This window comes from Salvelinus namaycush, chromosome 25 (assembly GCF_016432855.1).
Source record: "Salvelinus namaycush isolate Seneca chromosome 25, SaNama_1.0, whole genome shotgun sequence".
In the NCBI taxonomy this organism is placed as follows: Eukaryota; Metazoa; Chordata; class Actinopteri; order Salmoniformes; family Salmonidae; genus Salvelinus; species Salvelinus namaycush.
The window spans coordinates 30,356,738-30,410,571 of NC_052331.1; the positions used below are offsets into that span (position 1 = coordinate 30,356,738).

At 42.1% G+C, this 53,834-nt stretch overlaps 4 protein-coding genes across 12 annotated transcripts; 2 read left to right on the top strand and 2 right to left on the bottom strand.

Annotated features, from left to right (window-relative positions):
• Positions 1–213: 213 nt before the first annotated feature.
• Positions 214–5,394, bottom strand: LOC120020461 (thioredoxin reductase-like selenoprotein T1a). Its single transcript, XM_038964144.1, has 6 exons — positions 5,186–5,394; positions 4,230–4,340; positions 3,415–3,541; positions 2,337–2,424; positions 2,040–2,207; positions 214–1,743 (listed from the first exon to the last, which is right to left on the bottom strand). The coding sequence occupies exons 1-5, from the start codon at positions 5,323–5,325 to the stop codon at positions 2,083–2,085; spliced, it is 591 nt and encodes a 196-aa protein (XP_038820072.1). The 5' UTR covers positions 5,326–5,394; the 3' UTR covers positions 214–1,743; positions 2,040–2,082.
• A 1,663-nt stretch (positions 5,395–7,057) lies between these two features.
• Positions 7,058–10,857, top strand: LOC120020463 (stress-associated endoplasmic reticulum protein 1). The gene is made up of 3 exons (XM_038964145.1): positions 7,058–7,318; positions 7,677–7,752; positions 9,513–10,857. Exons 1-3 carry the CDS (start codon positions 7,235–7,237, stop codon positions 9,551–9,553), a joined length of 201 nt encoding a protein of 66 aa, XP_038820073.1. The 5' UTR covers positions 7,058–7,234; the 3' UTR covers positions 9,554–10,857.
• A 1,975-nt stretch (positions 10,858–12,832) lies between these two features.
• Positions 12,833–19,607, top strand: LOC120020464 (choline-phosphate cytidylyltransferase A-like). Of its 7 annotated transcripts, XM_038964151.1 has the most exons (11): positions 12,833–13,189; positions 14,851–14,976; positions 15,460–15,529; positions 15,647–15,767; positions 15,932–16,031; positions 16,207–16,323; positions 16,530–16,681; positions 16,801–16,879; positions 16,978–17,120; positions 17,773–17,961; positions 18,170–19,607. In XM_038964151.1, the coding sequence occupies exons 4-11, from the start codon at positions 15,654–15,656 to the stop codon at positions 18,347–18,349; spliced, it is 1,074 nt and encodes a 357-aa protein (XP_038820079.1). In that variant the 5' UTR covers positions 12,833–13,189; positions 14,851–14,976; positions 15,460–15,529; positions 15,647–15,653; the 3' UTR covers positions 18,350–19,607. The 7 variants fall into 7 exon arrangements, with proteins under 7 accessions (XP_038820079.1, XP_038820074.1, XP_038820075.1 ...); XM_038964146.1 differs by lacking the exon at positions 15,460–15,529; XM_038964147.1 differs by lacking the exon at positions 15,460–15,529 and having other exon boundaries at positions 14,889–14,976.
• A 725-nt stretch (positions 19,608–20,332) lies between these two features.
• On the bottom strand, positions 20,333–32,291 carry LOC120020465 (AP-2 complex subunit mu-A). Of its 3 annotated transcripts, none has more exons than XM_038964155.1 (13): positions 32,244–32,291; positions 30,016–30,137; positions 24,367–24,632; positions 24,185–24,267; positions 24,028–24,033; positions 23,770–23,905; positions 23,335–23,479; positions 22,883–22,903; positions 22,278–22,403; positions 21,960–22,095; positions 21,655–21,752; positions 21,388–21,499; positions 20,333–21,270 (listed from the first exon to the last, which is right to left on the bottom strand). In XM_038964155.1, the coding sequence occupies exons 2-13, from the start codon at positions 30,087–30,089 to the stop codon at positions 21,136–21,138; spliced, it is 1,338 nt and encodes a 445-aa protein (XP_038820083.1). In that variant the 5' UTR covers positions 30,090–30,137; positions 32,244–32,291; the 3' UTR covers positions 20,333–21,135. The 3 variants fall into 3 exon arrangements, with proteins under 3 accessions (XP_038820083.1, XP_038820082.1, XP_038820084.1); XM_038964154.1 differs by lacking the exon at positions 32,244–32,291 and adding an exon at positions 31,165–31,365; XM_038964156.1 differs by lacking the exons at positions 22,883–22,903; positions 32,244–32,291 and adding an exon at positions 31,165–31,360.
• Between the last annotated feature and the right edge of the window lie 21,543 nt (positions 32,292–53,834).

Genomic DNA, 53,834 nt, shown 5'->3' on the forward strand with positions numbered 1-53,834 from the left:
GGTCTTTAGAATGAAACTGTGATCATGTTTCTTACAAAAATATATCCCCTCCTGGATTTATCTGTGCACGTAACCTTTGAAAAACAGCTGGTGTGGTTTTTCTCTTGATCTTATCCGCCTAGTCACGTTAGAAAATAATTTACTTATCGTCATACCAACAACCAAAATCAGTTAACCTTGTCCTAGCTCAAGCAGACCAAGCTCACCCAACTCTTTCACCATTAGACAGACATTTTATTAATCTTCTTAGCTCCACTTCCAGCTATGCAAAGAAATATACAATTTACAATAATTCTGAAATGCTATTTTAAATGTTATTCAAATGCTCATGATCAGATGATGTAAAATGTTTTCCGTGTAGTACACTAACAATGGTTATACTATAAATAATGGCTCAAAAGCAAAACGTCATGACTATATGAGGCGTGTGAGTTAAGTTTGGGGAAGCAAATTTTCACCATAAAAATGCACCTTTATAATAAAGCATTCCATGCATCATCGCATTTGCACTTACGCAAGCCTACTATTCTTAATGTGATGAGTAGATTGTATTGTCATAATTTAGGCTAATAATATAACTAAATCCGTGTTGGATGTAATGCTGAGCATGTATAGCGTACAGGCCTAGGCCAGGGCAACTGGCGGCCCTTGGAATAGTAGAATACACAAGGAGCAATTTCGAAATTTGGTTTTACATCAGCATTTTTTGGGGGGGGATTGCTAAATTAGTTTAGCGGTCAGCTATCTAGACTTGTTATCATGGTCAAATTACCAGCCACCATTGATTTTGTTAGTCTCATTCATATATTAAACTGCAAGCATTTCTCTCCACCCTATGGCACAAATATATATATTATTGCAGGAAATGTGTTGTAAAACAGCTAATCTTCCTCTCTGCCCCATGGCAAAATGAGTAAAATTGCATGAAATTAGTTAAATTGCTAAATCTTCTCTGCCCCGCGGAAAAATGTGTAGAATAGGAGGAAATTAACTCTAAAACGTTTTATTTATTTACACCACTGTCAAGATGGGGTCCACTAGCTCAATTAAGTTGATAATTGTTATAGTAAAAGTCAGATTAGTCTTATCATTGTTTTCTCCTGACAGCAATAACAGTTTACTTTCCAAACTAGGTTTTCTTACAATTGTATTTCAAAATATTGCAAAATGCCTGGATGAGCCTTTGCTTTTCAATGAGTCACAACTAAACAATCATGCATTTGGTATTTGCCGTGTGCTGCATTTCCAACTGTAGGCAATGCTTATGGCCCACTGTAGGCAAATCATACTTTAGTAGCCCATTTTAAATGATTTTATTTATTTCTGTATAGACAGGAATAGGCTAATTAGGCTATATCATTTTGGCCTTATGGACACGCCACCTATGGTCATGCCTAACTCACATGGACCGATGTGTGGCTAATTAAAGGGGGGGGGGAATCTATATTAATCTCTAATATCTGACCATCCACATCAATATTGTTGCGCTTAAATTGATCCATGTGAGCATAAGAGACAAAACTTAATGTTTATTGTAACAAGATTAACTATCTGCAGTAGTAATAGTACAACAAAATGGCTGTTGCGGTTGCCGTAGATCCCAAGCCAGCATCAGGGGCGGGAAGTCTAAGGGGCGTGGTGAGGAGCAATGGGGACATCCAGTCTGAGCTAGCAGTCTTCCTGCCTTCAGCGCAGACCTTCATTAACATCACCTCACAGTCCATTGAGAAACCCACCTCAAACCTGCAGAGGAAAAAGAGACAAAAGTGAGTACATCAAGCGCATCCAAAAGTCCTTGAAGTTCTGTCACAAAATGACACCCTAACTTTTGATGTGAGGTTGAGTAGGTTCAGTATTCCTAAACTGACAACTATGGTCATGTGAATAGAACATTTAAGCGCACAAACACAATACCACACAGTAAATTAGTCTGAGATATTGTGTGTGTGTGTGTGTGTGTGTGTGTGTGTGTGTGAGATGGTGGTTCTTTCCACTGTGCAGACTGAAGTGGATAGAAGACGTGGAGGATGGTTCCGTACGTGGAGGGGTCTATGGCTCCATCCGGGGGGGGATGAGACAGGGTTAGGAGCGGTGGTGGGGGAGTGTGTCCATGGGTACATTCATCTTCATCTCGTTCTCCAGGATCTGGACCAGCTGCTGCATGGAGGGCAGGTGACCCGACTCCAGCTTGGACCACACTGGCACATCTGCCCAGGTAGGTACAAACAAATCAACTCTCCGCACTCTTTTCTGTGTGATGTTTTACAATGATGCAGGGTCCGTGGAGGATTTGTGCATACTCATGCAAACAAGTAATGTGGCAAAGTGAGCCTTACCGTTTAACGTGATTTCAAACGCTCCTGTTGACATACACTGGTTTTCAATCATGTTGCTGAAGAAAAACACCATCATGCAGGCATAAATCTGAAAGAGACAAACAGAAACTCAATATCTACACCAATCGATGAGTGTTTTGCCATGGATTCCATCCTCTCTGGGGCAAAGTTAACTGGTTGTCAATTCAATACTTTGAGTTATAAAGTTTGTATATAACATGTATATAAGTGTAGATAACAATCTCAAATTGTTCCATAGCCTTATGTCTGTGTACCCAGCTCAAGGATAAAACAGCAACATGTTATAACAGTAGGCAGAGGAACACACAAGAGTAATGTAGTGCTCCTGTGTTACTACTTACATAACCCAAGTACATTCTTATTTGCCCACAGTGTGTTTTGCATATACTGTAGGCACCAAAAGTATTGGGACAGTGACACATTTGTTGTTTCAGCTCTGCACTCCAGCACTTTGGATTTGAAATTATACAATGACAATGAGGTTAAAGCTTTCATTTGGAGGGTATTTTCATCCATATCGGGTTTCAATTTGATTGTAAATAAGAATAAGAATCTACATTCATGTGGATGCTACCATGGTTACAGATAATCCTGAATGAATCGTGAATAATGAGTGAGAAAGTTAATCATAAATATCATACCACCCCCCCCCCCCAAAAAATGCTACCCACCCAGCATGTCTTGGGGGGAGGATATTTGTGCGTCTAACTTTCTCGCTCTACTGTTGGAGCTCACTGTATATATGGATGGGATTTCAATACTGCGTGCACTCTACTTCAGCACCACTGGCTCATGTTACCTTGGAGATCCAGGTTCATAGCCAGGGAAAACAACACAGTTGTTATGAACTCCCATGGGTAAGGTATGAGAGTGTCTCTCAGTAGTCACTTGTCTATGACTACTCTTACATTTTCAATGTATCTCTTAAGGACTGAGTTATACACAAATCAACATGGCTATACTTAAACTGCAGAGTATTGTTATACAATAACATACGGTATGCCTGTGACGCTAACACCAAGTGTCATGTAGCATTTTTTACCCAAGAGATTCTCACCTTATTCTCCTGTCCCCAGACCCAGACGCCTGGGGCTTGCATACCGCAGAGGGCAAAAGGGTCCTTGCCGATGATGATCAGTCCGATCAGTGCCAGCTTGAACATGGACAGGAAGGAAGCAACGTGTCTGAGGACAGCAAACAAGATGTCAACTTCCAGAGAGAGGGTAGAACATAGTGGCAGATATCAAGGTGTAAATCGTCAACAAAGAAAAGGATTTTGCACCCGGCGGTATGTAGTGTGTGTAGCCCTTAGGCCCAGAACAGATGAAGACCTGAGGGTCAATTTGTTGTTAACAACCACACATGGGAGAATACATTGCAATACGCTTCCAATTTAAGTGTCAAGTGTTTCCATGGTATGGTGGCACACAGTGTAACCAGTTCTTTTGATATACACTAGATGTCTGATAGGGAGCACTGTGTTGAAGCCACTGTGCCTCCATCTTAGCACTCCTATAGAAATTAATTTATTAATGTCTACATTATTATAGACACCTCAATGCATATTGTAATGACATTATGCATTATTACATTGTGAGCTAAACATAAAAATAAAAAGTAAAAACATTTATTAAAGTATAATTTTTTGAGATGACTAATGTAAACTGTCCCCACAACAACACATATGTAAATACATGTAATTTTGTCCTTGAAACATTTAACTGAAATACTGTAGAATTCCATTCATTCCTATGGAGGACTGCTCCTACTGGGGAGTGCCAACATGGCCGACCGGTGGCTTCAAAGCCTCTCAATGGCCAATACATAACATCAGCAATCCAGGATTTATATACATCATTGAGTGTAATTTACCGGTAGAGGGGTAGAGGAAGGTAGTTCTCTCCCTCAATGCGGATGTCTGGGTACCGCTGGTACAAGACCTGCATGTACTCCTCAAACACCCTCTTGTACCCTCAGGAGATGCTGAGAGAGAGTTGGAGAGAGTCAAACAGGGCCAGAGTCAGGGGAACAGACAGTGAGGCACTCAGAAAAACACACAGTCCTCAGAGGCAAGGCTAGATACACTTGGTCACAGCCAAACATATACACAAACTAAAGTCCAAAGTCATCTTTGATTGGTTGTTGCGTGTGTTGCCAGTAAAGCATGTGGTGACATTTCATTGTATGGCACACGGTTACTCTATTGCACAAATGCATAATTAAACTACTGAATATAACCATTTCACATTCCAAACACAAATCTCCCTTGGTCTGAGTTAATGCCATGCTCTTGATATGGTATAAATTAATCCAACAGTTATTGCCTACATGGGTATGCAAATCACAGGATTAACTATTTGACAGTGGAAGTAGAGTAGCTAACTAGATGTTTTTTCAAACTCTCACCACAGATGATTAATTAACAGACAAAACACGGTTGTCATTTAGCTACATAAACATGTGGATGTTGTTAGTTAACCAAAAATATTGCGCTGATTAAGGTTAGTTGACTACACCCACCCAACTTCCTGAACAGAATTAGTTAGCTAGTTACCTAATAGGATTTAACTAACTACAGTAGCTTTGCACTGCCGTAGTTAGCTCGTTACCTCTAGCTAAATAATTAATTCAGGAAAAATAGGTTAGATAATGTTTTGAACAAAAATATGGGACACTACACCAGTTTGACAGTCAATTTGTTTACATGGAAATTATAACGATTCTGGTTCCGAAACAGGAAATGCAAATTCGGTTTAGACTCACACAGGCAAGTAGCTAATGCTAACTGAACAACAGAGGTCTACTCAAAATGTATTGTCCTCCCTTACCAGATTTGGAATTTAAGAAGTGGCCCTGTTGCAAATTGCATCTTCATCTTCTTAATGCCGCTGTTATCAGCTGACGCAGCACAGTACAAGGAGAGAACTCCTAGAAATATGATCGAAAAAGGTAGCAACCTCTCCGCCATTCTGCAACGATTTCTTCACTTCTGTATCAGTCCGGTGCTCCCGTCCCCCACTCTGCTCTGTGAAACTACTGCCGCGTTCACGCTCTAGACGGAACTAGGAAATACTTAAATTTCCGACTTGCTAACTGATTGAACGCGGCACGTTCAACCAGTTAGCAAGTCGAACATTTCAGAGTTCCGACTAGTATGAACGCAGTATATTGCCAGAGAAATTGAGTTAAAAACGTCACAGTACAGAGTGAAAAAATAAGCACATGTATAATAAATTCTGTGATTTTTCTGAGTATGAATATACATGACAGTACACCTTTAAAGCCACTTACAAAAAACACGTTCACTAGCCAGTTTTAAGGCTCCTGAGTGGCGCAGCGGTCTAAGGCACTGCATCTCGGTGCTAGAGGCGTCACTATAGACCCTGGTTCGATCACGGGCTGTATCACAACCGGCCGTGATCGGGAGTCCCATAGGGCGGCGCACAATTGGCCCAGCGTCGTCCAGGTTAGGGGGTAGGCCTTCATTGTAAATAATATATTTTTCTTAACTGACATGCCTAGTTAAATAAAAAAGAACGTTGCTCAACCAGAGAAAGTATGTTTAGAAAACATCTAAGAAGAAAGAGTGCCTTTCTATGTTATTGGAATGTAATTTATTTCGCATGTATCTAAAAAAGGTTTAGTCCATCCCATGAGGGACCAGGGGTCAGGTTTTTTTGGGGGGGGGGGGGGGGGGGTTGAAATTACTTCATTCAAAAGTGAAGTATGACATAGTAGCCTAATGAGAGGAAGCCCAGTGGCCGGCAGTAGGAGAAGATGAAACGAGATGGATTTTGGCCGACATTCCGCTAATTTTCTTATCGATTAAACATTTGATCTCAATACAGTTTTCTGTTACCAAAACTAGAATCTATTACGAACAGAGTGGACTAAAGTTTTTTTAAATGCCGTTGTTTATTCACAGAGTAGGCGTTCCTTAACGGAAATATGCAAATATATTAGAACACGCCAATGGGATCTCGCTAGCTTTTGCGTGTTCTGCCACTATGACTCATTTGTAGCCAATTGAAATGACAAGCTGTGGTCTATCTTGGTTTAGTTATAAAACTCTTTGGCATAGGTAAATAGATACACGTCATCATTAAAGACCGCATCACAAGAGCGAACGCTTTAAAATTGATGCGCAACGAGCGTTCAATGAGTAGGTGACCATTTACCTGTACAATTGAATTATCAACAACAAAAAATATGTCAATTGTAATATTGAATTATCTTACTGCACACAACCAAGTGCAGCGCCTTGCCTGTCATCTGACTGTGGATTGGATATATTAGTACTGTAATGACCCTGCGTTTATAAGCGCGAATATCGACTCTGCCGCTTGAGTACATTCTGATCATTGTTTGTTTGGGTAACCATTGTCCTACCTTACATGTTCCCCTATACAAGAATGAAGACACTACTGAAATTATTTTTTTAAAACTACTGACATTAATTTGAAATGAACATGTCACTGTCAATGCAGCCATCGAAGTCAATTGCATTAGGTTTGCATTTACTACATATATCAAAGTCGAAAGAGCTGAAGTACTAGAATTGTGAAACTACACTAGCAAATGCAATAATATGGTAAGCGATAGTTTGTAATGATCAAAGTGGGAAGAACTATATCGCGACACAGTGGGCGGCGGAAAGATATAGCAAATATACATTGCAAGTTCGAAATGCGGTCTTCCTGTGTGGGCGGGCTTAAGACTTTGCATACGTAGACATTTGTCCTGCTTTTATTCTCCCTTTTGAAACATTTTGTACTGTAGAGTAGACGAGTGCCAGCTGCATACCAGTGAGCCATATTAACCATATAACTAACATTCCACATTTTTGTAAAATAATTCATAACCTACTTATTTGGAAGATGGTCGCCAAACAGAGGATTCGTATGGCCAACGAAAAACACAGCAAGAATATCACGCAAAGAGGCAACGTAGCCAAATCTACGGTAACATTTGAACTATTTTATTTTGGTTTGCAAACGGGTTAAGGAATATGTTACTTAAAATGAGTAACTAGCAAATGCTTAATTGTCTGATTGTTTGCTAGTTTTTTTTGTTTCATTTTTTGTCAACATATACTTATGCTTTGCCCTTAGTATATGCAAATTGCCAAGTTGCCCAGCTCAAGCTTTCAATCTTTGGTCAGCTGTTGCGGTAGTATCCATGAAATGTAACATCATACAAAGTTGTTTACATTCTATTTAAACAGCTGTATGTTTCTGATTACCGGTTTGAGAATTATACATGTTTGACCGTTGACATGTTAGTACAGTAGCATGACGTGTACTGTATTTGGTTTCACAGAGAAACCCTCAAGATGATAAGGTGGCTGTGGGACCCTGGCTGTTGGCCCTCTTCATCTTTGTTGTGTGTGGATCAGGTGAGTTCTGTTGACTATTTTACTAATTTCCCAGTGATGATGAGCAGAACTCTGAAATTGATCCGTACTTTATCCCAGACACTTTTGTTGATCTGAAAGGATTGGAAAGGTGTATCCAACATTCTGCCGAGCTTGTCATAAGGCCAGATAAAACTAAATTGCTTACCTATCTATACCTTTGAGGTCTACAAGTGTAGATTTGGAACGTGAAATCGTAGTGCTAGGGCAAATTGTGTCCTCCCTTTGCTTCTTTCTTCATATCTGAAATGAGCATGGGTATACAGAATCTTTTCTTTTCTTTTTCTCAAGCGTGTGCAGGTGTTCACATTCCCACAGGTGTGATGTCTTGTACGACTTGTTATGGTGCTGAATATAACATTGAAATAAAAAACATATATCATAACCTTATATCACAAACAGTCTTTTAAAGTAGACCAGGGGTATAATCATTAGTCCAAACTGTAGCAAACAGAAAATCTTTTGCAACAAAAATTTGTTTCTATTGGACAAATTCAGGTAGGTCTCTCCCTGTTTGGTGCCGTTTGGTTCTGTTTGGTTCCTAGTGTAGACCCACGTCTACAGTATGAAAGTCCCACCTAATTCCTGGATCATGGACCACTCTGTTTTTGAATGGCCTTCAAGATTATATCATCAAATTCATATGTAAGATTATATTCATATTCGTGGAATAATTTACATTTACCTGATGCCTTTCATTAAGGTTTTTCAATTATGTTTTATTTTTGTGTAATTGAACATGTTCAACGGCATTGGGTAGAATTAAATTAATCCACAAATACTAATAGAATTGTACATATACAGTATCTTAAATGGTCACGGTTTCATGATGCTATAATAAGGCCATTCAAAAACAGTGTGGGACATGATCCAGGAAGTAGGCAGGACCTTCATACTGTATTCAAACCAAGCAATGGTCTCATTAGGGGTTTGTTAGGCTCTTTAATATATGCCATATAGCAGACGCTTTTATCCAAAGTGACTTACAGTCATGCGTGCATACATTTTACGTATGGGTGGTCTCTGGAATCGAATCCACTACCCTGGCATTACAAGCGCCATGCTCTACCAACTGAGCTACAAAGGACCACTATATCTCCTGATAGCCATAGGGTTGTCAGCCTTTGCACATCTATCTTTTTGTCAATATTTGCTTTTTAACAGGCAATATCAATGCGTTTGTTGCCTCTCTCAGCTAATATTAGGGAAAGAAAAATCTTGATAAGTGTTCGAAGAACTCCGCCTGCTAACTGTTGGGAGTCTGTTTTCATCTTTTATCCTGGGTCAGACAGAATGTTTGTACTGTTTCTGTGTGGTCTGATTTGACATTTTGGCTTACTCCCTTGTCCTCCCCTCCCACTGTTTGTCCCAGTCCAGGCTTTTACTAGTCAGTGGGTTTGGCAACACTTTCAGAGATTCCAGCAGAACATAATAGAGCAATTACATTAGTCACCTTGGAAACATAAATTAATACTTTGCAGGAAAGGAGGGATATAGTCACACTGGCGAGTTAAAAGAAAGGAGAAAAGGTAGAGTAGACTATTCCAGCAGTACATTCTGGTCAGTTCCCAACAGTGTTCCGAGCTTCAATGACGACTGCTGTTGTCAGTGAATAAAAACCTTCACTTTGGGTCAGGGTTTTCTAGCGTCATCTGAGGGATTCTTTGACTCAGCTAAATTCCTTGTCAATGAACTCCAGTGTAGATTTGTTTTCTTAACATCAGAATTATCTCTCTCCACAGCTATCTTCCAGATCATTCAGAGCATTCGGATGGGCATGTAGGATGACATGTCCACCCCGTCCATTCCACTCAGTATCCGCCGAACCAAGTACCACCTCTCTCAGCTCGATGACGTCCCATTATCCTTCACTCAACATTCTCAGTCTTCTTAAGTTGCACACAGCTAGGCCAAGGACGATGAGCCACTGTCTTGCACTTTTAGTGACTTTCTGTTCTTAATTTGTATTATTTTGTTTGACCTTTGTTATTTGTCTTTCTGGTTACTTTTGGCAAGCTCTGTCAAGTCATTCCTACCTTGTGCCTTAAATGATAGAGGTTAACAATTTTCAGCACACAACAAAAAGCCATTCAAGCTGCATTCCAATAGTGGGGTTTCTGAAATAATAAGGTGATGTGCTCTGTCAATCTCAGGCAAGTTGGCCATCTTGTGGAATTGTGAGCTCTGTTTTTGGTGGTCCTTTCTGGAAGTCTTATTTGCCACCACTTTGTTGTAATTTCAGTGTGTAATATGAACTACAATTTCTTCTTTAATTTAGTGTATTGAAAGAAATGTTCTGTTTTGCTTTGAACATGTTTTCTGTTTGGTAGAATGACCAAATGTCTTGGTCAGACTGGAAAGAAATTCAGCAACACAAATCTTAGCACAAGATTTGAAGCTGGATATAATACTCATGCCAAAAGAACAACTAAATGGTAGAACCCAGAGCCATGTATTTAGAAAGTTAGGACATTGAAGTTATGGCATTATGATGCATTTACATGACACCGTATAATCAAAGAGTTCCATATGGCAGCCATGTTAGCTCCCTATGGACAATATTAACCAATAGCAGTTCATGGAATTTTCTAAATTGTAAACAATGTTATGTAACTGAATGTCTATAATTAAAATACTTGTCATATAAATGGAATGCTCAAAGCCGCTAACATGGTGTTGGTTTAAGCAGTTGGTAGAAATTAGTGGTACGTAATGATAAGCAGTCCTATTGTTTTTTTGCGGTCTAGTCCTCATCTACTTTTTAAATATTTTGTATCTATTGATTGGCCCTCCTATTCTTGGGGCTTTGGGATTGTCAACTGATCCACAGTCAGTTGAATATGGATCAGTAAAAGTAAGAAGGACATCTTCAAGCTTTGATAGTTGATCTGACGTCCTGTCCTCATGTTTACGGAAACAGTTCAAGGCTCAAGCTTACTGGATAAAATGTAATTATCTTCACTAAACCAGTGTTTAGAAGTAAATATTAAGGGCTGGATGAAAATGTCAACCTGGTTATTTTACTGTGCATAAAGTATGCTGGCAATGTAAGAGCGAAATTAATTAAATATGATAATTGGTACATTATTTTGTGTGCTTTTCTTATGTAAGATACCAATCACCCAGAATAAATACTAACATATTTGCATGTACAGTTGGGAAGTTGGAAGTTTACATACAATTTAGCCAAGTACATTTTTAAACTCCGTTTTTCACAATTCCTGACATTTAATCCCAGTAAAAATTCCCTGTCTTAGGTCAGTTAGGATCACCACTTTATTTTAAGAATGTGAAATGTCAGAATAATAGTAGAGAGACTGATTTATTTCAGCTTTTATTTCTTTCATCACATTCCCAGTGGGTCAGAAGTTTACATACACTCAATTAGTATTTGGTAGCATTGCCTTTCAATTGTTTAACTTGGGTCAAATGTTTCAGGTAGCCTTACACAAGCTTCCCACAATAAGTTGGGTGAATTTTGGCCCATTCCTCTTGACCGAGCTGGTGTAACCGAGTCAGGTTTGTAGGCCTCCTTGCTCACTCACGCTTTTCAGTTCTGGCCACAAATGTTCTATGGGATTGAGGTCAGGGCTTTGTGATGGCCACTCCAATACCTTGACTTTGTTGTCCTTAAGCCATTTTGCCACAACTTTGGAAGTATGCTTGGGGTCTGCATTGTCAATTTTGAAGACCAATTTGCGACCAAGCTTTAACTTCCTGACTGATGTTGCTTCAATATATCCACATCATTTCCCTACCTCATGAGGCCATCTATTTTGTGAAGTGCACCAGTCCCCCCTCCAGCAAAGCACCCCCACAACATGATGCTGCCACCCCCGTGCTTCACGATTGGGATGGTGTTCTTCGGCATGCAAGCATCCCCATTTTTCCTCCAAACATAACTTTGGTCATTATGGCCAAATAGTTCTATTTTTGTTTCATCAGACCAGAGGACATTTCTCCAAAAAGTACGATCTTTATCCCCATGTGCAGTTGCAAACGTAGTCTGTCTTTTTTATGGCGGTTTTGGAGCAGTGGCTTCTTCTTTGCTGAGCGGCATTTCAGGTTATGTCGATATAAGACTCGTTTTACTGTGGAAATAGATACTTTTGTACCTGTTTCCTCCAGCATCTTCACAAGGTCCTTTGCTGTTGTTCTGGGATTGATTTGCACTTTTTGCACCAAAGTACGTTCATCTCCAGGAGACAGAACGCGTCTCCTTCCTGAGCGGTATGACGGCTGCGTGGTCCCATGGTGTTTATACTTGCGTACAATTGTTTGTACAGATGAACGTGGTACCTTCAGGCGTTTGGAAATTGCTCCCAAGGATGAACCAGACTTGTGGAGGTCTCCAATTTTTTTTCTGAGGTCTTGGCTGATTTCTTTTGATTTCCCCATGATGTCAAGCAAAGAGGCACTGAGTTTGAAGGTAGGCCTTCATTTTCTGGAATTTTCCAAGCTGTTTAAAGTCACAGTCAACTTAGTGAATGTAAACTTCTGACCCACTGGAATTGTGATACAGTGAATTATGAGTGAAATAGTCTGTCTGTAAATAATTGTTGGAAAAATTACTTGTGTCATGCACAAAGTAGATGTCCTAACCGACTTGCCAAAACTATAATTTGTTAACAAGAAATTTGTGGAGTGGTTGAAAAACGAGTTTTAATGGCTCCAACCTAAGTGTATGTAAACTTCCGACTTCAACTGTATGTACACACACACACACATCAGTGGAGGCTGCTGAGGGGAGGATGGCTCAAAATAATAGCTGGACTAGTATCAAACACATGGTTTTGATGTTTGATTCCATTCACTACATTCCAGTCATAACACTTCGTTCCAGCCATTATTATGAGACATCCTCCCCTCAGCAGCCTCCACTGGCATGCATACATACATAATATTGTAGTTTCCTGAAAAGAATTTGCCTGAATAGTTAGTTGCCTCAAGGTGGCAGAATAATACCGTTCTCCGACTTCAGAGATTTTAGCGTAAAATTCACCGGAAACATCAGGCCACGCATAAAAAATAACGTCATTTCCTGGAAAAATGTTCTGGTTGTTGTAGTTCCTATGTGGAGTAAACCACATACTGTAATGTCTTTGAGTAAACCTGTCAATCCGAGGATTGCAGAAGTACTGTGTTGATAATCCGTCTGCTCTTCCCCTCTACATATCGAGCTGCTGGCACAGTTCGTGACATTGGACTAACGTTACCGGCATGTTGGGATTCGGTAAATTGTTATACTAGCTAGTTGTTGAATTTAGCGTTAGCCAACAGCTAGCTAGTTAGCATCAGAAAGCGCACCAACTTCACAGTCAGTAGGTAGCAAAGATTTCCCTAGAACACTGCCTATGAGCTAGTTTGCAACAGTAACGTTAGCTACTTCTACACTACAGACCCCAGGCCAAGCACAACGGTAAGTTCGTAAATCATATTACAGCTAAGTATTTTTAGCTAGCTAGCTATAGTGTGATCAGATTGGTTTCCCAGAGAGTTATACTTGGCACAACTGGCTACCTAGCTAGCTACGTACTTTGTTGGATTGTCAGAGATAGTCAAGCTAATATATGGAAGACAGCTTGTTAAGACTGGACATCTGCACTTCGAGGTCACTCTCTCTTTGTCAGTTAAACGAAGCTAGCTACGTGTGATAACCCCTACCTCCGCCTTTCTCTCTACTATTAGATGACAATCGATTGCTGTAGATTGTAGCCAGCAGATACGCCCCGTTTGCTTACAGCTGCACAAGGTCGAACAGGCTTCCCGTGTAAATGCATCCATTGGCATACTTCCATCCAAACAGTTTGGTACAGTTAAGCATATTTTATGACAACAGTTTGTGACGTTTTGGTCTTCGGCAAGGTTTTTGTTGACTGGTCGTGCACACACTTTTTTTGAGTCAATGCTCCTTTATTGGTGATTGTTGTCAGTGTTTGTTGTCAGTCAACAAGAGATGACACATTTTCATGCAATTTTTTTCACTTAAGAAATACTGCACCAAACATCCCAGTTTGATGTAAAATTGCGAGACAGATCTCCTTGGCAAAAACGTCAAAATTAATGATTTCTTGAGTTATTTTAGATTCATTCTGACTATTTTGAGAAAGTGGCTACAGTGACTCAAGATGGGTAAACAGTAATATTGCTGCTTTTTTTCTTGTTATTCAAGTATAGGTACTTTCAAGTGAAGGTAGAAGGTTCGTCTCGAGACAATATTTTGTGTGCATGAACAACCGGGGGAAAAAACGTTTGGAAAGTAAGCATGCGGACGCCTTTACTCGACACAGGAAGTCCGTCTGACCCTTGTGCAGCTGTAGGTGAGCCTTCCATGAGATCAGTAGTGGGTTGTGACTTTACAAGCATTATTATTTTCCAGTCTACAGACAATAATCTTCTAGCAAAGTGGGTGGGGGAGGGAGTGAGTGAGTGACAACTTTGGTGATACATACACACACCATACGTTTTACTATCCGTGTGTGGACCTAAAATTGATTTAAATTAAAAATCATATTTTCAATCATCCCTAACTCATATCACTATCCCCTAACCGTAATTGTAGCCCCAAACCTAACCGCTAAGCATAAAATAGCCTTTGTCCTCGTGGGGAAGTGGGAACTGTCCCAATGAGGGAGACTTTTCCTTGTTTTTCTATCCTTGTGGGGACTTTTGGGGATTTCCGGTACCCATGAAGATAGTAGTACAAGCCCACACAGTCACTTTGCTAGATGATGTAGACTGGAATGGAATACTTTTTGTAGTTTAAAGTCGCTAACTGGTCCCATGGAACATACACACGGGTAAATAGTTATGAGAACGTTGTTTTAACTGTTTCAGTTTGGCACCAGTTTACATTTCAAGTAGCCTATCACTTTTGTTAGTGCAATTAGACGAGGCAAAAAATACATATCTTAAATTCTTAAAATTTGCATATTTATTATTTCAACACCAGTCCGTGCATGAAACCTGAACGGTATTAGTGTCGACTTGAAAGTGTGGGTGATTGAAAGGCCAGTGAACGTGTTCACCGAGAACATGCCTGGGTTATTATGTAACCGCACCATTCGACCCTGCCGGCAGACGCAAAGACACCACTCGACCTTTCTACCTCCTTGTAGTGCCTAGTGGATGGACGCCGCCCTGTGGTGGATAATGGAATTGGTGTGATTTGCATTCAATGGGGAGAGACTGATCTATGACAGACAGGTAACTGCCAAAATAAAGGAAACACTTGAGTTAATGAGGGATATAAAGTATATTGAAAGCAGGTGCTTCCACACAGGTGTGGTTCCTGAGTTATTTAAGCAAGAAACATCCCATCATGCTTAGGGTCATGTATATAAATGCCCAGTTGCCCATTATTTTGACTACCATGGCTAGAAGAGAGATCTCAGTGACTTTGAAACAGGGGGGTTAAAGGGGGTGTGTGTGTGTGTGTCAGTCACCAGATTGAAAACCAATCAAACACTTATGGGAGATTCTGGAGCGGCGCCTGAGACAGCGTTTTCCAACACCATCAACAAAACAGCTGATGGAATGTCTCATGGAAGAATGGTGTCACATCCCTCCAATAGAGTTCCTGACACTTGTAGAATCTATGCCAAGGTGTATTGAAGCTGATCTGGTGGCTCATGGAGGTCCAAAGCCCTATTAAGACACTTTATTTTGGTGTTTCCTTTATTTTGACAGGCTTATTTCTTACAAAGGTATAACCTTCAGTAGCTGCAATAAGACTCCTTGTTTGCACATCCCGCTACAGGTGAATGTTGTTTTTGTCCATGCAGACAGCAAATTATCTTTTTTGGAATAGTGCATCTTATTGCTTTTTCTCTTTAAGCAAGATGATAGCTGTTACGGTGTGTGTGTAACATTTCAGCCCCGGGATGGAGGCCCACAGCTCAAGCCGGTCCAGCCTGTCCAGGAAGAGGAGGAGAGATGGGTCTAACGGAGAGACCGAGGAGGTAGAACGGCCAGGGAAAGTCCCAAGATCCACCGTGGTGAGTGAGGAAGAGAAAGAGGCTTTGTGTGTGTGTGTGTGTGTGTGTGTGAGCATTTACAGGGAGTTGATGTGTGTTGGTTAAGATAAGATAGTGAGTCATGATTCTTAGGAAGGAAACCCTTCTCATGGTTGTCATGGTAATTATGTGTATTCGTACACTAGGGTTTAAAAGATCCCGCCCCCTATGCTGATGAGCTAGAGTCGGTTGAGGACACTCCATACCTGCGAGTCAGTATGGAGGAGGCCAAGAGGGGAACTCCATGTGAGTCGCACACACATCAACACACACTACACTCAGAAACACTTCTCAATCACTCTCAAACTGTAGCAAGCAGCACCATTCAAAAGACATGAACAGTTCTGAAAATATAAGGAATGTTTCCCTATTGACGTGACCTGTGATTGGCTATCATCACCATCATGTCACTCTCCCACAGTTGATAGGCCAGTTCGGGTATATGCAGATGGCATCTTTGATGTGTTCCACTCAGGCCATGCCCGGGCCCTCATGCAGGCCAAGGGCCTCTTTCCGAACACACACCTCATTGTGGGCGGTGAGTGTCTCACTCTGGTTGTCAACCTTTCCTTGCTCAACATGCCTTGAGTGCCCTCTTGCTGGTTTACTGTCTGTCCATTTATTTGGTTCTTCGAGGAAATAGTTTTTCGGAGGCATAATGCCAAGCTCTATGTAAAGTGCTAGAACTAATTCAAGTTTATTCACTTCCCCTGAACCCCCGTGCTTCTTTTCCTCTCGTCTCAGTGTGTAGTGATGACCTGACACACAAGTTCAAAGGGTTCACGGTGATGAACGAGGACGAGCGCTACGACGCAGTCAGCCACTGCCGCTACGTGGACGAGGTAGTCAGGAACGCGCCCTGGACGCTTACACCCGAGTTCCTCTCCAAGCACAGAGTGAGAGAGAGGGAAGGATGGGGGGGAATGGAACGCAATTTTGTGTGTTCAGAATGTGTATTTTGTCTGTGCAGTGTATAATGTATTCCTTCTCTCATTCACCCCCCTCACCCCACCAGATCGACTTTGTTGCCCATGACGACATCCCATATACATCAGCAGGCCAGGACGACGTTTACAAGCACATCAAGGAGGCGGGTGGGTATCATGACAACCAGCAGGAATGTCCAAAATGAATGTCCTGGTACCGTGTGTCTCACGATGACCTCTCACCGTTTGGCCCCTTGTACCTACAGGCATGTTTGCACCTACCCAGAGAACGGAGGGAATCTCCACCTCGGACATCATCACGCGCATCGTCCGCGACTATGATGTGTACGTGAGACGCAACCTGCAACGCGGCTACACGGCCAAGGAGCTCAACGTCAGCTTCATCAATGTAACACTTCATGTTACTATCATTCTTATTAGTAGTAATGATGGTATTTGGTTGTGCCGACTTTTGATGAGTCATAAGGAGCAGTAGTTGTGAGAGGTAGCTATTTGTCATTGGCATCGCAGTGCTTAAGGCGTCACTACAGACCCGGGTTCAATGCCAGGCTGTGTTACAGCCGGCCCATGACCGGGAGACCCATGAGACAATTGGCCCAGCATCGTCCGGGTTAGGGGAGGGTTTTACCGGCCGGGATTTCCTTGTCCAATCTCGCTCTAGCGACTCCTTGTGGCGGACTGACTTCGATTGTCAGCTGGACGGTGTTTCCTCCAACACATTGGTGCGGCTGGCTTCCGGGTTAGGCGAGCAGTGCGACTTGTTAGGGTCGTGTTTCGGAGAACACATGGCTCACGACCTTCGCCTCTCCCGAGTCCGTAGGGGAATTGCAGCGATGGGACAATTGGATACCATGAAATTAGGGTGAAAAATGTATATTTGTCATGGGTGACAGTGGAATCAGAATTAGTTGTGGTACTAGTTGTATTTGAATAAAAGCTGCTAGGAAACATGATTTGTTTACTAGTTTAGTGCGGCCTCACTTGCCAAGGTCTGGTGTTATGACACTGCACTGGTATGACACTGTGTCCCTGTCTTTCAGGAGAAGAAGTACCACCTGCAAGAGCGTGTGGACAAGGTGAAGAGGAAGGTGAAAGATGTGGAGGAGAAGAGTAAAGAGTTTGTGCAGAAGGTGGAGAACAAGAGCATCGACCTCATCCAGAAGTGGGAGGAGAAGTCCCGGGAGTTCATTGGCAACTTTCTGCAGATGTTCGGCCCTGAGGGAGCACTGGTGAGAACTTTTTGTTTTGTGTGTGTATTGTAATGTAGACTAGAATGGTGTCTTTTGTGGCAATCCTAATTTACTGCTCTGGAGAATAATATAGTGTAGAGTTCAATGGAAGATGTCATGCTGTAGATCCACGTGGATTTGTTTTATAGCCTAAGAACAAATTAACTTGAAATCTAGACCGAGATGTCGCCTCTCTCTCTCTCTCTAGAAGCACATGTTGAAGGAGGGCAGAGGCCGCATGCTGCAGGCCATCAGCCCCAGCAGCAGCCCCACCCGCGAGCGCTCCCCCTCGCCCTTCTTAAACAAGCCCTCACCTTCCCCTCCATCCCACCACAGCGCAGCACGGGGATACCCCATCAGCGAGGATGATGAGTCTGATGAAGATTAAGGCTCCCCTTTTTTTATCTTGGTCTGTTAATCCCGCCCCTCGACAATATCAGCATTCAACCCCTCCAAACAAATCATCAGTATGTCCACTTATATCTGTATAGCATTGTCTCTCACTTCATTTGCTCTACCCGTTTCATTTTTTCACTCCCTTTCTCAATTGGTGTCCATTTATGGACTGTACTACTTCATCAGTCAGAGGGGGGTTAATGCACATTGTAGCGGTCACATCTCTTTATTTTATTCAGTCAGTAACCACTACTCACTGGAGGCATTTGGAGCTGTGTGTTCATTACCCTTCATGTTACATTTGTCACTTTTAAATTTATTTCACATCAATTATTTCTCATGCACACTTCCTACTCAAGATGTTAATCTTAGCGAGGTGATTTTATTTTGTTAACCTTGAGTTTAGTGGGGAATTCATATTCATACATATTGTGTTGAGGGGTGTTCGGTGCACTGTTGAATTCCTTCTCAGCAGAGCTGAGTCTTTTTCTTTGCAATGTAGGAACCATCAGTCCCTTGATCTCCCCTCGAAGTGTTAGTGTCTGAGTGTGTGCATGTATGTGTGTAAACTGCTAGTTTGTGTAGGCATGTCAATGTCCTCCATCCATGGACTGACCTGGATTCAGCTTGACCTGTTTTGCACATTATAATAATGCTTAGTTGGTTTTGATGGTCAGTCTTTGGACAGTGGACTTTAAAGTAGTGCCCAGCCTTTGAACTACAGAACTAGATCTCGTTCAGTAGGGCTCAAAGGGAAAACTTATTTTCAGGAGGTTCTAGTAAACCCCCCCCAAAATGTGCCCAATAACAAGACTTCATTTTAAAAACGACTGGAATATAATTTTATCCCGGTCCCATCTCTCCTCCTGTAGTTGGGCATTGTTTGTTTTTGGCTGTTGGCCCACCCCTTACTGGGCTTTGTCTCCATGGTGGCAAAGCAGGAGTGTTTGTTTTATTTCCTATATACAGTAGGGTAGCTGAAACATGGGATTATTTTAAGCATAGTATTGCAACCATGTTAGATTAAAGAATCAGTCCACTAAAATGTATCAATTAAAATTGCTTCTCAGTAGGGGCATGGGCTATAGATCACTTGGTGGCAACAGTTGTCTAACTATCCTTCCACTATATACAAGAACATTGTTTTACTGTTTGGGTTGAATTTGTTTAGCTCCTGAATGTGCAGGGCTAAGAGAAACCAGTAGAACATGTAAATGGAATAAATAAAGTTAACCATGTTGAATCCTCAATCCCTGGTCCTGCTGTATTAATGTGCTTGATTGTGAAACTCAATGCTTATTGATCACACGACCAAGAAACAGTTACTACACTCCAGACCAGCCACACATTAAATCAGAGAACCCTGCTCAGTGCATTAGCTGGACCTATCCTTCGGGTTTTGTAAAATATTGATTGGGCTGTGACCCTCGTCAAATCAACAGTAATCTACGCCAGGTCATGTTGTCAACAAGGTGCATTGTTCAGAAACATCTTTTCCATAATGTATTCTCCCAAGGCAGACAGCACGTATGCATTTTTATCAAGAGCAAACATTTATGCATGTGAAACCATGTATCTATCCCAAGTCATTGCTTGACATATGTCACTGTTTAGAAATTTGTTCAATCACTTCTCACCTGGTACAAACTCGGGCCAGCTTAATCAAATCCCCCCCCCATTGGCTGCGTTCCAGTATGACATTGCAGATTTCACAACACCTAGATATGACCGATGACATGGAACACAACCTATCCTTTACTAGCACGTGTTCATGTAAATTGCAATAAGGCACAAGGGTTTGTGGTATATTGGCCATATACCACAACCCCCACCGAGGTGCCTTATTGCTATTATAAACTGTTTACCAACGTAATTAGAGCAGTAAAAAGTTGTAACATCTGTGGTATGCTGTCAGACAATCAGGACGTGAACTACCCAGTTTATAAAACACGTGAAAAAGACAATGACAAGCGGAGCTGGTTACATGATGGGATTTTACTGGACAGTCACCAGGTTTTACAAACAAGGAGAGCCAGACGAGGCAATGTGACCACCGGGGGGGGGGGGGGGGGGCGACCTCATCACAGGCTCTGAAAAGGCAGGTCAGCGCCAAGCCACTGTAGTGCTCAGGTTGTATTCCACCCAATTATCAATAAGCTCACTAGATGCATTTCACAGGTAAGAGAGGATGTTGGACTCAAAAGGCCATTTAGAAAAAGGATGGATCACAAGGGGACTCTTCAAAGACCTTGACCCTATAATAAAAACTGCAGACTGGACAATAACACTGACCCCCACTTTCCTCCAACATTATGGACCCTTCAATACCACCCCTGCCAGTTTTCAGGTTATTTGTATTCTTTCTATACAGGAGCAGTTTGTTTGCAAGTTGAAGGTAGACTCATCGAAATGATGTTGCCATGAGCAGCACTGGCTATTGAAATGAGCAAGATGCAACACTTAGCTCACACAGTGCAGGGGATCACAGCGTGGTAGCCAGGGCACCAAAATAGCAGAGAAGTTGAGCCTCGCGCTTCAACGCTCTTAGTTGCTGCAGAAAATGACCCACTATGCTGTTTACTTTCTACATCATATCACAGAGTCTACCTTTAACTATAGTAAGATGCCATACTATGGTTCACATTTTGCATATACAGTATCTGTACATTATGCCAGTTTTTTAAATTCATCCCTAACATTGAGGAATAAAGGGAAGAGATGGACATAAGAAAAAATGTAAAGTGTGGAGGGAGAATGCTAGGTATGCCTCAGCTCGCTCTAACATCGAGTCTCGTAGATGCCGCTTCGGCCAATGTAGCGCACCCATTTGACAACATCATGATCACTGTAGTTCAGCTTGGACTCAAACACCTTCAAGTAACGCACCTTCAGCCCAGAGGGGGCAAATGGAACCTGAGTGGCAGAGATGGACAAAGACATCCAGGTTACAAGTTCTACACAACTGCATATTTATACTGTATGCTAAATTTGTCATTACTGCTGAGAGGGTGTGTGTGACTGCAACCTTACCTCAAAGTTCATGGAGATGGGAGGACGGGCCCACTTCTTCTTATCGTTGGTGGGCAGTAGCTCGATTTCAGCACTGATCTGAGATTCCTTCATCCCAGCCATGCGCTTGATCCTACATACAGGAAACACACACCAATACAACAAAAGATCAGGGGCACACACATTCAACATCAGAAAGAGACATTCACAATCAAGGAAGGAGATACAAAACAAGAGTGTGATCTTTGGTACTGTGATGGAGAAGGAGAGGGTTAAAATAACACTAACTTCCATACGATGGCGTTCTCGCTGGCCTTGTACTTGGCCTTGCCTTTCATGCAGATCACCTGGACACCGCTTGTGTTGAGCGGCGTGGGAATGCGCACCTGGAGCAACAGAAAACATGTCATAACATGATAAACAAATTCTCATACAGCAGTCTAAACCTGAACTTTTTATAACAATAGCTGAAATTAACAGACCAAGAAAATACCAGGTTTATGAGACAAAACATAAGGTAACTTCAAAAGAGGAACAGGTTTACCCCAAGGTTACTAACCACAATCTAAAAAGACAAAAGGCTGAATAGCTACCTCAATTTTCTGGGCCAGTAGCGAGGGTTTGAAGTTGGACTTGATGACCACTTTGACCTCCAGTTTTGTGCGGCCCACCTCCCTGACCAGCGGAATGACTCGGAAAGGTAGGATGATGTCTTTAGTGGTACGGTACCTGGTAAAACCACACCAAACTCATGTCAAAGCAGACACACGCAGGGGGCAACAGAGTACAAAGACGTACAAAGATGGAGGCCGGGTAAAATCGGGCACATCTGAATAAATGCACACAGAAAGCGAAATGACATGCGCGTTCACAGGGTAATATAGGTTTGAAGTTTAGCCTGTGACACTTACCTCATGAGCTCATACTCTCCATCCGGGGGGATGAAGCTGATGCTGCGCTCCGAGTCAAACTTACTGAGACGCACACACTGGTTGAATGTACAGTCGTCGATGGCTATGGACTGCTTACCACTTGTACTACAGGAGCAGAGGGAGAAGGGTTGACTGTCTATGCACCATACACACATTCAAAACTAACACACAAACCAGTCATTTAAAAACACACTACTCTACATGCCCCACTTCCTAACACGTCACCACCACCCAAACACACTCACAACACATAGACACACAAAAAGGGATACCATGGCAACACAGCAACCCAGTGGATGCTATCCCTGTCAAAGACTGGGTCAGGGTTAAGGGTCAAGCGGGTGGGAATGTGGGTAATAAAGCTAACACTCTCACTGATGACTAAGAAATACACAACCATTGGGAAGTCCACTAAAGATTTGAGAAGGCTAGTTAGATTCTCTTCAATTAGCAGTCACACTATTCGGTTAATACAGTAAATGTTGGGAGCCTCCTCAAATGCTTAGTAAAGCAGTCGCCATTAATGACACCATAGACAAGACAGCAGGGAGGTATGTGAGTAAGGCCAGATATCAATACAGTACCTTCCTCCTCCCCCCAAATCACTGAGGTACAGAACAAGAGAGGGAAAGAAAGATGTATCGAATGGAAAAAATGGTAAGTCTCAACACAAGCTCTATATAGAGGTCTTAGTCCAGGGACTGACAGTTGGTCTGATAAAGATACATTCCTATTTCCACAGAAGGTTAAGTTAGAATCAACACCACTGCCTATCAGTCTGAATAGTCCAAGTTGAAAATAAATTGAGAAATACATTCTTTATTTGATTCTGCAGCACAAGTCTCTTGTATTACGCTCCAGCCCTTTAATGACAAGCTCTGTCCAGAGTTGGGGTCAAATGCTTTTCAATTCAGAACAGGAACTAAACTGAAATTCCAATTCTCCTCATGAAATTTGAAATTTCAGTTTAGTTCCTGAATTGAAAAGGAATAAACACCAACCCTAGGTCCATCCAAAAACAGCCCCTCTTACTCACCTCTTTCCCACCTCATCAGTGACACCGCCTTTACCCGCCTTATCAATGACAATTTTGTCATTCATGCCAAATTTGCACTCCGGCATTCCGCTGAGGTAGCTCTTCATTACCACACGGCCGGACACGTGGGCACTCAGGACCTGACCTGGAGGGGATAAAAGTGAAAGGTCCAATCATTAGGGCCTTTTCTCAATCGCATACTCCTTGTGTCCTCTCTCCTCAAAAACCATTGGAAGAGAAGCTGAGAGGGGAGGGACCTCTGGCTTTCTCATTCAATGGGTTTTGAGGCGGCGAGGAGAGAGGACGTGAGCACTATGCCATTGTGATTCTCCCATTGAAACATTACTCCTACACTTCCCCTAGTTATTTTTGCTCTTAGCATATTCAACACCTGTTTAGGCCCTTTTACTTTCAAGTGTTATGACCAAAATTCACCTTGAGGCGACATAAGCAGGTTGACACTCTCCAGCACATCCAAGAAGAGCTCATTGCGCCGATACTTGATGCCTTCGCGACGCCAACCAATCTGCCCAGTCACCTGACTAGTGATCTGAGACTGCTCTTCCTTTGTCTGGAAAAAGAGGCAGATCAACATGATATGAAGTGGAAAAAACAACATATGGTTGAAACCAGGCCCAATGTCCCAAATAGAACTGAAATCAACAGCCCAAACCAAATGAGGCTCATCATTACCTGATGCTGCAGCCGGCCGTGTCCACAATCCCAGAGAAAGAAGAAACAATAGGAGAAACCTTTAGAAAACAGTTGGAAAACAGACGGCACACAGTTCTGCTACAGAGCCCATTGCAGAACTCATCAACAGTGACAAGGAGATACTTCTCATCCTCACCTGACCCTTGATGCCCTGCTGGGTGATGAAGGTCTTTAGTGCTCCGGTCTCAGAGTTCTGGGGATACCCGAAGTCCAGGATCTCTGCAGACAAAACAAAAAAACCAAACCATGAATAAATGATGAAGGGTAAGAGAGAGTAAAGAAGATCCGAATGGCATGACTGTGCGAAGTGACAGTTACCGTCGAGCAGCTCATAGATCAGCACAAAGTTGTTCTTGATGTTCTCTTCGCTGACCTTGCCAAAGTAGGCGGCCATGACGTCACACATCTTGTAGAGGAACTCGAACACCATGGCAGCGTTGACATTCTGCTTGGTGACCGCCGCCAGCCAGATGTTGGAGCGCTTGACATGGAAGAAGCTGGTACGTGCAATGTTGGTCACAGGAGAGCGCACCTGCTGCCGGGCATGGATCACATTCACACGGAATGCGTCCACCGCGTTGCGCCTGAGAAAAGGAGGTAGAGAGAGCAAGATACGGATGACTTTCATGTCAGGAGTAAGGAGCAAATGTGGAAGAGGATCTTCCTCCTATCTGCAGTTGATCACAACAAAAGCAAACTCATAATAACACGCTCTTGATTAATACGCACATATACATAAGTAGTCTGTAAAGTAATGTGTATAAATTACCAGTCTCCTCTAGGCTTTCAGAGGGATAGTCACACACACTAATCACCTACACTACCTTCCATACATTCCCTTTTCAGACCTTCTACTTGACATCCAAGATGTAGAAATCACTACAGATGAGGCAGCATGTCCAGACAAGACTGACGATTCTCAATCAGTGATGTGCAATATTCTGGAATAGATCCTTAGGTGCCGGGTCCACAACTTCTGTGAGCTTGACAGTAGTGAAAATGATATTGACCACAAAGCTACTGCTTAGTAGTTAATCATACCTTTATTTGGAACCAGAGCCGATCCAGGGAAATAGTTCCCAGAAATATGAATCTCTGGAACCAATTTCAGATTACAGACTCTGCAGAGTCAGGACTGCACTAGTTAAGACAGATGGAGGTAAAGATGGAAGGGGCACTGGTACCATACTAGCTCATTTAACAGAGTCTGTCCTGCTGTTTTTTCAGAAGGTAATGTCCATTAAGGAGGGAAGAGACACTATATATACACAAAAGTATGTGGCCACCCCTTCAAATTAGTGTATTTGGCTATTTCAGCCACACCTGTTGCTAATGTGTATAAAATCAGTGGGGCATTAGTTGGTTGCAATAATTAACTTTGTTTTCTTCGGTCACTGATATGTCAGGTGACATGCTGAAAGGGTCATCAGGTAGTTGCTGTAGGTCAGAAGTCATGCATTGGGAGTCAGGAATTGGTTACCATGGGTCAGGGGACATGCTCGATAGGCTGGTGCATTGCTTACCTATTCCTACAGTGTCAAAGATGACGATATGGAGGAAAAATGGCAAACGGATAAAGAGATGAAGAAGGATGATGTAAAGGAGAGAAAGACAAAATGCACACAAATACATTTTTGTGCATGTACATAGAGCGAGTAACATTGTGTTGAAATACCAGCCATGGAAGAAGAACACTGTAGTCGGCAACCAAATGCAGTTTCAATGTGTTAAATGAATTACTTTTACCACCAATGTGGTTGAATTTAAGACTGGTCTTAAAATCTTAAGCAGCTTGAATGTGTCGAGTCTCATCTGGAAAATCTTGGCAGTTGAATGTATTGATTCTGCATCAATCCGAGCTGTAGTGGTGTGGTTAGATAGTTGGTTGAGCATTTGCTACTCCAGAGAGCTTGCCATGTCTGAGACCTGATACAATAGCGATTATCCACAAGATGATAGTCGGGCTATTAGCCCAGTTATTTTCTTTGGTGGGTGCAAAAATCAGTGGACCCATCTGTTGAAATCTTCCTGTTGGATGAATTGTTTTGTTTATCAAAGAGTCAATTTAGAGTACGTTTTTCTAAATTTTCATCTGACAACCAAGGTTACGATAAAACATTCCCCAACATTTCTCAGACGCAATATGAACTATGAATACTTGTTCCATTGTTATTTATATAGCTTTCACAATATATTTGTAATGCTAGTCTAATATCTCGGTAGTAAAAACATTGTTCTCAATTTCAAAAAAGACAATTACCAGCCCATGTTAAATAAAGCCTTACAATGCTCGACTGTACTTCTAATAACCGGTTTACACTAATTCCTCTACATGTAAAAACTGCCTTCCACCTCACTTTCCTAACCACTAGATAAAGAGGAAGGACATGAATGACTAATGAAAGCAGTTACTATAACTATGATCTTGCGAATTAGAGGTTAGGTTTGACAAGGGGCTAGAATTAGAGTGATTGATACACAGTGCATTGAGGTGATGATGCCTGTAAAAATTTTACACATACACTCCATCACCTATTGGAGGAAAAGACCAATAACTTAAATGGCATTACACTTGTTTTAAGATCAAAGTTAACATAAGTAATTACAATTATTTATTTATTTATTAGGCTGACCCCATTTAGTCGACTGGTCGATTGTTTGGTCAAGTCTGTTGGTCGACAGATTTCTTTAGTCGAGCAGTAGCAAAAAATGTTTTTGCTAAATATCATGGTGTACAATTCACCTCTCTGATTGGTGTCTGAGTGGACTAATCCATTGTGGAGGCCGTGGGGATGGCACAGTCCATTAGTCTAAGGAAATCGTATATGGTTATATTACATAAGAACAATGGTGCAACAATAATACAAATAATATTTTATAACAAATGCTCTTTCTCCCGCTTTGGATACTGGTTGCTCTCCGTGGTTCTGAAACACATCAATGCGCTGTTGAATTGTTATCTTTTCCTAGACCATGTTGTTATGTGCATAATAGCAAAGTTAACCAGTATATTGGTGTTGAGAACAATGCAGTGGAGGCAGCAGCAGAATGAAGAGATCAGAAAACAGGCCTTGCCTTATTGACTAAGAAAAGTGAGGAGAGAGGAAATCCCAACTTAATTATGTACAGATCCTGCTTCTGTTTCCTGTTTGAGTGTGTTTAATAGCCTAATGAATCCGTGAGCACGAAGCCTCACGCAACGACATGTCAAGTAAACAATTACACAAATGCAGTTGTTTTTAATCTTCGCTGTAAAGGCTTTACACTTTTTTTCATTAGAACAGCTTCTGGTATTATTTATCATATATTTAGTGTTGTTTACATTGTTCCAAATAGTCCGAAAAATTATATTTCTGGTAATAATGCTCCTTTTTCTTGATTTCCTTATTGTTAATATTATGATCATTATAATAATAAGTAATGTAATCATCATTAGTAGGCTTAGTATAGTAGTCTTGTATTACCACGGTCAAGCTGTAGGCATAAGAGTACATTCTGTTTTGTCTTAATACCGTAACTTAGGCCTATATTTCAATACTTATAGGCTACTGTATCAATAAATCGTCACACAGCATATGAGTCATTCGTGATTTGAAATGCAATCAAGCATTTAAATTAAAAAAAAAAAATATTTGCTTAAACAATAATAAACCATTCCATTTCGGAAATTGCATTCACGAATGATTGCGACTGTTTAGGCTGCTGTAATAAAGGCTTAACAAAAAAAAAACATTACAACAGACTCCGGTACGCTTATAATGTATTTGGTGTTGTTTACATTGTTCCAAACATTCATAGTTTGTTATAAGCTACTTATTGACATGATTATGCTATGCTACAGGTCAGGCCCTATTGGTCATGTGCACACGATGCATACATGTATTTTGTAGAGAGCAAGGGTTGATGGAATAGGGAATGTTTTTCCCAAAAATATGAGGGATTTCACTAACAGAACTTTTCAATCAGAAATGGCTGTAATTATGTTGAGCTTAAGCAACACAGACAGCGCAGTAAGTTTGAGCCCGGCACAACAAAAAATAGATGGATATCCATCTCAGATTTACATAAGTATTCTGACCCTTTACTCAGTACTTTGTTGAAGCACTTTTGGCAGCGATTACAGCTTCGTCTTCTCGGGTATTACGCTACAAGCTTGACACCTGTATTTGGGGAGTTTCTCCCATTCTTCTCTGCAGACCCTCTCAATCCCTGTCAGGTTGGATGGGGAGTGTCGCTGCACAGCTATTTTCAGGTCTCTACAGAGATGTTCGATCGGGTTCAAGTCCGGGCTCTGGTTGGGCAGCTCAAGGACATTCAGCGACTTGTCCCAAAGCCACTCCTACGTTGTCTTGGCTGTGTGCTTTGGGTCGTTGTCCTGTTGGAAGGCAAACCGTCGCCCCAGGCTGAGGACCTAAGCGCTTTGGAGCAGGTTTTCATCAAGGATCTCTGTACTTTGCTCCGTTCATCTTTCCCTCGGTCTTGACTACTCTCCCAGTCCCTACCGCTGAAAAACATCCGCACAGCATGATGCTGCCACCACCATGCTTCACCGTAGGGATGGTGCCAGGTTTCCTCCAAACATGACACTTGGCATTCAGGCCAAAAAGTTAAATCTTGGTTTCATCAGACCAGATAATCTTGTTTCTCATGGTCTGAGTCTTTAGATTCCTTTTGGCAAACTCCAAGCAGACTGTCATGTGCCTTTTACTGAGGAGTGGCTTCCGTCTGGCCACTCTACCATAAAGGCCTGATTGGTGGAGTGCTGCAGAGATGGCAGAACCTTCCAGAAGGACACCATCTCCACAGAGGAACTCTGGAGCTCTGTCAAAGTGACCATGGGGTTCTTGGTCATCTCCTTGACCAAGGCCCTTCTCCCCCGATTGTTCCGTTTGGCCAGGCGGCCAGCTCTAGGAGTCTTGGTGGTTCCAAACTTCTTCCATTTAAGAATGATGAAGACCACTGTGTTCTTGGGGACCTTCAATGCTGCAGAAATGTTTTGGTACCCTTCCCCAGATCTGTGCCTCGACACAATACGGTCTTGGAGCTCAACGGACAATTCCTTCGACCTCACGGCTTGGTTTTTGCTGACATGCACTGTCAACTGTGGGAACTTATAGAGAGGGGTGTGCCTTTCCAAATCATGTCCAATCAATTGAATTTACCACAGGTGGTCTCCAATCAAGTTGTAGAAACATCTGAAGGATGATCAACGGAAACAGGATTCACCTGAGCTCAATTTCGAGTCGCATAGGAAACGGTCTGAATACTTATGTGAATATTTTTTTTTTTTTTTATACATTTGAAAAAAAATCTAAAAACCAGTTTTTGCTTTGTCATTATGGGGTATTGTGTGTAGATTTGAGGGGAAAAGTAATTTAATCAATTCTAGAATAATGCTATAACGTAACAAAATGAGGAAAAAGTGAAGGGGTCTGAATATGTTAAATACACTGTACTTGACTTGATTAAAACACAGGATGTCTACATTGAAAAACACACTTTTTAAAATTTCGACCAATCGTTGGGTCGAAAGAACAGACTCTTGGTCGACCAAAATTTTAGGGACAGCTCCCTCTCATACAAATGCATCCTTCCCCGATCCCTCCCCTGAACAAAACCTGTTCTGACAGGGCTTGACAGGTGAAAGCTGTGTGATTACTTACACTGATCAGTTCACATTGAACCTCAGGGATCACTTCAAGGCAGAGCTGTCGGGAAGTGAGCTGGCAAGCTAGGGGTTGGGTCTATCAAATCCTAGATTCTATTGCCAGCCGTTATGCCCTTGAGCAAGACACCTACACCCCCCCCCCCCCCCTTGTGTACAATTTACAGATAAAGTGATCATCTTAGTCATCTCCCTAACTTACCTCAGGCCAACCAGATGGACACCATTTCCTATCTCCTTCTCCCCTCTTCGTAACAGAACCCACTTCTATAATCCCCAGAACCAATTACCGCCTCACTTACCCTATGTCATCGCGGTAGACACGAGAGATAAGGACCTCCCCTTTGTGGTTGTAGATGAACAGTCCTCCAATCATCGTGGCTGCTCCTTAGTCCAAACTGGCCATGGTGAAAACAACACCCACCTAACGAAGAGCGAAAGGGTGATATGACTTCTCACCAAGTCAAATTCCTGTTACATGCAAATGTACTTCGCAAATAATGGTGATTCTGAACGACCCAAATATCTAAGATGTTTCCAGCAGAGAATCCTATATTAACTCCCACTTAGTGATGATCACTCAGTCACAATGGTGATGTGTACACACAGAAACTCATGTCACCTCGCATCCAAAGTAGGATTAATGAGTAGTAGCTTAGATGTGATAATGAGAGCCATTTTAGTTAGTCTTAATGTTTTGCAGAATTCCCAGTAGCTAGCTAGCTATGAATAGTATGGGAGTGGTTTCAAGTTCATATGGACGGTTGCTGGTATTGGATTGAAGAATTTCCTTATTATGCCCAGTGCGGTGGGGGACAAATAACGTATTAACGTTAATCATTTTCTGTAGTTTATAATATAATGAGGCGTATGAATAATATGCATGAAATGAAAGACATTCCTGGAATTCTAGCTGTGACCAGGTACGGTAACAGAAGGCGAGACAGTTTCCCGTGCCAGCACATGATTTTACTTAGCTGGACACACATATAGCTGGATTAGCAAGATAATTTCCCTTCCACGAAAGGAGGATGTTGTTTGACTTAGCGGACATGGTGTGCTTGGCATGAAGCCACTAACGTTAAGCAGTTTACTCGCTGTTTTATTGCCCCACCAAGATGTCTGCCTGACCGGAAAATATAGCTCGACAATTTCATAAATTGTTTATATTCTCCCTTAAATTTTTAACGCACAACTGAACACGTATACTCCACCATGTCTTGCTAGCTACACATAACGTTACAACTTTAGTGGATAGTTGACCTTCGGTTTGGGATAAACAGGATGGAGAGTTAGCAAGACAGATACTATAGTTAGCTAGCTGCCAGCCAGCCTAAAATGAACGTTAGCTAACTAGCGCCTCTCTGGTATAAACGCCGGTAGCTAGCTAGACTGTGTTAACTGTTGCATATGTTAAGACTTGTTTGTCTTCGATATAATTACAAACTTACCTCAGTCTTCTCACACACCTAAGTTCACGTCCCTTTTTTCTCCGATATATTTCAGGGTTCGTTAGCAAAAGTTCTACAACACACACTAGCTAATTATGCTCCTATTGCTTTCCCCTCCTCTTTAGACGTCAGCTGACCACCGTCTTCTTCTTCTTGGTGAGTACACCGCCACCAACTGTACTGGAGTGTGAGGCCAATCACGACCCAGTTATTAAACTATCTTCATTAGTCCCAGTCCTTTTAAGAAATTGAAATAGAGCCCTGAAGGCCACGCCCCTTTCCTCCCACTTCACCACTCAAACCCCGTCAAAGCCTCTCGAACCAGTGTTGCCAATTTAGCAATTTTGTTGCTAGATTTAGCAACTTTTCAGACTACCCTGGCAAAAAAAAATTCAAACAGTACCTAGCAACAAATTTAGCTACTTTAAACATTTTATTTTGAACTTTTAGCAACTTTTGAAAAGTGACTCAAATTCTAAAATACACGCATTTTCTTTCTAAATGACACAAAAACGATTTCTCTGTCACACACTCAGTCACAACACACGTGCCTGGCTGCAAAAATGCATTGTGATTGACGTCATCAGCAGGCGCTCAGCTCGTGCACAGGCAGCAGCAATTTCAGCAAATTGCCAGTCATTGTTGGCTGACTGCAGTAGCAGTAGTACGGGTTCGACGAGCCAAACCCAATGAATATAGTTGGTCACGAATGTTTTATCTTGAACAGAACTTACAACATCAATCAACATGTCTCAATCAAAAATATACAGCCAGAAGTACAGAAAAGAGTGGGAGTCTGTACCTAAACATTTTTTTTTTTCAGAGATGGCCAGTCAATTTGAGTAACGTTATTGTGTATTCTACGTAATGACGCAGTTTTACGTTATCACGCAATGACATCACAACGTCATTTAGCAACGTTTAGCAACAAATCAACCTGACTAGCAATTTACCCTGAAAATGAGTTGGCAACACCGTCTCGAACCCCTCACACAATATTTCCCTATCTACATCATACAGCTCCCAATATATCAACACATACTCCACCGTTTCCTCCATTTAACACTCATCACACAGACCTGTTTCATGTCGCACTATCATCCACAACGTGGCATTCAACCCTGTGTGCCCAACCCATAGTCTACTCCACAAAACTTCCTACATCCCATACTTCCCACCTCTTCCTTTACTGACCAGTGCACAAGGTAAAATTGTTCCTACCAGCCTATTGTGTCACACTCGCAAATGCTTCACAATGTATTTTTTGTAGGCTATAGCCTTAAAATAATTGAAATAACATAGCCTACATTATTAATTGCCGTTCCTTCTTAGGCTCCCTGTCTGGTTCCTGACCTATTTGGATTATTTATATGTTGTTTAATATAACATGTAGCCTATTTGAAATGATGAACGCTTATTACATTCACCTTTTCATGTTTATTAAAGTACTTTTCATTCATGTCATATGGTTTGGTTTCAATACTTTAAAACCAAATGGTAGGTCCAGGTAGTCACAAAAATAGATGGGTGTTGATTAAATTGTGATTTTTATGAATTGAATGAATTTGGAGAGGCATTTATTTTCTTTGAGCAAGGAGGCAAGGAGGTGGAGGCCCCAGCACACCACTGAGAGGGATTTCCGATTGCTCAATTCTGCTCATGTACCAGCATCCCACTAGCTGACCATTGTTACTCCTTCTTCTTCTTTGTTGGTATCATGGTGTTCGCACATTTTGTTTGTGCAGACCTCCACCTACTGTCAGGTAGTGTGTGGTCAATCGCGTTACATTTTGTGATATGAAAATAGAAAGTGGAAAAAGGAAAAAATTGCACCACCAACTAACCAACACCTATACCACTATTTCATAAAATAACAATCACTACCCCATTCCACTACTTTGACCCTAACTGATCCTACACCAAGCTGATGGCCTGGGAGGATGGGATATTTTCGTTCAACACACCTTGTAACTCTTCTGCAGTTGTCCAGATGTATTACGACCATGTGAATAGTGATGGAAATGGCAGCTTCCATGGATCTTTTGGAGTGGTAGGCAAAATGGAGTGGGTCCAGTGTGCTTGGCATGTTGGCCTTGATGTGGGCCATGACCAGGCTCACAAAGCACTTCATGACACATCTGGACACCTATTTGAGAATGCTGTTCATTGACTACAGTTCAGCATTTGTATATCTTTTGTATATCTTACCTGTCGTATGAGTATCTTTTTCTCACACAAATAGGATTCCCTCAACATTGTTCTGATGTCCTAAAGCTTCCAGGTCGAAATGTTGTGATATAAAACTTTTAAGTTGCATATATTTGAAAATGTCTACAATGGTCAATCCAAAATTGCTTTTTAATTCTGTCATGGAAAATATAATAATTCCTATTGCCACGTCATTTACGGTTGCTATGCCTTTAGTTTTCCATGTGCGCCAATTTATTAGTGAATTCTGAAAAACTATCCAAGGATTGTTCCATAGAGATGTGTTTTTAGGGAGGGATATTGGTTATTTTGGAATCCGTTTAATTTTCTTCCATGTTGTTATAGTGTTCTTAACTATCAAGTTGTTAATGTTCTTAGCTACATCCTTAGAAAACAGACACGTGAAAAGATTCTAGGGATGAGTATGCGTATCTTCAACATGTACCCATTGTTCCTCATTAGTGCATTTAACAATATGTCAAAAGTAAAAGCCTTGGGTGGCAAGTTGATACAATTCCATATCTGGAAGGTTTAAACTACCCTCAGATTTAGGTACATGTAAAACTTTCCTAATTAGTCTTTGAGTTTTATTTGCCCATATGACGTTTGTTATGGCTATCACCTTTCAAGGTAAGACCCAGATGCAGACTGTGTCGAAGTAACAATGTTTATTACAACAACAGGGGAAAAGGTACAGGACGGCAGGCAGGCTCAGGGTCAGGTCAAGCAGAGGTCGGTAATCCAGAGTTGTGGGGCAACGGTACAGAACGGCAGGGAGGCTCAGGGTCAGGAAAGGCAGAAGGGTCAAAGCCGAGAAAAAAATAGAAAACAGAAACTAAGACAAGACAGGAGCAAGGAGAAAAACGCTGGTAGATTCTACAGACAAAATGAACTGGCAACAGACAAACAGAGAACACAGGTATAAATACACAGGGGATAATGGGGAAGATGGGCGACACCTGGAGGAGGGTGGAGACAAGCACAAAGACAAGTGAAACAGATCAGGGCGTGACAATGGCTGAGTATACTTATTTAAAGAATGTCTTAGGTGGGGTAATTGGTATTACCGAAAATAAATAAAAACTTTGGGAGCCATGCCATTCTAAAGAGGTTTATTCTACCTATATGATGTATGGGGAGATTGTTCCATTTAATTAGATCTGCTTTCATGTTGTTGAGTAATGGGATATTTTTATATATAAACTCAGTAAAAAAGAAACATCCTCTCACTGTCAACTGCGTTTATTTTCAGCAAACTTAACATGTGTACATATATGTATGAACATAACAGGATTCAACAACTGAGACATAAACTGAACAAGTTCCACAGACATGTGACTAACAGAAATAGAATAATGTGGCCCTGAACAAAGGGGGGATCAAAATCAAAAATAACAGTCAGTATTCTATAGTCAGTAATCTCCTCCTCATGGACTGCACCAGATTTGCCAGTTCTTGCTGTGAGATGTTACCCCACTCTTCCACCAAGGCACCTGCCAGTTCCCGGACATTTCTGAGGGAAATGGCCCTTGCCCTCACCCTCCGATCCAACAGGTCCCAGACATGCTCAATGGGATTGAGATCCGGGCTCTTCGCTGGCCATGGCAGATCACTGACATTCCTGTCTTGCAGGAAATTACGCACAGAACAAGCAGTATGGCTGGTGGCATTGTCATGCTGGAGGGTCATGTCAGGATGAGCCTGCAGGAAGGATACCACATGAGGGAGGAGGATGTCTTCCCTGTAACGCACATCGTTTCGATTGCCGGTGTAACGGATGTGAAATGGCTAGCCAGTTAGCGGGTACGCGCTACTAGCGTTTCAATCAGTTACGTCACTTGCTCTGAAACCTAGAAGTAGTGTTGCCCCTTGCTCTGCAAGGGCCGTGGCTTTTGTGGAGCGATGGGTAACGACGCTTCGTGGGTGACTGTTGTTAATGTGTGCAGAGGGTCCCTGGTTCGCGCCCGAGGTCGGGGCGAGGGGACGGTTTAAAGTTATACTGTTACACCGGCAATGACAACAAGCTCAGTCCGATGATGCTGTGACACACCGCCCCAGACCATGACGGATCTTCCACCTGCAAATCGATCCCACTCCATAGTACAGGCCTCGGTGTAATGCTCATTCCTTCGACGATAAACGCGAATCTGACCATCACCCCTGGTGAGACAAAACCGCGACTCGTCAGTGAAGAGCACTTTTTGCCAGTCCTGTCTGGTCTAGCGATGGTGGGTTTGTGCCCATAGGCGACATTGTTGCTGGTGATGTCTGGTGAGAACCTGCCTTACAACAGGCCTACAAGCCCTCAGTCCAGGCTCTCTCAGCCTATTGCAGACAGTCTGAGCACTGATGGAGGGATTGTGCGTTCCTGGTGTAACTCGGGCAGTTGTTGTTGCCATCCTGTACCTGTTCCGCAGGTGTGATGTTCGGATGTACCAATCCTGTGCAGGTGTTGTTACACGTGGTCTGCCACTGCGAGGACGATCAGCTGTTCATCCTGTCTCCCTGTAGCGCTGTCTTAGGCATCTCACAGTACGGACAATGCAATTTATTTCCCTGGCTACATCTGCAGTCCTCATGCCTCCTTGCAGCATGCCTAGGGCATGTTTACGCAGATGAGCAGGGACCCTGGGCATCTTTCTTTTGGTGTTTTTCAGAGTCAGTAGAAAGGTCTCTTTAGTGTCCTAAGTTTGCATAACTGACCTTAATTGTCTACCGTTTGTAAACTGTTAGTGTCTTAACGACCGCTCCACAGATGCATGTTCATTAATTGTTTATGGTTCATTGAACAAGCATGGGAAACAGTGTTTAAACCCTTTACAATGAAGATCTGTGAAGTTATTTGGATTTTTACGAATTATCTTTGAAAGACAGGGTCCTGAAAAAGGGACGTTTCTTTTTTTGCTGAGTTTATTTGTTGTCACTTATTAAGCATCCTAAGTAATTCATATTTTTTGTGGTCCACTTTGTCACATGAGTTGATGCTGGAGAGACAAAGCAGGTATGGGGAGTCAAACATTTAATAAATAACGGACATGGAATGAGACAGGAACAGCGTCAGCAAACAGAAAACAAAGACAAAAAACAATCAATGCAGCAGCGGGGAACAGAGCTGGGGAACTGAGGGAGGAAATTAACAGGTGATAAGTGAGTCCAGGTGAGTCCAATAACGCTGATGCGCGTGACGAGGGAAGGCAGGTGTGCGTGATGGATGGCAGGAGTGCGTGATGCAGGGCAACCTGGCACCCTCAAGCGCCAGGGGGAGGGAAGAGCGGGAGCAGACGTGACACACTTAAAGGATTGCTGTAGATCCTGAGTTATTATTTTTCTTTTTCCTATTGCCATTATTTCATTTTTTCCAAGTCCATTTTATATCCTGAGATTTTAGAGTATTCCGAAAATATTTTTAACAAGGGGGACATTGAGTTTTCAATATTAGTCAGGTACAGTTGAAGTCGGAAGTTTACATACACCTTAGCCAAATACATTTAAACTCAGTTTACATACACATAAGTTTACATACACTCAATTAGTATTTGGTAGCATTGCCTTTAAATTGTTTAACTTGGGTCAAACATTTCAGGTAGCCTTCCACAAGCTTCCCACAATAAGTTGGGTGAATTTTGGTCCATTCCTCCTGACAGAGCTGGTGTAACTGAGTCAAGTTTGTTGGCCTCCTTGCTCACACACGCTTTTTCAGTTCTGCCCACACATTTTCTATAGAATTGAGGTCAGGGCTTTGTGATGGCCACTCCAATACCTTAACTTTGTTGTCCTTAAGCCATTTTGCCACAACTTTGGAAGTATGCTTGGGGTCATTGTCCATTTGGAAGACCCATTTGCGACCAAGCTTTAACTTTAACTTCCTGACTGATGTCTTGACATGTTGCTTCAATATATCCACATAATTTTCCTTGCCATCTATTTTGTGAAGTGCACCAGTCCCTCCTGCAGCAAAGCACCCCCACAACATGATGCTGCCACTGCCGTGCTTCACGGTTGGGATGGTGTTCTTCGGCTTGCAAGCATCCCCCTTCCTCCAAACATAACGATGGTCATTATGGGCAAACAGTTCTATTTTTGTTCCATCAGACCAGAGGACATTTCTCCAAAAAGTACGATCTTTGTCCCCATGTGCAGTTGCAAACCGTAGTCTGGCTTTTTTATGCCGGTTTTGGAGCAGTGGCTTCTTCCTTGCTGAGCGGCCTTTCAGGTTATATCGATATAGGACTCGTTTTACTGTGGATATAGATACTTTTGTACCTGTTTCCTCCAGCATCTTCACAAGGTCCTTTGCTGTTGTTCTGGGATTGATTCGCACTTTTCGCACCAAAGTACGTTCATCTCTATGAGACAGAACATGTCTCCTTCCTGAGCGGTATGGCGGCTGCGTGGTCCCATGGTGTTTACACTTTCGTACTATTGTTTGTACAGATGAATGTGGTACCTTCAGGCGTTTGGAAATTGCTCCCAAGGAGCAATTTTTTTCTGAGGTTTTGGCTGATTCCTTTTGATTTCCCCATGATGTCAAGCAAAGAGGCACTGAGTTTGAAGGTAGACCTTGGAATACATCCACAGACACACCTAATTGACTCAAATTATGTCTATTAGCCTATCAGAAGCTTATAAAGCCATGACATAATTTTCTAGAATTTTCCAAGCTGTTTAAAGGCACAATCAACTTAGTGTATGTAAACTTCTGACCCACTGGAATTGTGATACAGTGAATTGTAAGTTAAATAATTTGTAAACAATTGTTGGAAAAATGACTTGTGTCATGCACAAAGTAGATGTCCTAACCGACTTGCCAAAACTGTAGTTTGTTAACAAGAGTGGTTGAAAAATGAGTTTTAATGACTCCAACCTAAGTGTATGTAAACTTTTGACGTCAGCTGTATATCAGGAGATTGTCGGCAAATAAGTTTAGTTTATATTCATGTTTACCAATACTGATACCTTATGTTTAGGTCCTGTCTAATTCTTTCTGCCTTTGTAAACAGCATGGGGGAGAGAAGACATTCCTGTCTTGTGCCCCTTTCAAAAGCAATTTCATCAGATAATCTATTATTTGTGTGTATTTTTTCTTTAGGATATTTCTATAATATTTTTATGAAAAGTATACAAAGACAAACAAATATTAATCCTGAAGCAGGGAACAGAGCTTGGGAACAGACAGATATAGGGGAGGTAATGACACAGGTGATTGAGTCCAGGTGAGTCCAATAATTGCTGATGCACGTGATGGGGGAAGGCAGGTGAGCGTAATGATGGTGGCAGGAGTGCGTAATGCTAGGGAGCCTGGCGCCTTCGAGTGCCAGGGAGGGGGAAAGGGAGCAGGCGTGACAGTAGGATCAGTCAAACTGTTATTTCATTCTTTCATATGATCTTTTAAAATTGTTATTAATAGCATTGCTGTTTCTAGTTAAAGCATTTGTATCCTTATCTTTTAAAATTATAACTGGTTTGGCATGTGTTCATTTTGTGAGGGCTGCATGGTGTTTACCAGGTTTATTTGGCATTAAATAGTATGATTTATTTTAGTTTAACCTGTGGTTGTTGGCTCGCTTCAAAAGTAAAAGATTATATTCTGTCTTAGGTTCAGAAATTGTATTTTCTTCTTTACCTTGAAAATATTTTTTATGGTCTTTTTCTAAGATATACATTTAAATTAACAAAATCACAAACTCAGATTTAACTTTTGCCGAGTATGAGATTACCATTCCCCTAATGTACGCCTTAAAAGCACGCAAAATTATGTCGGGGGTCGGCTTTTCTCTGTCCTCTGTCTACATTTGTAATGGTAAAGGTCTTTATTTTTACATTTTTAATACATTTCGGTTCTTGAAGATGTGCTCTGTTCATTCTCCATATTTTGTCCCTAAGTGTATTTTCTGTTGGTGTATTTAAGCAAGATGATACATGAGAATGATCCATAATCATTATATCATGGATTTTTTTAACCCAGTATATTGTTGAGTGTATTTATGGAAATAAAAATGTTGTCAATTCTTGAATAGCTTCTTACTTTGAGAAAAAAAGGAGTAGTCTTTTCTTTTGTAGTTGGGAAAAATAATCTCCAGGTGTCCTGTAAAATATTTGTAGAGATGACCATTTTAAGCCTGATTAGAGGCTCCATGAATTGGCCTTTTTTTATTGCTGTCTGTCTAACTTGCTGAATGCTTGATTTAGGTCACCTGCTAAAATAATAGCTATTTTTTGGGTTTGATCTAATATAGCTTGAATTCTATCTGTTAGCCGAGGAGGGATATACAATGAAATCAATGTGTACAATGAAACATTTTAAAATGTCCTTCTTGGTCTGTTTGCTGGGATATAAGGGAAAAGTGTGCATTCTTATTTATCAGGATGCCTACACCTCTGCTGGTACTACAGTAGGTGGCAGCATAGGCCTCACCAACCCAGCTCCTCTTTAAATATTCAATTTCTCCTTTATTTTTTTTCTCCCCTTTTTCTCCCCAATTTCGTGGTATCCAATTGTCAGTAGTTACTGTCTTGTCTCATCGCTACAACTCCCGTACGGGCTTGGGAGAGACGAAGGTCGAGAGCCATGCGTCCCCCGAAACACAACCCAACCAAGCCGCACTGCTTCTTAACACAGCGCGCATCCAACCCGGAAGTCAGCCGCACCAATGTGTCGGAGGAAACACTGTACACCTAGCGACCTGGTCAGCGAGCACTGTGCCCAGCCCGCCACAGGAGTCGCTAGTGCGCGATGAGTCAAGGATATCCCTACCGGCCAAACCGTCCCTAACCCGGACGACGTTAGGCCAAATGTGCGTCGCCCCATGGACCTCCCGGTCGCGGCCAGCTGCGACAGAGCCTGGGCTCGAACCCAGAGTCTCTTTATTTTTACATTTTTAATACATTTGGGTTCTTGAAGATGCGCTCTGTTCATTCTCCATATTTTGTCCCTAATTGTATTTTCTGTTGGTGTATTTAAGCAAGATGATACATGAGAATGATCCATAATCATTATGCGGTGCAGTGCCTTAGACCACTGCGCCACCCGGGAGGCTTAATTTCTCCTTTTTTGAAGTGAAGATCTTGCAGGGAAACCACATTCGCTGACAATCTCTTCAAATGTTCAAGAACATTATGCTTCTTTTTGCCATCATGAAGCCTGTGAACATTGCATGTAATAAAGTAGATTTTGTTGGCCTTTACTTGTATAGAATCAAAGTTAACCTTGTCTGTTCTTTCTGTCATTGAAGAACCAGAAAACATTTAAGCAGACCTGCCATATGAGGGCAGTGGACATCCCATGGGTATGGAAGAGTCATAGTATGAATACATAGTTATTGTATACATTACATATATAAAACGTGTGAACATGTAGGCTAAGCCAACATAAACACATAAAAATCATGAAGCAAGCACTTTTTCGTACTTTGAGGGCTTTTCAGATCCAGATTATCAGTATGCTTATAGGAAAGGGCATTCAACATATACAGCACTTACAGTATACAAATTACTGATGATTGGCTGAGAGATTCCAACCGCCGTGTCTTTGTGAGACGCAGAGTAGGTGAACAGATGATCTCCGCATGTATGGTTCCCAAAGTGAAGCATGGAGGAAGAGGTGTGGGGGTGCTTTGCTGGTGACATTGTTTGATTTATTTAGAATTCAAGGCACACTTAACCACCATTGCTACCACAGCATTCTGCAGTGATATGCCATCCCATCTGGTTTGCGCTTAGTGGGACTATCATTTGTTTTTCAACAGGACAATGACCCAAAACACACCTCCAGGCTGTGTAAGGACTATTTGACCAAGAAGGAGAGTGATGGTGCGGCTTTGTATTTTCTATTTCTATTTCTATTTATTATGGATCTCCATGCCGAAGCAGCAGCTACTCTTCCTGCAGTCCAGCAAAATTAAGGCAGTTTATACCATTTTAAAAACATTACAATACATTCACAGATTTCACAACACACTGTGTGCCCTCAGGCCCCTACTCCACCACTACCACATATCTACAGTACTAAATCCATGTGTATGTATAGTGCGTATGTTATTATGTGTGTGTCTGTGCCAATGTTTGTGTTGCTTCACAGTCCCCGCTGTTCCATGAGTTTTTTTTTTAATCTGTTTTTTAAATCTAATTTTACTGCTTAAATCAGTTACTTGATGTGGATTAGAGTTCCATGTAGTCATGGCTATATGTAGTACCGTGTGCCTCCCATAGTCTGTTCTGGACTTGGGGACTGTGGAGAGACCTCTTGTGGCATGTCTTGTGGGGTATGCATGGGTGTCCGAGCTGTGTACCAGTAGTTTAGACAGACAGCTCAGTGCATTCAACATGTCAATACCTCTCAAAAATAAAAATAGTGATGAAGTTAATCTCTCCTCCACTTTCAGCCAGGAGAGATTGACATGCATATTATTAATATTAGCTCTCTGTGAACATCCAAGGGCCAGCCGTGCTGCCATGTTCTGAGCCAATTGCAATTTTTCTAAGTCCTTTTTTGTGGCACCTGAACACACGACTGAACAGTAGTCAAAGTGCGACAAAACTAGGGCCTGTAGGACCTGCCTTGCTGATAGTGTTGTTAAGAAGGCAGAGCATCGATTTATTATAGACAGACTTCTCCCCATCTTAGTTACTACTGCATCAATATGTTTTGACCATGACAGTTTACAATCTAGGGTTACTCCAAGCAGTTTAATCATCTCAAGTTGCTCAATTTCCACATTATTTATTCCAAGATTTAGTTGCGGTTTAGGGTTTAGTGAGTGTTTTGCTCCAAATACAATGCTTTTAGTTTTAGAAGTATTTAGGGCTAACTTATTCCTTGCCACCCACTCTGAAACTAATTGCAGCTCTTTGTTGAGTGTTGCAGTCATTTCAGTTGCTGTAGTAGCTGAGGTGTATAGTGTTGAGTCATCCGCATACATAGACACTCTGGCTTTACTCAAAGTCAGTGGCATGTCGTTAGTAAATATTTTAAAAAGCAAGGGGCCTAAACAGCTAGCCTGGGGAATTCCTGATTCTAACTGGATTATATTTGAGCGGCTCCCATTAAAGAACATCCTCTGTGTTCTGTTAGATAAGTAACTCTTTATCCACATTATAGCAAGGGGTGTAAAGCCATAACACATACGTTTTTCCAGCAGCAGACTATGATCGATAATGTCAAAATTTGCACTGAATTCTAACAAGACAGCCCCCACAATCATTTTATCATCAATTTCTCTCAGCCAATCATCAGTCATTTCTGTAAGTGCTGTGCTTGTTGAGTGTCCTTCCCTATAAGCATGCTGTCACTTTGTTTACTGTGAAATAGCATTGTATCTGGTCAAACACAATTTTTTCCAGAAGTTTACTAAGGGTCGGTAACAGGCTGATTGGTCGGCTATATGTGCCAGTAAAGGGGGCTTTAATATTCTTGGGTAGTGGAATGACTTTTGCTTCCCTCCAGGCCTGAGGGCACACGCTCTCTAGTAGGCTTAATAAATTGAAGATGTGGCAAATAGGAGTGGAAATATCGTCTGCTATTATCCTCAGTCATTTTCCATCCAGACTGTCATTGTTGCTTGTCATTGTTGATAGACAACAATAATTTTTTCACCTCTTCCACACTGACTTTACAGAATTGTAAAGTACAATTCTTGTCTTTCATAATTTGGTCCGATATACTTGGATGTGTAGTGTCAGCGTTTGTTGCTGGTATGTCATCCCTAAATTTGCTATTCTTGCCAATGAAAAAGTAATTCAAGTAGTTTGCAATATCACTGGGCTTTGTGATGAATGAGCCATCTGATTCAATGAATGAGGGAGCCAAGTTGGCTTTTTTAGAAAAATGTCATTTAAGGTGCCTGTGGTGGATGAATCAGAATTAGTTGGGTAACATAAGTAATTAAGATGTCATATCTGCATAATATTCTTATGTGATATACTTTTTATTAGAATGTATTTCTAATAGACTCTAGTGTTGGCAGTTGCATTTCTTCCCTCAGCTGGGGCTCAGTCATTTGGGGCCCAGAGAGGGGAGAGGTCAGGCTTGTCTTTTACATGTCTCTGGTGCTATGCAGAATATCAGAAAGGGAAGAGGACAGGATGGAACATTGTCTTCATATGTGAATGTATCTGTTAAACCATGTGAAGGGAGGGCGTGATTAAGGGGGAACCAATTACTTGTCTCCACAATGTCTGTGCGCAAGTCACTCCCCTCAGTGAGCTTGTCCAGGAGTGGGGTCAAGAGGGGGTTTACTTGAGATGGGGGTATCTAGAGTTGACAATTGAGTTATGTCATTGGATGAGGTAATAGTTTTGTACTATGAAGTACCAGGAACGAGATTAAAACCTCATCTTAGAGACCAAACTAAACAATAATGTATAGGGAATGCTATCTGGCTATGGGATACTCCTCTCTCAAGTAAAAGTCTTTCTTTGTGAACAGTTCCTATTATCAGTGGTTCGTCATGTAAGTTGAGAGGGGTGTATCTTGGCTATAAAATATCTTTGTATTCTTCTGTAGTCACTCTCAGAATTCATTATAGACACTGAATTGATCTGAGAGTCAAAAGGCTAAAGCTTAAAGCTCATTAAAGATGAAGTTTAAGTATAACTCTGACTGGTGTGTAGTTTGTAACTCTCCTAATTTGGTAATACAGGAAAATGCCACAACATGCCTCAAAGCTTTTTACTATAATTCTTTATATAATTTATCTTTGTTTCATAGTGCAGTTTATTTTTTAGTTTCATCACATTATTTCTTAATTTGCAGTACATTTGCCAATCAATTGGGCTGCCAGACTTAATTGCCATACCTTTTGCCTCATCCCTCTCAACCATACAATGTTTTAATTCCTCATCAATCCAAGGGGATTTAACTGTTTTTACAGTCATTTTCTTAATGGGTGCATGCTTATTAGTAACTGGAATAAGTAGTTTCATAAATGCATCAAGTGCAGCATCTGGTTGCTCGTCATCACACACCACAGACCAGTAAATATTCTTTACATCATCAACATATGAATCACTACAAAACTTCTTCTATGACCTCTTATACACTATATTAGGCCCAGCCTTTGGAACTTTGGTTTTCCTAGATATAGCTATTATATTGTGATCACTACATCCTATGGATTTGGATACTGCTTTAAAGCAAATATCTGCAGCATTAGTAAAGATGTGATCAATACATGTTGATGATTTAATTCCTGTGCTGTTTGTAACTACTCTGGTAGGTTGACTGACAACCTGATCCAGGTTGCAGGCACTTGTTACAGTTTGAAGTTTTCTCCTGAGTGGGCAGCTTGATGATGGCCAGTCAATATTTAATTCACCCAGAAAATATACTTCTCTGTTGATATCACATACATTATCAAGCATTTCACACATATTATCCAGATACTGACTGTTAGCACTTGGTGGTCTACAGCAGCTTCACACAAGAATGGGCTTTAGGTGAGGCAGATGAACATGTAGCCATATTACTTCAACAATATTTAACATTAGATCGTCTCTAAGCTTTACAGGAATGTGGTTCTGAATATAGACAGCAACACCTCCTCCGTTGGCATTTCTGCCTTTTCGGTAATGTTATAACCATGTATTGCTACCACTGTATCATCAAAGGTATTATCTAAGTGAGTTTCAGAGAGTCAGAATATGAATGTCATCTGTTAGATGACCTGGCCTCCACAATCATCCGACCTCAACCCAATTGAGATGGTTTGGGATGAGTTGGACCTCAGAATTAAGGAAAAGCTGCCAACAAGTGCTCAGCATATGTGGGAACTCCTTCAAGACTGTTGGAAAAGCATTCCACATGAAGCTGGTTGAGAGAATGCCAAGAATGTGTAAAGCTGTCATCAAGGCAAAGGGTGGCTACTTTGAAGAATCTCAAATATAAAATATATTTTGATGAACACTTTTTTGGTTACCTGATTCCATATGTGTTATTTCATAGTTTTGATGTCTTCACTATTATTCTACAATGTAGAAAATAGTCAAAATAAAGAAAAACCCTTAAATGAGTAGGTGTGTCCAAACTTTTGACTGGTATGTGTTATGGCTTTACATTCCCTGCTATATTGTGGATCGAGAGCTACCTGTCTAACAGAACACAGATGGTGTTCTTTAATGGAAGCCTCTCCAACATAATCCAGGTAGAGTCAGGCATTCTGCATGGCAGCTGTCTATACCCCTTACTTTTAAAAATCTTTACTAATGACCTGCCACTAGCTCTGAGTAAAGACTGTGTGTCTATGTATGCTGATGACTCAACATTATACATGTCAGCTACCACAGCAAGTAAAATCACTGCAACACATAACAAAGAGCTGCAGTTCTGTTTCAGAATGGGTGGTAAGAAATAAGTTAGTCCTAAATATTTAAAAAACTCAAAGCATTGTATTTGGGACAAATCATTCACTGAACTCTGAACCTCAACTCAGGGGTGCAACTTTAGTTATAGAAGTGGGGAGGACACAATTATAATTATATATATTTTTTTATCCAGTCGGATAAACACTCCAAACAGCCTACCCAACGATTGGAGGCATCCCTATGGTCCTAAAGCACAAGTATCACATTCCAATTATAAAATTGGGGGGGACAAAAATGCAATTTCAGAATGTGGGGGGGACATGTCCCCCTGTCCCCAGTGAATGTTGCAACCCTGCCTCAACTAAATCTTGTCATTAATAATGTGGGAATTGAACAAATTGGGGAGACTAAATTTCTTGGAGTAACCCTGGATTGTAAACTGTTATGGTCAAAACATATTGCTGCAACAGTAGCTAAGATGGGGAGAAGTCTGTCCATAATAAAGAGCTGCTCTGGCTTCTTAACAGCACTATCAACAAGGCAGGTTCTACAGGCCCTAGTTTTTTCGCACATGGACTACTGTCCAGTAATATGGTCAGGCGCCACAAAGAAGGACTGAAAATTACAATTGGCCCAGAACAGGGCAGCACAGCTGGCCCTTAAATGTACACGGAGAGCTAACATTAGTAGAGGAGAGATTGACTTCATCACTACTTGTATTTGTGAGAGGTATTGACATGTTGAATACACCGAGCTTTCTGTTTTAACTACAAGCACACAACTCAGACACCCATGCATACCCCACAAGACATGCCACCAGAGGTCTCTTCACAGTCCCCAAGTCCAGAACAGACTATGGGAGGCGCACAGTACTACATAGAGCCATGACTACATGGAACTCTATTCCACATCAAGTAACTCATGCAAGCAGTAAAATCTGATTTAAAAAAACATAAAAAAACACCTTATGGAACAGCAGGGACTGTGAAGAGACACACACACACGATAACATACACACTATACACACACGTACACTTGGATTTTGTGTTGTAGATATGTGGTAGTAGAGTAGTGGCCTGAGGGCACACACTTAATGTGTTGTGAAATCTATTGTAATGTTTTTAAAATTGTGTATAACTGCCTTAATTTGGCTGGACCTCAGGAAGAGTAGCTTTTTCCTTGGCAGCAGCAAATGGGGATCCATAATATATACAAATACACTCCTCCCCTAATGTACCAAACATCAGTGGATTATGTCATTGTAAATCTTTGAACATATTCCAATTAGTATTCTCAAAACAATCCTGTAGCATTCAGTCTGCCTCCTCTGTCCAGCCCTTCACTATTTTTTATGTTGGTGGCTCCCTCTTGGGTTGCTGCTTGTAGGCGGGGAGTAGGAACAGAGAGACGTGATCTGATTGGCCGAAGTGGGGGCAGGGTATGACTTTGTAAGTTTGTACACACTGGTTGGTTGTTTAGCAACAAAAACAAATGTGCGCAACTATGGGGCAAAACAGACAGGGTTTGCTTAGATTGTTGACATGTAAACTATACAGAGTATACAAAACATTAAGAACGCCTGCTCTTTCTATGACATGGACTGACCAGCTGAATCCAGGTGAAAGCTATGAGCCTTTATTGATCCACTTCAATCAGTGTAGATGAAGGGGAGGAGACAGGTTAAAGAAGGATTTTTAAACCTTGAGACAATTGAGACTTGGATTGTGTGTGTGCCATTCAGAGGGTGAATGGGCAAGCCAAAATAGTTAAGTTCCTTTGAACAGGGTAGGTGCCAGGTGCACCAGTTTGTGTCAAAAACTGCAACGCTGCTGGGTTTTTCATGCTCAACAGTTTCCCATGTGTATCAAGAATGGTCCAACACCCAAAGGACATCCAGCCAACTTGACACAACTGTGGGAAGCATTGGAGTAAACATGGGCCACCATCCCCGTGGAACGCTTTCAACACCTCGTAGAATCCATGCCCAGACGAACTGAGGCTGTTCTGACGGTAAAAGGGGGAGGGGAAACTCAATATTAAGAAGGTGTTCCTAATGTTTGGTATACTCAGTGTACACTATATATACAAAAGTATGTGGACACCCGTTCAAATCAGTGGATTCGACTATTTCAGCCACATCCGTTGCTGACAGGTGTATAAAATCAAGCACACAGCCATGCAATATCCATAGACACACATTGGCAGTAGAATGGCCTTACTGAAAAGCTCAGTGACTTTTAACATGGCACCGTCATAGGATGCCACCTTTCCTACAAATCAGTTCGTCAAATTTCTGCTCTGCTAGAGCTGCCCCAGTCAACTGTAAGTGCTGTTATTGTGAAGTGGAAAGTTCAAGGAGCAACAACGGCTCAGCCGCGAAGTGGTAGGCCACACAAGCTCACAGAACAGGACCGCCGACTGCTGAAGCGGGTAAAAGTCATCTGTCCTCAGTTGCAACACTCACTACTGAGTTCCAAACTGCCTCTGGAAGCAACGTCTGCACAATAACTGTTTGTCGGGAGCTTCATGAAATGGGTTTCCATGGCCAAGCAGCCGCACACAAGCCTAAGATCACCATGCGCTGGCTTGGCATTGTGGTGTAAAGCTCGCCGTCATTGGACTCTGGAGCAGTGGAAACGCATTCTCTGGAGTGATGAATCACGCTTCACCATCTGGCAGTCCGACGAACGAATCTGGGTTTGGCGGATGCCAGGAGAACTCTACCTGCCCGACCACATAGTGCCAACTGTAAAGTTTGGTGGAAGAGGAATAATGGTCTGGAACTGTTCTTCATGTTTCAGGCTCCTTAGTTCCAGTAAAGGGAAATCTTAATGCTCCAGCATGCAATGATGATTCTGTGCTTCCAACTTTTTGGCAACAGTTATTGGGAAGGCCCTTTCCTGTTTCAGCATGACAATGCCCCCATGCACAAAGCGAGGTCCATACAGAAATGGTTTGTCGAGATCGATGTGGAAGAACTTGACTGGCATGCAGAGCCCTGACCTCAACCCCATCGAACACCTTTGGGATGAATTGGAACGCCCACTACGAGCCAGGCCTAATCGACCAACAGCAGTGCCCGACCTCACTAATGCTCTTGTGGCTGAATGGAAGCAAGTCGCCACAACAATGTTCCCCACAACAATGTTCTAGTGGAAAGGCTTCCCAGAAGAGTGGAGGCTGTTATAGCTGCAAAGGGGGGACCAACTCCATATTAATCCCATGATTTTGGAATGAGATGTTCAACGAGCAAGTCATGTAGTGTATATTTCGTCTCCAATGTTTATTGAAACCATAAATACATTTGACAATGAGCACCTGTCTCTCACATACATAGTTACAGTTGTTGGTTAGCTAGCTAGCACATTTTTTCCATATTATAATGAACAAAAATATAAACGCAACATGTAAAGTGTTGGTCCCATGTTTTATGAGGTGGACAAAAAATCTCAGAAATGGTCCATTTGCATAAAAATATTATTTCTCAAATATGTTTGCCACACATTTGCTTACTTCCCTGTTAGTGAGCATTTCTCCTTTGCCAAGATAATCCATCCACCTCACAGGTGTGGTATATCAAGAAGCGGAATAAACAGCATGATCATCACACAGGGGCACCTTGTGCTGGGGACAATAAAAGGCCACTCTAAAATGTGCAGTTGTCGTCACACAACACAATGCCACAGGTGCCTCAAATGTTGAGGGAGTATGCAATTGGCATGCTGACTGCAGGAATATTCAACAGAGCTGTTGCCAGAGATATGAACGTTAATTTCTCTACCAAAAGCCACCTCCAATGTCGTTTTATAGGATTTGGCAGTACGTCCAACCAGCCTCACAACCACAGACCACGTGTAACCACGCCAGCTCAGGACCTCCACATCTGGCTTCATCACCTGCATAATCGTCTGAGACCAGCCACCTGGACAGCTGATGAAACTGAGGAGTATTTCTGTCTGTAATAAAGCCCCTTTTGTGGGGAAAAACGAATTCTGATTGCCTGAGTCTGTCTCTCCAGTGGGTGGGCCTGGCTCCCAAGTGGGTGGGCATATGCCCTCCCAGGCCTGCCCATGGCTGCGCCCTTGCCCAGTCACGTGAAATCCATAGATTAGGGCCTAATGAATTTAATTCAATTGACTGATTTCCTTATCTGAACTGTAATTCAGTAAAATCGTTGAAATTGTTTTATGTTGCATTTATATTTTTGTTCAGTATACATGACATCAGTCAAAACAAGACATGGTATGAAGAACAAGTTAAAACTAGCTGAAACGAGCCACCTGATTCCCCACACGGCAACTTCTTGTCATGTTGCTAGCTGTCTGGCCATCCAGAATGAACAACACAGACTTCTGCACCATTGAACCATGTGCATCGTCTTTGTGACGTTGTTAGCTATACACTGGCTCCCGAGTGGCGCAGCGGTCTAAGGCACTGTATCTCAGTGATAGAGGCATCACTACAGACCCTAGTTCGATCCCAGGCTGTATCACAACCGGCCGTGATCGTGAGTCCCATAGGGCGGCGCACAATTGGCCCAGCATCATCCGGGTTAGGGTAGGGTTTGGCCAGGGTAGGGTTTGGCCAGGGTAGGGTTTGGCCGGGGTAGGCCGTCATTGTAAAATAAGAATTTGTTCTTAACTGACTTGTCTAGTTAGATAAATAAAAAATATACTGTAGATGGTCAGGATACATGTTGGTGATATTTTGAAACGTGCTTGGTTTAAATCACACGCTACAATAAAAGACTGCTTCCGGGTGAGAAGATTCTTACTGGTTAATGATTTTCAAATAAAATCAAACTTTATTTGTCACATGCGCCGAATACAACAAAATACAACAAAATACAACAAGCCCTTAATTAACCAACAGTGCAGTTCAAGAAGAAGAAAATATTTACTAACAAGACTAAAATAAAAAGTAATAATAAAAAGTAACAATAAGAATAACGAGGCTATATACAGGGGGCACCGTACCGAGACAGTGTGCTGGGGTACAGGCTAGTTAAGGTAATCTGTACATGTAGGTGGGGGTGAAGTGACTATTCATAGGTAACAAACAAACAGCGAGTAACAGCAGTGTACAAAAGGGGGGGGTTCAATGTAAATTGTTCGGTGGCGATTTTATGAATTGTTCAGCAGTCTTATGGCTTGGGGGTATAAGCTGTTGAGGAGCCTTTTGGTTCTAGACTTGGCGCTCCGGTACCGCTTGCCGTGCGGTAGCAGAGAAAACAGTCTGTAACTTGGGTGACTGGAGTCTCTGACAATTATTAGGGCTTTCCTCTGACACCACCTATTATATAGGTCCTGGATGGCAGGAAGCTTGGCCCCAGTGATGTACTGGCCCGTTCGCACTACCCTCTGTAGCGCCTTACGGTCAGATGCCGAGCAGTTGCCATACCAGGCGGTGATGCAACCGGTCAGGATGCTCTCGATGGTGCAGCTGTAGAACCTTTTGAGGATCTGGGGACCCATGCCAAATCTTTTCAGTCTCCTGAGGGGGAAAAGGTTTTGTCGTGCCCTCTTCACGACTGTCTTGGTATGTTTGGACCATAATAGTTTGTTGGTGATGTGGACACCAAGGAACTTGAAACTCCTTGATGTTAGAGTCATGTTTGGCCACGCAGTCGTGGGTGATCAGGGAATGCAGGAGGGGACGTAGTACACACCCCTGAAGGGCCCCAGTGTTAAGGATTAGCGTGGCAGACATGCTGTTGCCTACTCTTACCACCTGGGGGCAGCCCGTCGAGAAGTCTAGGATCCAGTTGCAGAGGGAGGTGTTTAAGTCCCAGAGTCCTTAGCTTAGTGATGAGCTTCGTGGGCACTATGGTGTTGAACGCTGAGCTGTAGTCAATGAATAGCATTCTCACATAGGTGTTCTTTTTGTCCAGGTGAGAGAGGGCAGTGTGGAGTGCGATTGAGTCATCTGTGGATCTGTTGGTGCGGTATGCGAATTGGAGTGGGTCTAGGGTGTTCGGGAGGATGCTGTTGATGTGAGCCATGACCAGCCTTTCAAAGCACTTCATGGCTACCGACGTGAGTGCCACGGGGCGATAATCATTTAGGCAGGTTACCTTTGCTTCCTTGGTCACAGGGACTATGGTGGTCTGCTTGAAACATATAGGTATTTCATACTCGTTCAGGGAGAGGTTGATAATGTCAGTGAAGACACTTTCCAGTTGGTCCACGCATGCTTTGAGTACACGTCCTGGTAATCCGTCTGGCCCAGAGGCTTTGTGAATGTTGACCTGTTTCAAGGTTTTGTTCACATCGGCTACCGAGAGCGTTATCACAGTCATCCAGAACAGGATGATCTTGTTCAGTTCGCTGAGTGCTACCTTGGTGTTTGCTTGTGGCAGTATATACACAGCTGTGATAACACACGTAAATTCCCTCGGCATATAGTGGGGTCGGCGTTTAGCATCAGACACTCCAAGTCGGGTGAACAGGAACTCGAGATGTTTTCAACTTCGGTACACCAGGAATTGTTAATGAGGAAACATAACCCTCCCTGCTTACTGTTACCAGAAGCCGCCGTTCGATCCATTTGGAAAATGGGATAGCCGTCTGGTTGAATAGCTGAGTAGACTGTATCATCCATAAGCCATGTCTCTGTAAAAACACACACAGCACTTCCTGATGTCCCTCCGCGATCGAAGCCTTGCTCTGAGTTCAAAGTTTATTTTCCAGCAACTGGACATTAACCATCAGGATACTAGGAAGAGGTCCCATCTTTTCAGCCTAACTTGGAGTCTCCCTTTCATTCATCTTCACCGGTCATCTTGGTCAGCAGCAACAGGTAAACACGCTGTGCGGGGAACAAAGGTGCAAATGTAGTATTCCTGATCTGGGAGGCTGAGAGAGAAGTGTGTAGCTTCCAATTCATCATCTAGAAAGGTTTGTCGGTCATAGAAAATTATTGCACGAACATGAGCAAGCAAAGTAAGAATTCATGCAAAAATAGCCATAAAAAAGCTAAGCCGAGGAAGCTAGGAACGGAAAGAGAGGAAAACAATCTAGGAAAGAAAATGAGTACACATGTATTTTAGGCATCAATCCCCCCTATCTGAGATATTTACTGCAGCCCTCATCCTCCACCCATTCTGCCAGTCACATTCTGTTAAAGGTCCCCAGAGCACACACATCCCTGGGTCGCTCATCTTTTCAGTTCGCTGCAGCTTGCGACTGGAACGAGCTGCAACAAACACTCAAACTGGACAGTTTTATCTCAATCTCTTCATTCAAACACTCAATCATGGACACTTACTGACAGTTGTGGCTGCTTTGTGTGATACATTGTTGTCTCTATCTTCTTGTCCTTTGTGCTGTTGTCTGTGCCCAATAATGTTTGTACCATGTTTTATGCTGCTACCATGTTGTGTTTCTACCATGCTGTGTTGTCATGTGTTGCTGCCATGCTGTTGTCATTTTAGGTCTCTCTTTACGTAGTGCGGTCTCTCTTGTCGTGATGTGTTTTGTCCTATATTTTAATTTTAATCCCAGCCCCTGTCCCCGCAGAAGGCCTTTTGCCAGTAAATAAGAATTTGTTCTTGACTTCCTTATTAAATAAAGGTTAAATAAAATACAAATAAATGTGGTAGGGATTAACCACGGCCAGTAGATTGAGTTAGTATTGGTTTTAGTCACAGCTACGCCGGTGTTGCAGCTGGATACCATTGGGAAAAGGCATGGTTGAACTGAACTGGGAACAGTCAAACCGCACCCTGAAGATAAGCACATTGGTCATTTATTCTGTCTACTGGAAAAGGAGAGCAAAATCAATATTGTTTCCAGAACATTCAATTGTATCCCTACATAATATAAGGATTCCACATCAGTTCCATATATGAATGTGTAAGATGGCACCGGAGAAGGAGGCAGCCGAGTGTTTTGTTTGTAACTTATGCAGTCTCTATTGCACTCCACACTGCCCTTTCCCACCTGGACAAAAGGAACACCTATGTGAGAATGCTATTCATTGACTACAGCTCAGCGTTCAACACCATAGTGCCCTCAAAGCGCATCAATAAGCTAAGGACCCTGGGACTAAACACCTCCCTCTGCAACTGGATCCTGGACTTCCTGACTGGCCGCCCCCAGGTGATAAGTGTAGGTAACAACACATCTGCCACGCTGATCCTCAACACAGAGGTCCCTCAGGGGTGC

Bases quoted from the DNA above. Each gene is read 5' to 3' on its own strand.
- LOC120020465 (XM_038964155.1), bottom strand. From the start codon at position 30,089: ATGATTGGAGGACTGTTCATCTACAACCACAAAGGGGAGGTCCTTATC. The intron at 22,404-22,882 runs GTACTGTATTGA...CTGCTCCTGTAG, and splicing joins GATTTGGGGGGAGGAGGAAG to TACAAGTGGTAAGCAGTCCA. The intron at 21,753-21,959 runs GTAGCTATTCAG...CTGTTGCTCCAG, and splicing joins TACTGGCCCAGAAAATTGAG to GTGCGCATTCCCACGCCGCT.
- LOC120020463 (XM_038964145.1), top strand. From the start codon at position 7,235: ATGGTCGCCAAACAGAGGATTCGTATGGCCAACGAAAAACACAGCAAG. The intron at 7,319-7,676 runs GTAACATTTGAA...TTGGTTTCACAG, and splicing joins GCAACGTAGCCAAATCTACG to AGAAACCCTCAAGATGATAA. The intron at 7,753-9,512 runs GTGAGTTCTGTT...CTCTCTCCACAG, and splicing joins CTTTGTTGTGTGTGGATCAG to CTATCTTCCAGATCATTCAG.
- LOC120020464 (XM_038964146.1), top strand. The intron at 15,768-15,931 runs GTGAGTGAGGAA...TTCGTACACTAG, and splicing joins AAGTCCCAAGATCCACCGTG to GGTTTAAAAGATCCCGCCCC. The intron at 16,682-16,800 runs GTGAGAGAGAGG...TCACCCCACCAG, and splicing joins AGTTCCTCTCCAAGCACAGA to ATCGACTTTGTTGCCCATGA.